The 71,612-nt window shown below is 45.5% G+C and overlaps 2 protein-coding genes and 1 long non-coding RNA gene across 8 annotated transcripts in view; all 3 read right to left on the reverse strand.

The window, feature by feature from the left end:
- Positions 1-3,725: 3,725 nt before the first annotated feature.
- DPF2 (double PHD fingers 2) lies at positions 3,726-45,626 on the reverse strand. 6 transcript variants are annotated; one of them, XM_050960846.1, is made up of 13 exons: positions 45,534-45,616; positions 37,722-37,814; positions 36,047-36,207; positions 33,616-33,723; positions 30,905-31,068; positions 23,492-23,584; positions 20,709-20,787; positions 19,211-19,252; positions 14,098-14,235; positions 12,589-12,717; positions 11,644-11,756; positions 10,505-10,586; positions 3,726-7,436 (listed from the first exon to the last, which is right to left on the reverse strand). In XM_050960846.1, the coding sequence occupies exons 3-13, from the start codon at positions 36,177-36,179 to the stop codon at positions 7,360-7,362; spliced, it is 1,158 nt and encodes a 385-aa protein (XP_050816803.1). In that variant the 5' UTR covers positions 36,180-36,207; positions 37,722-37,814; positions 45,534-45,616; the 3' UTR covers positions 3,726-7,359. The 6 variants fall into 6 exon arrangements, with proteins under 6 accessions (XP_050816803.1, XP_050816801.1, XP_050816799.1 ...); XM_050960844.1 differs by lacking the exon at positions 37,722-37,814 and having other exon boundaries at positions 3,726-7,174; positions 45,534-45,626; XM_050960842.1 differs by lacking the exon at positions 37,722-37,814 and having other exon boundaries at positions 45,534-45,626.
- An 11,026-nt stretch (positions 45,627-56,652) lies between these two features.
- CDC42EP2 (CDC42 effector protein 2) overlaps positions 56,653-71,612 on the reverse strand; it is a 25,780-nt gene continuing 10,820 nt past the window's right edge. Inside the window, exon 2 of the mRNA XM_050957640.1 lies at positions 56,653-60,430. Within this exon, the coding sequence (XP_050813597.1) occupies positions 59,090-59,809 (720 nt within the window). The 5' untranslated portion in view covers positions 59,810-60,430 and the 3' untranslated portion in view covers positions 56,653-59,089. The remainder of the gene's footprint in view (positions 60,431-71,612) is intronic.
- The window catches only part of LOC127053263 (uncharacterized), a 25,497-nt gene continuing 10,537 nt past the window's right edge, over positions 56,653-71,612 (reverse strand). The window contains exon 2 of the long non-coding RNA XR_007774992.1: positions 56,653-56,875. This is a non-coding gene — a long non-coding RNA (uncharacterized LOC127053263). The remainder of the gene's footprint in view (positions 56,876-71,612) is intronic.

Genomic DNA, 71,612 nt, shown 5'->3' on the forward strand with positions numbered 1-71,612 from the left:
TTTGGCTGTTTAAAATTTTCTGACAAAAAGCTGTTTCAATGCAAAATACCCAACTAGCTCTCATCTCAAGAAACTTGGGTTTAATTCCTAGCTCTGCTACAGACTCCATGTGTGACTAATCTCTCTGCACATGTAAAATGGGGGAAATAATCCTCTCCTCCCACTTCATATCTGTCTTTTCTATTTAGGCCCCAACCTTGCCAAGACTTACGTACATTAACTTTACACACTGCAAGTAAATCCCACAGATTTGGAATGCTGACAGTGCATAAAGTGAAGCATTTGCAACAGTCTTGCCTGGGTCAGGCTCTGGATTGTAAATTCCTTAACGCAGAGATTGTCTTTCACCATGTGTCTATGGCACTCTGCTCAATGGTGCCCTCAAGCTGAGTTAGGCTCTCTAGGTGATGGAAGGCTCTACTCTAATAATGTTAACCTACAGGTCCCCAAACTAGATCAGCACCCATTGTGTTCAGCACTGTATTGACACAGTGAGAGACAGTCCCTACCCCGAAGTTTAGAATCTATGTAGAGCAGTGGTCACCAACCTGCCGATCCTGGAGACTCTCCCAGTCTATCATCATCTCTGGCTGGAGCAGGGCTGCCACTAAGGCAGGTTCCCTGCATGTCCCAGCCCTACGCCACTCCCGGAAGCAGCCAGCACACCCTCTCAGTCCTGGGAGATAGGGGGAGCAGGGGTCTCTGCACGTTGCTGCCTGCCAGCACCGCCCCCACAGCTCCCATTGGTTGGGAACGGGGAACAATGGAGCTGCGAGAGCAGCGCCTGCAAAGAGGGCCAGTGTGCAGAGCCATGTGCCCCCCCTCCAGGGGCACATTGGCCCCTTCTGGGAGCAGCAGGGGGCTGGGGCAGACAGTGAGCCTGCCTTAGCCCTGTTGGAGGTGTCTCCCAATGGGAGCCTCTCCCAGAGCCAGCATTCCGTACCCCCTCCTGCCCCCCTACACTCTTCACCAGACGGAGCCCCCTCCTGCAGCCAAATTCCCTCTCAGCGTCCACACCCCCTCCTGCACCCTAACCCCTGCCCCAGGCTCAGCCCAGAGCCCCCTCCCACACTCCAAACCTCTCAGCCCCTGCCCAGAACCAGCACCCGCTCCCGAACCCCAACCCCCGCCACAGCCTGGTGAAAGTGAGGGTGGTGGAGAGCGAGTGACGTGGGGGGTGGCACAGAGTGAGCAGGGCGTAGTAGATCCTGGGGTTCGCTTAAATTCAAAAAAGTGTTCTTTGTGCATAAAAAGGTTGGAGACCACTGATGTAGACAAAGGATGGGAAGGGAAACAGAAGCACAGAGGGGAAGGGAGCTGCCCAAGGCCACACGCAGCAGAGCCGAGTATAGAATCCATGTATCCTAAGTCCCTGTACAGTGCCACTGGGCCATGCTGCCATCCAGATCACAATGGCCAGACAAAATATTTTTAGTGGAAGGTGTTGGGACTACGAAGTGCAGCAGTGCATGATTTGGTTTGAACTGAATCTGGTCCTAAAAGCATTACAGCACAAGGAAAGAACAAAGGAGATGAAGGGGAGAATGAGTTAATAAAATCCACTTTCCCCACCCTGCACACTGACATCACAGCTCTTACCTGCAGCTATTGCTTTTTGCCATTAAGATACAAGGATGCAAAACTCTGGTGACAGCTAGCATTGCAGGGAAAGGTCATGCTGTATTAAAACACACACCCTTCCCCAACAGTGACATGATCCTATTTTTAACAATTGGAAAAAATTATATACATAGACAAGCATCCTCTAATAGTTCTAGGAAGTTGAACATTTAGCAGTGAGAGCAGGACAGACAGAAGTAAGTGCTAGGAAGTTCAATCTTCTCAGAGCAGTAACACACTTGGGGAGACAGAAAACCTGGGTTCTATTCTGATTCTGGGAATGGGGTCTAGTGGTTAGAGCAGGAGGGCTGAGAGCCAGGACTCTGTGGTTCTATGTCTAGCTCTGGGAAAGGAGTGGGTGTCTAGTGGTTAGGCATAGGGTACGGGGTGCACATGCACTATCTCTGCAGTACACACCCAGAGGACTTCCACAATAAGGTTGCACAAGCACCTCTGATAAAAACTTCTTTCCCCTGATAATACCTTCCTGTTTTTGTAACTGTGAAGCTGAGTCCAGAAGGTAGTCCTCTGTGTTTTAAATCTTATTACCCTGTAAAGTTACCTTCCATCCTGATTTTGCAGGTGTGATTCTTTTACTTCTCTATTATAAAGTTTTTCTTTTAAGAACCTGATTGATTTTAGTGTCCTAAAGACAAAGGGTCTGGTTGGTATATAATTCTCAAGCCTCTCCAGGGAAGGGGGTGAAGGGCCATGAGGGGAGATATTTTGGGGAACTAGGGATTCCAAGTGACTTGTCCCTGAATGGCAGCAATACCATCCAAGGACAAGGAAAGGAATTGGTGCCTTGGGGAAGTTTTTAATCTAAGCGGGTAGAATATAAGGTTATGGGGCCTTTCACGTGGGTCTCCACATCTGTACCCGAGTTCAGAGTGGGGAGGGAACCCTGACAACATGCCTCTCCCTTCTGCATCAATTGTGCTCCAGCACTGGAGCTGTACTGAGATACTGGCCTGGCACTCAGAACATTTGGATTCAAGTCCTAGCTCTTGCGACTGACTCCTTGTGACGCCTTGGGAAAATACTTCTCTCTGGGCCTCAGTTCCCCATGCGTAAAATGGGAAATGATAATCCTTCCTTCACCTTATTTAGAATGCAAACTCTTTGGGGGCAGATACCATCTCTTTGTTCTGCATTTGTATAGCACCTAGCACAAGCGGCCCCTGGTCTGTAACTGCAATACAAATAGCAGCTTCAGATGCCATTCTAGACCATTAATTATTTTTAAAGGAGAAGAGAGCTTTTTCTAATAATCTGGATGGCCCAGATTCAGCAAGGCAGATATCTAAGTATGATGGGAAATTGGAGAGGTTGCAGAGAAGAGCCCCAAAATGATTTGAGGGATGATTTGCTGGGAGAGTTAAAGTGCTCATTCTGGTTCGCTTCTCAAAAAGGAAACAGAGGTGACTTGATTAAGTACCTTCATGTGGAGAAAATACCAGGTTCTGAAGGGCTCTTTAAACTAGCAGAGCAAGGCACAGTGTTAAACACTAGAACCAAACACTACAACTTAAAGCCAGGTTCTAGTTAAGAGAGGAGTTAATATAGGGCAGGCCTTTGGCCTGTGTTATACAGGAAGTCAGACCAAATGATCACAATGCTCCCTTCTGGCCTTACAATGTTAAACTGAACTTAGAAATAAAGCACTATCAAAGGTGATTATCCATTGGAACAAACTCTGAAAGGAAGTTGTGGATTCTCCGTCTCAACATCTTTAAACAAAGATTGGAGGCCTTTCTGGAAGATGCTTTAGCCAAGAACAAGTCACGGGGATCACAAGAGTCACTGGATGAAGTTCTCTGGCTTGTGTTATGCAGGTTAAAGTAGATGATGCAATAGGACCTTCTGGCCTTAAAATCTATGAGAATGATTTCCTTTGACCACTCTCCTGCCTAGAAGTTAGACACAAGCTTAAGAACCTTGCTGAATCAGGACCTAACAGAGGGATGTGGAAAGTAGAAAGATGAAATACACACCTTTACCTGAACAGCTTTCCCTGGAGAACTGCTTAGTAAACTTAGAAGCACCCCCAGCATCTAATCTCAGAGATTCTGTATCAGTAACAAACAAGGCAGCTTAAAATTAGATCTGTGTAAAAATGTTTATTTACTAATGTTTTTTTTTAATACAGTACCTTAAAAAAATTACACACCTTGGCTCCAATTAAACTGGGAAGGAAAGGGGAAAAAAGGAATCTTAACAGCAGCAAAAAATTCCCATTTGTTTTTTACTCTGTAAATTAAAAAAACCAAACCCAAAATATGCTTCTGAAACGTGATTTAATTAGGTTATTGAAATGGAAAAAACACAAGTCCACTATTCTCAACACATAGTTGGCTGTTAATGCATGTGTGTGGGAGTGAGGGAGGCAGCTTGCTAAGTCAGAGGGAAAAGCTGTGAAAGTCAGTCAAAGAAGTTCAGCAGCAGGCGGCTTTCCCTTCTCAAGAACTGTTCGACATTTCTCCTTCAAGAAGGGCAGGGGAAGAAGCAGCATCATAAAGAAGAGTAGACGAAATCAAGCTGATCCCCCCCCACCACACACCCTGAAAAACATTACAAGGTGAAAGCACAGAAATGAGCTATATAATATTCCCCAACCCAACCCTAAAGAGCCTCCTTATGGGAAACCAATGTATCTGGGGACACATCTGACCTGAGCGTTGAATTCCCATTGCAAGGAGAGCTACACAGAAATTTAAGAAAAATAACCCACCCCAAAGTGACAGAGAGGTTTAACAAGCCGTTTTGGTGTTTTTTTGGGGTAGACGGGATAAGACACACATGTGATACTTTGCAGAGCATTGTGGTCCGTCCAAGACAAGACACACAGGGCCCTGCAGTGCTGGCGAGCGCTGCTGGGGAACGACCAATTTCAGTTCAGGCAACAGCTCCCCAGTTACCCAAGCAAGAAAGATTTGCTCAGTGACTGAGCCCCATTTATTAAGAGGCTCTGGATGGAATCAGAGGCAAAAAGGGTTTCTGCCTCTCCCTGCACTGAATCCCCACCCATTTCAGCTTGGACAGTCATTCATAAGAGTGGATAAGGTAATGAAGTGGACAAAGCTATGCTTCCCTTTTCAGGTGGCTTCCAACCACAACCACTGCTGAGTGGATATAGGATTTCAAACAAATGCAGACATGTCACTGTTGTGCAAGTGTGGAGGGAGTGGGGTCTTTTATTTCATGATTTCCATCTGAAGTAGTGCTCAGAATGGGTCTGGACTGACAGTCTACTTTTAGCCACATAAGGGACAGCATGGCAAGCATCTTCATTGTGCCACCATGTCCGGTCTCCATGGCCTCCTTGATCCTGGCATTTTTGTGGATTGAGACCCACAAAACTCATTTTATACAATGGCTTCTGATTGCTATCAACTCGGACTAGATTTGAACCAGTGACCTAGTAGTGAATGAGAGTGTCCCCATTCACCATCCCCTGAGCCATCCAGCCCCTTTTGTACAGGTGAAGTGTTTTGTTTTTTTAAATGCATTTCTAGAGAGTGAGGAAGAACGTAAAAAGGGATTTTGGAGGTAGGTTTGAAGTCGATTTAGAAAAAACAGGCACATTATTCAACAGAACCCTTTTGTGTCACCCTTCGAAAGATGCTTCATCCTATACCAGGGCTGTACAACAAAAATCGTCCCATGCACCTTGACCCCTGCTACTGAAAACAGTGATGCAAGGAGGGCTTCAAAAGGTCACCAGTGGGTTCCAAGTCACACGATTCTATGAGATTCCTGCAGAGCAGAAACAAAAATAGCGAGGAGGGAGAGAGAGGGATCCTTATTTTCCGAGAGAGGGAGCATCCAGCAGCGAGCTGGGAGGAGAAACAACAACTGGCTTAACTGGCTTCTTTTCCTCCATCGTCGAGCAGCGCAAGGTCCTGAAACGAGCCAGCTCAGCCTTTAATAACACACCATGGCATAGGGAGATGGGTCCCTGCTGGCATGCAATCATACCCATTGATTGGCTGGAACAGGCACTCCCAAGTCCTGGGCATGCAGCTCCCTTGGATAGGCACATTAACTGGAGCGGCAAAGGGATCTGCAAATCAAAAGACTAGTCCATCCACACCTTGTTCCATGGAAACACCAGAGTTCTCTCCTTGTTCTAAACCCTTTGTCCCAAACCATCATTCTCCGATGAGGAGGCATGGTGCTGCCGTTGCTACAGCATGAGAGGACTCAAGCCTCTTGCAGGGATGGCGATCAACCAGCTTCTGTATGGGACTCAAGAGTCCTGGATGAAAGCCCCAACTGTAGTTTCATTATCCTAATGATATGAAAATCTACACCATCACCAAAGCCAGGACAACAGACTTGTAGGTTAACAATATAATAAGCAAAACTCCATTAAAATGCTTGAGTGCAGGGGATGTACATGGGAAGGGCCAACTTACGCATTTGGACTATGTTAAGGCAGCATTTGGACTATGTTAAGGACCATCCCTTTCTCCTCTCAAGAATGGAGTCTGTAAAGAAGGCCGGGGCAGACCTTTTCCAAAATAACCTGGTGAAATTTTAAACCCTGTGTGACCATTAGAACCTGGAACTATGGGATGCTGAGTGTAGTTTTGCAGGACAGGTGTAAACACACCATCAAGCTGAGGTACTGCAGGGTCTATGGGTTTGACTCTGATCCCAGTCAGACCAGCATACACCAAGAGACAATGGAGTTGCTTCATATTTAAACTGGTTTGACTCTGGTGGAAATCAAAGGCCTTCTCTGTACTGGGATATTGATATATGATTGACACTGGCTGACAAACAAGGGATACCACATCCTCACCCACACACTGGATCCCTTTGACCAGTGCTGGAATCAATTCTCTAGCAGCTGGTGTTGAAAATAGTGTGGTTGTGTCACCTATACCAGTCAAACCACTTTCAACTTGTGGAAGGAAGGGGCGATCAGTGATTGATACCCTACTATCAACCAGGGACAAGCACTACTTCCTGTCTACACTAGGAGAAGTGTGTGGACTTAAACCCACTAATTAGAGTAAGTGGAGGAGGTGGATTTGGGACACGCAGAATGTCTGGAGCCATTCCCCTTTACCTGACAGGTTGATTTTGCTCAGACAGACTTGTAGCATAAGAGCGTGGATGACGGGAGCCCTGGAGGTGGCTGCTAACTCGGTAATGCTGAATGGCAAAGCAGACTCAAGAATAGGAGTCATTTAAGCGAGGATGTAAGACACTTTTCTCCTATGGTGTGTCTTTCTGCAGTTCCTGCACTGGACAGTCCAAGAGACACCTTTCACCAGGATGAATAAGGCGATTCTCCCTCCTACACAGAGAGGAGATTCCTGTTTGTTGCGTCTCATCTGCGTGCTAGGATTGGTTTTGCCTTTAGTGAGGGTCAAGCATTGGTTCATGCTATGCATGTTTGGAACAGTGCCCAGACAGAGGCCAAAACATAGCAACAACCAAGGGAGAGCGTTGAGTACAAGACTTCACCTGATATGGCGGGGGAAGTGGATCCACTTCTAACCCCAGGCCAGGATGGATCTTCTGGTAACAGGCGGAGTCCAATCTGCTTTGGGAAGGAGAGAAATTGAACAAAAAGGAACCCAAAGAAACACGGGAAAGGTTAAACGATAAAAAAAAAAAAAAAAGGCAGGAGGGGCAGGGGCAGAAAAAGTAACAGAGCCCTGTATGTAATGAACGGCTGGAGGTTACTCTACTGAGCCACACTTTGCCCTCCAACCCAAAACCGGATCAAGAAGAGTTCTGGTTCTGATAGATTGAGGCTTTCTCCTTCAGCAAATCCAGACACAAGTGACAGCTCCAGCTCCCTGCAAGAAGAGGTGAACATTCAGTAACTAGGCTTCCCCAGAATGCTCAGTGAACTGCATGTGTGTGAGGGGGCAATCTGCCTGCTGCTGAAATGTGGCCAACTCTGGGGTAGAACACAGCAGCTGTTTAACAGGACAACAGAGCAATGTTAGAACAACAGATTAACAGGTAATGCTATCTAAGGTGCCAAACTGGGGTCTATTTCCAGCTCTGCCACTGACCTACTGTGTGACCTTGGGCAAGTCGCTTCCCCTCTCTGTACCACTATTTCCTCTCCCAGCCTTTGTTTGTTTAGAATGTAAGCATTTTGGGTCAGGAACTGTCTCACTATGGGTTTGTTCACACAGTGTTCATACTGCTTTAAACTATACCAGTTTGAAAATGGTATAGCTGAAGTGGCACAACCCCCTAGTATGAAAACAGTTATACTGGTGCCTCATGCCAGTAGTTTTATTCCAGACTCTTGATTGGGGCCTCTAGATATTAACATACTACTAATAATAATGCATATGCGATAAGTCCCAATCTCTTTTGGGCCCTCAACCGCTACCACCGTACTACTAACAATCTTGGCTGAGCCTCCAAGGTGCTACCATAATATTACCAATAGTGCATGTACAGTAACAAGGCCCAGATCTTGGCAGGGGTATCATAGGGAATACGGTCATATTAATAAATGACTTAGGAGAAAGTGAACTGGCAACATAGAGATCACAGATTCAGTCCCTTTCCAACTGGCAGTAAATATGAAGAAGGCATTAACCCTTTAAGCCCTCCCACTCTCCAGTGGCTTCTTTAGAAGCAAAACAAGATGAAAGTTGTACAGCCTACTAGGCAGTACTGATCTTCTCTTACAGTCCTTGCCCAATTCCCAATTACATCCACAAGCCTCATGATCTTGTCCCTGGAACATATAAGGCCCTACCAAATTCATGGTCTGTTTTTGTCAATTTCATGGACACAGGATTTTTAAAATAGTAAATTTCATGATTTCAGCTATTTAAATCTGAAATTTCACCATGTTTTAATTGTAGAAGTCCTGACCCAAAAAGGAGTTCCAGTGGAAAGGTGGAGGTGAGGGTGTTATGGTATTGTTACCCTTACTTCTGTTCTGCTGCTGGCGGTGGCGGCTGCCTTCAGAGCTAGGCAGCTGGACAGCAGCAGCTGCTGGCCGAAAGCGCAGCTCTGAAGGCAGAGCCGCCGCCAGCAACAGCATAGAGGTAGGGATGGCATGGTATGGTATTGCCACCTTCCTTCTGCACTGCTGCCTGCAGAGCTTGGCCCTCCGTCAGCAGCCGCCACTCTCCAGCTATCCAGCTCTGAAGGCAACGCAGAAATGAGGGTGGCATAGTATGGTGTTGCTACCCTTACTTCTGTGCTGCTGCTGGCAAGGCACTGCCTTCAGAGCTGGGCTCCTGGCTAACAGCCACCACTCTCTGGACACCTAGCTCTGAAGGCAGTGCAGAAGTGAGGGTGGCAATACCACGACTCCCCTAAAATAACGTTGTGACCCTCCTGCAACTCCTTTTTGGGTCAGGACCCCCAATTCGAGAAACACTGGTCTCCCTCGTAAAAATCAGTATTGTATAGGGTAAAAGCACACAAAAGATCAGATTTCATGAGAGGATACCAGATTTCACGGTCTGTGATGCATTCTTCATGAATTTGGTAGGGCCCTAAACATATCCCAGCAGGTGTTAATCCAGGACTATGTGCTCCTGGTACACTAGGAAACAAAGCTCCCAAGATCTTCAGATATTCCTCCATCTAGGTAATGTTAAGTGAGATAATTAAAATGCGATTTAAAAATAACATGGGTGAATCTAGACCAGAGATTGCTTCCAGCTGCTCAACTGTAACCAGTTTGCTTTGAAACCATGAATCAGCACATTGTGCAAGGAAAGGTGGTGCTGATGGAAAATCTGGACTCTGTCACTGTACTCTTGATTTTGCTACCAACGCAGAAATGTTTCCACGCTTGGCAGGATGCTGTCCCAATACTTCCTTCCTCAGGATGCCTAATGACATTCCTACCACATCCCAGTTGGCACAGCGAAAGTGATGATTTAGTACCAGGAGGATCTTACTGGAGAGAGCATTGCCCGGAGAAAGTGTATCTGATTATTTCGACAGCAGGCTGAGGGAGTGAGGTCCACAGACCTCATCTAATCTGACCTTGTGCATGACACAGACAGAAGAATTTCACAGGTTCTGATGTAAGCAGAAACATCTCTGATCAATTTCAATGGAAGCTGCACTCGCTTCCTCCAAGGCTGAATTTGTTAGCCCTTGTATCCAAATCCTCTCTTTTAAAAATCAGTATTGGCTGTTTTTCTAACAGATCTGCTCCAGCTCAAACATCAACTAATTCAGGATAGTCCTATGGTCTGTGATATACACAAGGTCAGACTAGTTAGATTACAGTGGTCCCTTCTGGTCTTGGAATCTGACTAAGAAAACCAAGGAAAGTTACGGGGAACTTGGAGTATTTGTGCTGCACCTAGCATAATGGGGTTCTGTCCCATGACTGGGCCTCCTAGGGGATATCCACAGTACGAATAAATAGAGTCCCAGCCTAACCCTACACTTAGCACAGTGTTCCCTTCACCACAAGATCCTACACACACCACTTAGCACATTTCTCAGTTTAAGTGGCACCCAGGACTGGAATAAGTGAGAGGGGGTGCTGCTGCAAATTAGGACTGTGGGGCACTGGGTGGGGGAGGGAAGGACTTGGGCAGCAGAGGGATCTGTGGGTTAGGATCATAGGGGATCAGCAGAGCTACATGTGTTAGGGAGCTCAGAGCTGAAATAGCAAGCGAGGCTGTGCAGCAAGTTTGAGGGACCTTGGAAGAGCTCTGGGTGGGGAGGGAAACCAGGCCCAGAATAGTATGGGATGTTATACGGGATTCAGAGATGTGTGGGAGAAAGCTGCACATTTCCTGCTTGCATCATGCCATGCCATGGCCCAATGCTATCAATTACTAGTGCGTAGGACCAAAATCATATAAGTTATCAAAATTCTAAAGAGACAGACGAAGAATGATCCAAAGAGCGCTACATTTACCTTCAGGTGGCTCCGACATGGGTGGAGTTAGGCAATACATGTGATAACCACGATCACAATCATCACAGAAGAGCAGCTGGTCCTAAGCAGAGGCGGGAGGAAAATAAAGGAAAATTCGGATGATTCAACACAGCTTCACAAAGGGGCTCTATTTACAAATCACTGCACAATTTTGCCATCCCACAAAGAACAGAGGGAGCTTTAGTGACATGTGAGTCTAACCAACTCCTCAGGATTAGATCTGCCAGATTTAACACTAAAAGCATAAGCTTCTACCACTCCAGCCACAGGAGTAACTCCATTAGCTGATAGCAGTAGTAGATCCCCATGTGGAACAGCCACTGAAGAAGTCCGTGTAACACCTGCAGTGCTGGATCAAGGCATACTCACATGCCTAGGGTCCTGGCTCTTAGATTCATGTTAAAAGGTCAGGATTTCAGGTTTCGATTTTCTACCCTTTGGTACTGCAAAACAAATTCTGATAGCGTGACCTGAGTGTGATGCAGAGACGTCTAACTGAGTCTGCAGAGAGCCTGAGACATTAGCTGTCTAGGATGGAGCTTCTCCATAAGTGACTAATGTAGTGATGCCTACCTGAGTCTGCAGAGAGCCAATTAATGGCTCTGAGAATGGAGCTGTCACATGTGTAACCAATACAGCCTCCCTGTATCTGCAGAGATCCTTAGGTAATGGGAGAAGCAACTATTAGAACCAGTGAGGAAACCACATTGCCCAACTGGAGTAGAACAGGTCCCCTGACATAAGGAGAGAGGGCATTGTAATGATACACCTAAGGTCTCAAGCTGCATTACTCCAACCTGGAAAACACACTCCCTGAGAGCCTACCTTGGACATTATCCATAATCCTACCTCCCAGCTAGTCTCCATTCAGAATTTAAACTCCCACAGTAAACTCCATTCCAAAGATTATTCTCCTGTCTCTGCCAAAACTGTGCAAGCTGCTGCTCTTGCTGTGCAGCATGGCAAGATGTAGGCAGATAATACTTGGGGAGATAATTTCTGGACACAAATGACATGTACCCCTCAGGGCTTGCTGGTCCCCATTTGCAGCTGGGGATGCCCAAAGTGTCAAGCTTGCTCTGCCATGGTCGATCCTGCTAGCACCGAAAGGTACTCACATCGTTCTCGGAAGTGCCACAGATGTTGCAGCATTTGCACTCGATGCACTGCCAACGGTACGTCTTCACTGCTGCCATCATAACCGGGGTGAACTGGAGGCAAGAAGGGTGCCCTGCCAAGTGGGTGAAACAAAGCCACACATGGATGTTAAACATGTCAGGCCTGGACAAGTGGCAAGAGTTCAGAGAAGCAAGAGAAATGGAAATGAAACATGAAACACAGGGAGGCAGGAAGATACACAGAGGTTGTTTCCAATAGCAGCAACTGCAATGGTGACGGCTCTTACCCTCAGAGAGGGGGAAATAGAGAAGGAGCAGTGCTAGACAGGAAGGAAGTAGAAACATACAGAGAGGCTGCTTCGGACAGCAGCAGAGGAGAAGGCTCTCCAGCTAAAAGGAGAGCAGAGTAAAGAGACAGACAGATGGGGATTCTGAAGCATGCAGAGGGGGAAGTGACATGCTCATGGTCACACAGCCAGTTAGTGGCAGAGCCAAGAGCTGAACCCAGGAGTCCTGACTTCCAGTCTCGTGCTGCTCTAACCACTAAAAACCTCTCTCATTCTACAGCTGGATATGGAATATAGAGGTCCTGAATCCCAGGCCTCCTCTTCCTCTAACCCATTAGACCTCTCTCCCCTTCCAAAGCTGAGAACATAACCGAGAAGCACTGACTCAGTCCCCTGGCTCCTCCTTCAGCTTGCTACAAAAAGAAACCAGGTAGCCAAAAGCTTGCACTGGCCTTAAATAAAAGAGCAGAAATGCTCCTGGCTCTGGTCAAGAGACATCAGCTTCCCATCATGCATCACTGCAGCCACCCATGGGACAAATAAGAGGGCAGCCAGCATAAAGAACAACCCCAACTCCGTGAAATGAAGCAGCAGCAACACCTCATGCTGAATCATGGGCATCCTGCCTCTTGAATGCAGGTATTACAAATCAAAGTACCTGATCGCCCACAGTCTGAACATGACACCAGCTCCTCTGGGTGCCCAGTCTTCTTGTTGATTTTTGAGTCTCCCAGGCAGAAGTCACAGTAATTGTTGGGCAAAGCCAAGCCATCAGGACCTTTCTTGGCTGTTTGGAGAAGAGCCAACCCCACCCCACCAAACAGAGAAAAGGTTATTTAGAGTAAGCAATGACACCTAGAAGGAGAATATTCAACAAGATTCCTGCAGGGACTTTCTCCCACATAAGCTTCCAGATGCAGCAGAGAGGAGGGCACACTGTAGCCAATGTATCCACTTCTAGATCCCTGCGTGGATACAAAATTTATATCCACGGATATAATGCAGATATCCGCGGAGATGAAGGGCTCTAGAGACAACGAGCGAGACCAGCAGGGCCATGGCCAGCGACCCAGGCCAGGAACGGCAGCAATAAAAGCAGCAGCATGTTGGGCTGCCACTCACAGGAGCCAGCGCCCAGCCTGGCAGCTCCTCCAGCATGGCTGTACTGCGCCCAGCCCTGACCATTGGGGCAGGCATAAGGTTCACCAACAGCTGTCCCTGGTCATGCTAGTGTGTGCAAACGGCATGTACACTACTGGACTTGAGTCCCTTCCATGCAGCAGTGTGCATCTCCTGTCCAAGAGCATGCAAGCCACTTTCACACATACCTCTACCCCAATATAACACCAATTCGGATATAACACGGTAGAGCAGTGCTGGGGGCGGGGAGGGGGCATGCCTGAGCACTCCAGTGGATCAAAGCAAGTTTGATATAAACGTGGTTTCACCTATACCACAGTAAGGTTTTTTTGGCCCTCGAGGACAGCGTTATATTGGGGTAGAGGTGTATTAGCTTTCACCGCTGGTTTTGCTTGTTGTTAGAGCCCTGCAACTCTGCAGATATCCACAGGTAAAAAGCGGATATAAATTTTGTATCTGCACAAGGCTCTATCCACTTCTGCAGTGCCTTTCATTTGCGGATCTGAAAGCACTTTAGAAACACAAAGCCTCGATTCTGCATGCGACAAAGGTAACTGTTCTTTTACCTGTGTTACGCAAAGGTAAACAGACACAGAGTGGAAGCATTTCGTCTGACACACAGCTAGTTGGGGCAGAGGTAGAAAAAGAATCCAGGAACCCTGAGTTGGGGCCTGGCTAATCTAAACACTCTGCTAATTCTCCCAACCTAGATTACATTGGTTCCCATGGATCCCAGGTGTCTCAGCTCCCTTCTCTAAGACACTAGGCTCCTAGAGCCAGGGACAGAACCAAGTAGTCCCGACTCTGAGCCCCTCTCGTTCTGAGCCCCTCTCGTTCTAAGCCCTCTAGACCCCCACCCCCTCCACTTCCCACCTAAAGGTGGGGAAAGACCACAGGAGTCCCAGTTGTAGTCTTGGTTCCCTCACCACTACACCCTGCAGAGCCCTATGTCTACATTTCTAACAAAGGCTACAGAAGAGCCAGGACACGCAGGAGACGGGGTCAAGACAGTGGCTAGAGGTCTTACACTTCTGCTCCTCGGATCTCTGAGAGACAGGCGTCGGGGGCTGTGAATCTTCCTTATCCTCCCCCTCCTCCTCAGCCAGATGGGAGTGAGCATAGTGGTAACTGAGCCCAGGGCGGTTCTTGTAACGCTTCCCACAGACTGCAAAAGAAAGTGGGAATGGGTCTGAGCTCTCCTGGCAGGCACCTGAGCCACACACACATCACTGCTCACGTGCAACCCCCCAGCTCCCTGCGACAGCCCTTCCCAACCCACCCTCCTCCCAAAGACACAGCAGTTACCAGTGTATAACAGCCAGTATGACTTCAGGAGGCTGCTTTATGAGCCAGCAGACTCATGACTTGGCCAGATCCTGAGAAGCCATGGGCGTTTCTCTACCCTTGCTGACCGTACGCCATAAATCCTCCTACTTTTCCCCTACATCTCCTGGTTGCCCAGCAGATCTTCATGGGGATGGGAAAGCTTTGTCCAGAACAATCCAAGCCATGAAACATAGAAGGAAATTCTCATCTTCTCTTGTGTTTAAACCTGCCTAACTAAGAAATTCTGAGCCCCCTAAAGGTGGTGTCTCCTTGGATGCAGGGTTTCTCAGATCAAGAGACACTAGAACCAAGCTGAAGGCATCCCACACAGACTCCCAGAAAGCAACCACCACACTATCACCACTCTCCTACACACACTTCTGTTGCCTCTGCCTGCTTTGCTGTTCCTAAAAGGCAGCTGCTTTACAGCCACAGAGGGTAGAGAAAAGGCCTGTTTTCCATGCAATAAACCAACCTCCCTTGCAGGGCTGGAAGTAGAGAGCATGATGCCCCTGGAATCAGAAGCCACCTCCCCAGTCTGCGTTCCTTTCTTACCATTTACCCCTGAAATTGTTTGTTAAAGGAATGGCAGCTTCAGAGACAAAAGCCCACAGAACAGGCACAGCACAGACAGCATCGGCACAAGTTTCTCCCACATCCTCTGGCCACAATACAACCAGGACAAGTCCTACTGTGGAGGGACTTCCCCACCGCTGTGGGGTGGCAAACTGAGATGTCAGTCTTCATGGCATAGCCACTGGCCACTCAGTGTCAACAAAGGGCTTCTGAGAGGCGGGCTCTACCGGGACTGGTCTGAGACCAATCTGACTCATTTCATGTACTAGCAAACGATCAGCAGTCAGATGGTAGCTGCTTTTGGTCATCACCAACAACCAAGGCTGTATTCGAACTGCTGAGCTGGCAGTGAGGGGCTCGTTTTCTACCCCCCATCCTGAGTTACCCGATACCCATTACAGCAATTACATCTTGCTTAAACAGAACTGGGGGTGGAGGCAGGGACAAACAACAGGTTTTCTGTTGCAATCCACTCCCTTTGTGTCACTGGAGTGGGAACTTCCTACAAGTCTACAGCCAGGGAAATCCCCAGTAGCCAGAGCTGGCTCTTATGCCTCCCTCTTTGCAGTTTTCAGCACAGGGGTCTGTCTGTCTGAGGAGTGGCTGAAGCATGATGTCCTGCTGGCACATGGTTCCTCAGGGATCATGCCAAGCTAGTGCAAATTAAAGCACTCCCCCTAGCCTGCTCTCATTTGCATTGGAGGTGGAAGCTGGGCCACACTAGAAGATCTTCCTTGCATGCAAAGATCCTTAACTTCGCCTTCATGCTCTGACCCACTTAACCCAGTGAGATAAAAACCCCAAATCCCTCTTATTAATGCCACGACACAGCTGAGGCAGAAGGGCAGTGAGCAAACTGTTCAGAAGAGTTCTGAGAAGAGCCTAAATCCCACTGAACTTCAATGAAACTTGGCTTCCCTAAGTCACTTTTGAACCAGGGCTTAGGCACTGTCCCCACTATAAAGGGTTTGTCAGAGCAGCTCTATCAGTAGAGCTACATCAGCAACCTCTTCCTAGGCCAGGTCTACACTAGGGATTTTGACCTGCATAACAGCTATGTCAGTCAGCGATACAAACAGCAGAGATCACTGACTGACAAAGTTGTGCTGGCAGAAGTCCCAAGTGTCAAACCAGCAAAGCCGCACTTTTACTGATACAGCTTTTGTTCAGTTCAGGGGGAATCTGGGTGTATGTGTTGGTTTTACTGTGCTGGGATAGTGCTGTCCACACCAGGAGCAATTTGTCAGTGTAGTATATGGACTGAAAATCATGCAACTTGTTTCATACGTTGGCCTCCCAACCACAGTCAGATGAGGACTGTTTTCAGTCACAATGACCCAGATGGATTCAAACTGGTGGTAAGGGGTCTGGTATCCTAGCCCCACTCTGAGACAGCTGGTGTGAATTATATCTATTACATTCTGCTTGAAACAAAACTGGGGAGGTGGAAGAATACCAGCAAAGCACTCCCAGCGTAGACATGGGCTTTAGTGGAGATGCACCTTATACCACCAAGCAAAAAAAGAAAAAGAAAATTTTTTTTTGACAGTTTAACTTATACTAAGTCCTCAAATGAAATAAGCTAGATTTTTTTTGCTGGTATAGTGTATCTGCACTAAGGATTTATTGGCTCAGCTTGTCGGTTAGGGGGTCACACTTCTAATGGACATAGCTATGCCAGAAATACTTTTCAGCGTAGGCCATGCCTTAGGCTCCTAAGTCACTTAGTTGCTTTGGATAACTTTACTCAAAATCCCTATCACCCAAGCTTCCTAGTGGGTGGGAATAGATTCCTGACTGGATAACAAGGAGGAGAGAGGCAGGGAGGGAAAGCGATGAAGCTTAACCTGGGTCTTGGAGAGGGATGGATTAATTCGGGCTTGCCAAGATTTGCCCAGAAAAGCAAAGCGAAATCCCAAGCCTCTTGGTTATTTAACTGAAGACTTGGATCTAGCAAAGAAAGGGGAAAAAAAAAAAAAAAAAAGACAAATCCCTCTAAAACCACTTTAAGTCACAGTCAATTTACATAGCGATTGAAAAGCCCATTTACCAAAGGGAATTATCGCTCTCTTAGCTCTGTGTAAACACAAGTACAAGCCAGGCCTGGCTAGCTCCTCCAGCAGCACTGTTCTCTGGATACTTCTGCGTGGCAGGGATCTTGCACATACTGGCTTAGATGGAATGGAATTGGATTCTGAGCAGTCATTGGGAAAGCCAGGGTTATGGTTAGCTTCTTGATGGCTTGCCTCTACTCTAGGCGATACCACATTTTAGGTATTTAATAGTCATGTCAATGAGAATTAAAATGTCTATTCTTATTCTGCATATTTCGTTCAAAGACCCCAAGGCACTTGACAAAGGGGCATATTTATCTACAACTTTATAGATAACAGAAATTAAGACACTTGCCAAGATCAAGCAGAATCTCCGAGGCAGAGTCTGAAGCGGAACCCAGGAGTCCTTACTTCCACCCCCTTCCCTTTGTTCTAACCACTATATACCACTCCCCGCCTGGAGCTAGAAAGCCTGACTTCTCCTCCCCTCCCCACTCCAACCCACACGACCACCACTCACCCCTCCTGGAGGTAGGACTAGAGCCTTAAGGGTTCTGGTTACAGCCAGGACCTGAGAGTCAGACAATACTGTTGCACCACAGAGAACAGAGGCAGCAGAGGACTAGCAATGAGATGGCTGGGGATGGGTAGGAGAGCCTATACGCTGAATTTCTCTTCACTACAGATGCCATGTAACAAATGATGGGTGATTAGGCCCCATGTGAGGAGTTTAATGAGGTCACTGAAGTATGCACTGTTGCAGAAAATTGCAGATCCATAACTTTGCCCATCAAATATTTAACAGAGCCTGCAAATTCCAGAGCCCCAGCCAATGCACTGGCTTGACCAAGAGCCTTTTGGACCTGGTGTTGCATTAATATCTAATCCCGGCTGTGGAAGAAAAGGGAAGCATTTGGCAGAGCCGTGCAGGTGCAGCTTAAGCGAGATGGGGTAGCATATTAGCTAGGAGGCATAGGAGCCCAGTGAGTCGAAAAAGCCACCTTAAGTCTGAGCTAAGAGGCGGAATGGCAGCATAAGGAAAAACCAATCTGACTCTTATTACACCATCATTTATCAGCTGGGCATGTGTCACTGGTGTCCTTGCCAGGCCAGGAGGCATTGCTACAGCAGCCAACAGGGACTGGTTCAAGCCATCCCACCCCCTTCGGAATTCTGAGAACAATGGTCAAAACCCCCAACCCCCCACGATGTCATTCATTCAAACATCTTGCAGTTTTAATGGACCCATAACATCTCCATTTCCCAAAAGGCATCCCCTGTGAAAACCCAGATCCCATAGAATAAAGATGGTCCTTATATTTCAGAGGAGGCCTAGCCAACATCATCACAGAAGGAGAGAAATCATGCTTTAAGTACAAATATTTGAGCCAAAATCTCAATGGCAGCTGATAACCTTTGACCCTCATAAAGAGTCTGACATGGTCGGGTTCTGACAGTAAAAGCACAGTGCCTATTCCAGTAGCAATGCACTTTGACATTCCTTGAAGGAAAAAAGTCATGCCTCGGCCATTCCAGAGTGGGTCTGAATTTGTCACATGAATTTACTGCTGGCGAAAAGGGCCAGATTGACATCCCAAGACAGTGAGGCCTCTTTGCATCCACAGCACCAGAAACAGCTGAGCAAATTTCTCCCTGCACTGTGGGCAAGAGGGAAGATTTTCAAAAGCAACTTGCAGTTTTGGGTGCCCTGTTTGAGACATTTCTGAGGGGCCTGATTTTCAGCAAGTACGTGGGCCCACCTTCTGAAAAACAAACTAGTCTGATGAGGGAACTTGATAAGTCTATGATCAGGCTAACATGATAGGGCTGCCTGAGATAGAAGGACCTCTTGGTTCATTAAGTCCAGTGCCTGCTTAGTGTAATGTTCTGCAAATCAGGTCCCTTTAATAAGGGCTCTCAGGATGGGCAACCCAAGATTAACAGTCACATTTGAAAACCATGGCCAAAGTGAAAGGAGAAGCTCAGTCTCCATGGCATGTTCAATCCATGGTCTCTCAGGCAGCAGGAGAGCCAATCAGTGCCAACTGCGGTGGCGGGTTGGTTTGATTTGATTTTTCTTGGTGCTCTGAATAGCGACCCCACTCCAAAGAGTCTTTAAAACTAACATTCCAGGAGAACAAAGTCAGGAGGAAATAAAAAAAGCAGACAGAGAGAATGGACTACCTCGGTCGGGAGGTTTCAAGGTATGCTTTTGTTTGTAACTATCTGAAATACAGAAAGAGAATAATGAGAAAAAAGGTGAACACACCATAGGTCACACACATGGCAAGCAACAGAGAGCAAAGTGATTTTAAAAAGGAGAAATTAGAAAAAAATACTGCTTAGTTTTCTTAAAAAACTAGTGATAATTCTACCAGGACAGTAGGAAGGAGAGAGAAGTAACTGAAAAAACTCAGGATTTTGTACATTCTTTTGCCAATTTAAAGTTCAGAATCACAGGAATAGCCACTCCCTTGGGCTGCTTAAGCGTTTCCAGTGGCATTCCCACTGACAGCAAGGAAGGAAACAGCAGCATAGAACTCTGCAAGGGGCAACATGGGATGAGTTCTTGGGGGACGTAGTGGCTGCTACCAAATCAGAAACGGAATAATGCACAATAGAGACATCATAGAAATCCCATTTACTTGCCCGAGACACGCGCTTGATGTATTCATTCCCAGCAGGGCTAGCATGCCTTTCTGTTGCCAGTAAAATTACTGAAATTGAATCCCATTGAGATAAATTAGCTCTTCCACACCACAAGTGTAGCATGAAACCCATGTTTCGTGGCCAGAGCACGGACCAAAAGGTCTTTAAGACAACAATCAGCAAAGCAGCGACTATATCTCCAGTAGGACAGAATTGATCCCTGCCCTCCAGTTGAACTATGAGGTCTGAGAAAAGGGAGAGGACAAAGTAATTGGATTCCACAAACCCTGCAGCAAACAGATAGCTGAGTCATGTATTGCATAGCATAGGGAAGAGTGGGTTGGGCTTTTCCAGGCCCATAAAACAGACTGAACCTAGAAATCAAAGACAGGAACCCTGGTTAGTGGGAATGAGACCTCCGTGTTCATTCTCCCACTACCCATACCTATACAGTCAAGAGGCAATTCTCACCATTAGATTCAGAGACCCTAGCTGGACATTAATATGGAGCTCTGACAGCTCCTTGCAACTGAACAAAAAAGTAATATGTTGGCACTGCTGCCAGAAATGCTGCTCACACCTGTGGTGCAGGCCAAAGTGTTGTGAGAACGCAAACGAGTGACCAGCCGTTTCATGCAGTCCAGACATCTGCAACGGCCTCCTTGCTTAGTGATGATTCTGCTGGAGTGGGAGAACCTGCCCCCAATGTTAGATACTCCATGTCCCCTTCCGGGGGGAAAAAAACAACAAAAAAAAAACAACTGGATTCTGTGCACCCAGCAAAACTGACAGATCTGGATTAGGGCCACAGCTCCAATAAAAACAAAGAAAGGGGGAAACTGACAAGTCCTCTAAATATTCTCAAATCCACCTCCATTTTGAATAACTATCACATCCCTGCAAAAATCCCATCTTGCCCCCAATGGATCCTGGAACACTTTTCCCTTCACCGCTCTCTCCAAAAGCAAATACATTGGAGACAGCTTGGTCCCAGAGTACAGACTACAGGGAGACAAGCGCTTTTCATACTCACTGTCGCAGGCATAAGGTTTATCTCTATCTTCTAATATGGCTGCATCCAGCTTCTTCCGAGCACCACTGACACCTTTACCCTGGGAACCAGAAATCATATCAGTCAACTGCTGTAGCCAAGACATTTGCTTCTAGAATTTAGTAATTCTTATGCCACCAAACTAGCCGACAGTCCATAAGGGACAAGTCAAAGGGGCTCCCACATGCCTGTAGTTAAGCTAACAAAATAACCAATCAAATAGCGCCCCTTAGTGGCCTTTGCCTGAGATAATTTATAGATTTTAAGGCCAAAACGGACCATTAGGTCATCTAGTCGGACCTGTGTAACTCAGGCTGGAGAATTCTGGCCAATTACACAAGTTATTGGGCTCAATCCATGGGTTTCGCTAAAGCTTCTTCCAGAAAGATATCCAGTCTGGATCTGCAGACACCAAGAGATGGAGAATCCCTCACTTCCCCTGAGAGTTTGTTCAACGGTTAACCACTTTCTGTGAAAAATGTGTGCCTTATTTCTAATATGAATTTGTCTGGCTTTAACATCCAGCCTTGGTTCTAGTTCTACCTTTCTCTACTAGGTTACAGACCCCTTTAGTTAACTGGGATTTTCTCCCTGTAAAGGATGTTTACACCCTAAGCCAGGGGTTGGCAACCTTTCAGAAGTGCTGTGCCGAGTCTTCATTTATTCGCTCTAATTTAAGGTTTCGCATGCCAGCAATACATTAATTTTTCTAGACGGTCTCTTTCTATAAGTCTATAATATATAACTAAACTATTGTGGTATGCAAAGTAAATAAGGTTTTTTAAAATGTTTAAGAAGCTTCATTTAAAATTAAATTAAAATGCAGAGCCCCCCGGACCGATGGCCAGGACCTGGGCAGTGTGAGTGTCACTGAAAATAGGTCACGTGCCGCCTTTGGCACGCGTGCCATAGGTTACCTACCCCTGCCCTAATCAATTCACTTCCCAAATCTTCTTTTTGATAAGCTATACAGACCCTTTAGGGCACATCTACACTGGGTATGCCTACCATCTTAAGAGTATGTCCCAGAACCAGGGCTCCAGCCCCACTGAAGGTCTACACTGGAATTTTACAGCCCCACAAGTCTGAGTCAGCTGACTTGGACCAGCCACAGGTGCTTAATTGTAGCATAGACATACCCTAAGTCTCTCCATGCATGTTCTCCAGCTCTCAAGTCATTTTTGGGCTCTTCTCTGCACTCTCTCCAATTTTTCAACATCCTTTTTAAAGTGTAGACACTTTAGAAGTGTAGAACTAGACACGGTATTCCAGTATTGGTCTCACCAATGCCACACAGAGAGATAAAATCACCTCGATCCTGCTCAACACTCCCCTATTTATACATCCAAGTAGATCACATGCCAAGCAAGAACTGGCCTTGGAGACCAACACAAAGTGGGTCTCAGATTAAAACAGAGATTTTCTCAGGAAATTCAAAGAACCACATTAAAGTGAACTAAGATGTGGTTATTTATCCAGTTGACCCAGCCCAGCTACAAGAGACTGACTATCCCTTGAGAAATTTCTCCCATTTTCTGAACACAGGAGATAGACTGATAATATAATAATGACTATTCTCTAATCTCATGCTTCAGCCCTGCATGGATTAGAAAGGAATTTTTTCCCTCAATACACAATTATCTATTTTGGTTTTCTTCCATCCTTCTCCGAGATCAGCCCCTGGAGGGCACCCATTGGGGTAGACTGGCACTCTGAGATGGTTCAGAGGATCCTATGTCTTTCGTGCCTGGCTGATGTGTCTTGCCCAAATGTTCAGGGTCTAACTAATCATCAGATTTGGGGTTGAGAAGGCATCTTCCCCCAGGACAGACAGGAAGCGACTTCAGGTTTTCATCTTCCTCCGCAGCATGCGGTATGGATCATCTACCAGGATCATCTGGACATGTCTCATCTAATTAATTCCCTACCATTAAGCATTGGTGGCACCTCCCTCTCTCCTGGAACACACAACAGTTTAGCTTCCTGAGGACTAAAATGCTTTGGTTTAACTGAAGTCAGTGTGGCCATTGCAGGGGTGACTGGCTGAAATTTAATAGCCTGTGCTATATAGAAGGACGGACTAGATGATCTAATGGTTCCTTCTGGCCTTAAAGTCTATGGAACTGAAAAAGTAGTGAACCAGCAGTAGTAATCACCCAGAAGATCTAACCCACAGGAGGATTCTCATTAAATTATTTCCAGACAACACTGCGGCAGCATTCGAGGACCTGCTTCAGGGCTCTTCTGACTGGTCTACTGTGAGACTGTAGGAAGTGTGTGCTGCCTATGTCAGTGCAACTCCAGGGAACATTTCAGCTGCTGTCATCAGATAGGGTCTAGATGATACATGATGGCAAAATTGCACATGGTGCTGTCTACTCCAAGCTCTTGGCATTGCTAGCACCAGTGGCAGTGAGACAGTGGGGGGAGAGGGAGGTTTGGGAAGGGTTGGGCAACCAGGCTAGGGTTTTCAGAGCAGGGAACCAGGTACCCAAGTCCCACTGAAATTCAGCTGAGTTCCCCTAGGCTTCTTTGGAAATCCCAGCCCCTATTTCTTAACACTATGGCAACATGTTCTGTAACCGCGTTGCCTGTGGATATATTTAGTATTGAATATGGTTTAAAACATGATCACAAGCATTAATGGTGACAGGCCTTTACAGCGAACATTGGTGTATCAGTCTTCAGGAGAAATTCATAGGGCAGACTCAGCACAGTCACTAGGACAATCCACAGCACCATAACTCTCATCCAGCTGGCATTACCTTGGCTTTGCCCTTGCCTCGTCGCTTTGGCGTATCCTCTTCATAGTCTTCATCATCCAGATCATCCAGGAAGTCATCGGGTTCAAGGATCCGCTGTAGAGGGGAGAAGGTTTATTGTAGGGGGAAAATAACTTGGCATGGTTTGGGGAAAGAAAGAAATGGAGAATGGACAGGGATGTTAGAAATTGGCTGAGGGACGTCCACCAGAAGCTACAAACACATACAGAGGAGTATGTGACATATATGAGAGGGTGGGAATTTTCAGGTACATTTTACTCCCAACCACACCAAAGAGAAGGCTGGTCTTGTGATTTACAGAAGCAGGCTGTGATTCAGGAGACCTGGCCCTAAGCTCCTGGATCCACTACGGACCTTGGGTGGGTCTCTCAGTCCCCAATTCCACATGAAACTTTTAATTCGTGGCTAAGTACCGAGTAGTTATTTATTTTTTAAAAGGTGCAGGAATTTAATCCAGGAGCACATAAAACATCATAGCCAAGAAGCTTATTGCAGAACAGACTTGGTGATGAGAGAACTGCAAAGCCAAGCAACATTGCTCATCCCAAACTGGGAGCTACTGGGAAAGGTCATACAAAAGGTCCTGCTAGGAGAGTAGAAGAGAAAAATTATTATGGAGCAGATTCTCCATTCTCACCATAAGAGGAAGAGAGACAGAAGTGATGCCTTCTCCTTTAATGCATGTTTAGATGGAGGAAGTGGGGATGATACAACGTGTAGCATATTTTGCTATCCCCAACGTACTTATAGAGTATAAGTAATGGTGGCTAATTATGGATTACTGTGACCACCATCCATCGTGGTCTCATTGTTTGCTTGTGTTCCCCTAGTCTGTTTGTTGTGTCCACCTGTTTTCTCTGGTCTTACACTCAGACGTTAAGTTCTTTGGGGCAGAGGACATTTCTTTGCTCTATATTTGTACAGGGCCCAGGCACAACGGGCTCCTAAGCACTATTTACATGACAAATTAAATGAGACTATTCACGGTCTTAAAGTTAGGCACTTGTTAGATTGTGGCCTTAATCTCTTGGTGCCACAGTTCCCTACCAGTAAAAAGCGGATAATACTTTCTCTCTTTCGACTCAACCCTTTTGCCTGTCTTGTCTACACAGAACTTTTCAAACAGAGATTGTCCCATTACCTAACACAATATGTGCACAACACCTGAGAGAATGGGGCCCTGATGAGGCCTCCAGATGCTGCTGTGATACAGGGGAGGGTGGCGGGAGAGGGGATCAATCCCATGCAAAGGATATATAACACAGACAACATAGTAAAGAGTGCCGTATAAAAGCCTAGAAAGAAAAACATTGTTTACACTGAAGTTCCTGTGATAATACATTTCTCTAGCACCCTTTGTCCCTATATGGTGCACAGAGGGGGATTGCTTCACGTAACACTAAGTTGTGGAATGGAACGCAGACTCTGATTGTAGAGAACTGGGAAACTTCTGATTTATTTTTATCAAAGAATGCATGACTCAATTTCCCTTCTCACCTTATATTGTTGCCTACCAGGTTTGAAGGGGTTAAACTTTTCTCTTGAAAGAAAGACAAGCAGTACAGTGACTGAGGGAAAGTCACTAAGCATAAATGAACTATCAGAAACAACCAACATCAAGGGATAATTACTGCAATTCTCTAAAGATCCCCATAATATGGAGGGAAACTGCAGAGACTGGCTTTGACAGGTTCCTGAGAACCAGCAGACAAAGAACTGAGAAATGTACAGAATGGACAGACAGCCTGGTTTTTTTTTTTTTTTCTTTTTTTTTTTTTTTTTTTTGGCGGGGGCAGGGGGTTGTGTCACTCTTACTGATTATAGTTTCACATCAGCTCTTAGATCCAAGAGGAACAAACCCTGATGAATGGTTGAAACATACCAGGGTCTCCATGTGGAAGATGGATAACACGTCATAAAAAAGCATGGGTACAAGGTATCTATGGTTTTCAAGATATGTTTTTTCTGTAGTGCAGGAGCTACACTACACAGCAAGAGCTGAACTAAACTTCAACTTGCTATGATAATCAGAGTGAGTTTCAAGAGGAAATTGCATCTTAAAATTTCCAGAAAGAAGGGAGAGGAATGCAGGTTCCTGCCCCAAGAAAGGTAATGGGTCAGGACCTGAGTGGAGATGTCCTAGGACAGGCCACAAAGGAGTCAGAAGTGCAGTTGCCTTGGTTACTGTGATATCGGTTTCACACCAGCCCACCAATTTCATCTGGAGTTACTCCTAATTTACACTAATCAACCCCAACAGTTTAGGACAAGAGTAAGAATGCATCTGCCTGAAAATGTACTGGGAATGCAGGAGGAAGAATTGGATTTTGACCAAAGACCTCAACTCTTATGGAAAGAGCCATGGGATATTTCGGGACCAGAAAATATTTTGGAATTTAAGGTCCTACACACAAGCTGTATACAACTCAATTTATCTGCCCGAGAAGGATAAAGAACAGAGCCAACCCTCCTGGGATTTTAACATGTACTTCCAGCAAGTCTTCCTCTAAGGCTGTTTAACATAGTTGCTCTGCAGTGGAGCCTAACAGATAGAGCACTGGAATCAGGAGACCTGTGGTCTTATTCCACTGACCTACTGTGTGACCTTGGACAAGCCTCATCTCCACTTGATGCCTCTGTTTAAGCTCTTCAGTGCAGGAACTGTATGTTTGTTCAGTGCATGGCAGTGGGGCCAAGCTTTTAGTTGGCCTACAGCAACCGAAATAACGAGTAGTAATCACTATAATTTGCTCTGGTAACCAAGACCCATGAAACTGGAACATTTACAGCAATGCATTGCATCTGTACTGAACCAAGGAAGTTATTGCCAACCTAATATTCAATCCACTAAACCATCCCCTCTCACGGGATCACAAAGGAATGCCCAAGACAATTATGCAAAAGAAAATACCCAGGTAGAGGTGGAAGCAGTTTTACACATGTAAATCTGCAAAATTTTCAGCTGGAAAATTCCCACCCCGAACCCTCCTTCCAGAAAAATTAGTGTAACAACAGGGTAAAGGATAAGAACAAAATGCATGCTGAAGACATTTTCTTCATTCAGCTCCAATCCTTACTAGGTTTGTAGGGCCCTGGTATGTGAGATGTTCCTGGAGGTCAGCCAATACATTTAATATAGATTCAGCAGTTCAAGAGGAGATGACGAAGAGCAGAGTCCACTGTGGCTCTGAGGGCCTCATTTACATTTCACAAAAAATTCCACCTCCCTTATGGGAAAAAAGTTCCTAGAAGCCAAAGTTAATTTGCAATTGGGGTGGGGAAGGGGAGAAATCTTTAACAAAAGAGAATAATATTTGATGTTTTACAAAGGGAGACTCTAGGATTCCCAGGATCTTAACTTCACATGACAGCAGGATTAAACACGCATTGCAGTGATTGCACAAGTTAACAGAGGAGCCTTACACATGCTGCCACAATTCACAGGCAGCCCTGGACTCTGGTCAGAGCCACCTAGTGGATAGAGCACTGGACTAAGACTCAGGGTTCCAGTCTCAGCTTTGCCCCAATCTGCTGGGTGATCTTGGGCAAGTCCCTGCAACTCTTTGCCTCAGTTTCCCTACCTGTAAAATGGGAATAATGATACTTACCTCCTCTGTAAAGTAATACTGATGAAACATGCTATATAAGAGCTAGGTATTACTTTTGTTATGTTTAACATGTTATATTGCAAGTGGGAGCATGGGCTAGGACACAGGGCTTAGTATCTTCATCTCGAAGAGGTGAGGGATGATGCAGAGATTAGGAAGAAAATAACTTTGGTGTAATGTAATTCAAAGCATGGCACCAGCTCATAAACCCCAGCATCACACCACAGCTGTGGAATCAATCATCCCAGACTATGATGGAAGGTACCCCATACCTCCTTTTTGCAGAGGCAAACAGAAGGATCAACCCCAAGGTTCTTGTAAACTGGCCATCTTGCGCTGTGAACGAATGCACACCAGATTACATCAGCAAGGGTAATACCTGAACAGTAGCGCTCCAAAGCATAGAAACACCATATCTGATACAGCAGTGAGACATATCAGTGAGCACAAAGTGCTACAATGAGTAGTGAGGGCAACTTAGTAGGGGGCCCTCCTCCAAGTCAGTGCTGATCCCAGTGCCCCAGTAACATACCAGGGCAGTGCTGGGTGAAAGGTACAGTGTGGGCGACTCAGCAGAGGGTATTCCTCCACATTAATGCTATTGACCCCAACCCCCACAGAAGGAGGCACAGAGTTACCATTTTTCAGATGACAAGGAAAATAAAATTCCCATTGCTTATGGGGCATAACAGGTCCCATGGAATTTTGTATAACAATAAGGGTGATATCCTGGCTAAATCCCAACTTGGGTAATTCCATTCTGCCTCCCTTAATCCCCTTGCAGTTTCATTTGGATACAGTGTTCTTTGCTCCCGCTCTAAACTTTTATAAACAGCCACTGCATTACATGCCAGGGATGGCTTCATGTGAGGGGTGGCTGAAAGTACCCCATTTTGTGATCTACTGACGACAGGTGCTTGCAATGAGGCACAAAAATCCCACATTACCAGGAAAAGGTTAATGAGCTGCTATAGGCTCAGTCAGCCCCCTCTGCTATATTTGCAATAGGTGTCAGTCTCAGAAGGAGGAGTTAAAAGGGAAAAGTCCAGCTCTGTTAGGAGCTGGATAGGAAGGAGAGCAGACCTCCAAGCTCTCACTCTGTAAGAGAAGTCTGGCTGGGACCAGGAACTGACTAGAGATGGCTGCCTGCCAGAACCTCCCTGAAGAAAGGTAGGCTTGACACAGGACTACAGTTTTGATTTGCTACCTGTCTTGCCTCTGGGTACTGAGTAAGACTAGTACAAATAATGCCCTGACTGAAGGGGGCGACTGTTAAATAAAACCTTTGCGTCTTATGCACCCAACCAAGGACGCAGCAGCGAGTTGTCATGAGATCAGGAGCGAACACAGTGCTATGTAAGAGCTAGATGATATTATTATTATAACAACAACATAGCCACCTCTTGCCTATCCTTACATGGATATAGTGAGGGCTTGCTCTCGTAAAGGGCTTCCATAAACTTGGATCAAGAATAATCAGTTGAAGAATTCACAGCCAAGGTGCACCAACTCCAAGCCAAAAAAACTCACTTCAAAAGAAATGAACAAGTCTCGCTGCACAAGTATCTATAAATGTAAAACCGAGTACACATGGCTCCCCATAAAATAAGGCTGCAAGAAAAAAACAACTTAAGCACCGAGTGAACATCCTCATGCTACCACAAAGGTGGGATTAATTGCTGTTGCACCACAGCCATGTTAGTCAGGACTGTGGCAATCAGCTGCAGATTGAACTTGTGCCCACAGGTGGGAAGTAAAGTAGTGACTACAGTCACAGGGCTTCTGCTTGAGACAACACACACAAAACAACAAATCACCAACCTGGGCTCCAGAAGGAATAAAAGGGAGAACAGGGAATGGAAAGTGGTTTCCAATTACTTCGTCCTGGGAAACGCATGACTAAAAGCCCTAATTACTTTTTAACATGCTCTTTATCAGTTCTTAAAAAATAGTATCATGAAGTAGGCAGTAGCCCTACTGTCACCAGTGTTCCCTCTAATTTTTTACGTCCATGTGCAGAATGCATTATGTGCACCAATATGGAGGTAATGTGTGACATATCACCTTCATATTGGTGCACATAACAAAATTCATGTGATGGGGCCAGGGATGAGGGGTTCAGGGTACGGAAGGGGGCTCGGAGTTGGGGCAGAGGGTTGGTGACAGGGTGTGAGGGCTCTGGCTGGGAGTGCAGGCTGGGACCGGGGATGAGGGGTTTGGGGTGCAGGCTGCCCAGGGGTTACGGTGAGGGGAGAGAACTCCCCCCAGCCTTCTCCCAGCTGCGGCAGCTCCATGCTGGGGCTGGTTGGGAGGGGCACCTCTCCTCACCGTGGCCCTGAGCCCCTGCACAGGGCTTAATAGGCAGCTGTGCAGCCGCATGGAAATTTAGACTGTCAGTTGGATTATTTGTATCCAACAAGGAAGAGCAGAGCTGCTGTTTACCTAAGTATGAAGCTCTTTGGGGCAAACCGATACTGATGATGATGAGGGCCCTGTAAGTACATACACACACCCAAATTTGTAATGTAAAAAATAATCCCTTTCAGGGATCTTTTTCCATTGTAACACAGCCAAAAAAAAAAAAAGCCACGAGTACAGTTCTTATTGTCCTTTTGTAGATCTCTTAAAATTACAACTCCACTCTTACTGCAGATTACACAAATGCTCTGATTGTTACCAATAGAAATTTTTTAAACAGATTTTTTTAGGGAGTTCTTTGTAATTTCCTTGCTTGTTCTCAGGAAATGGGAACATTTATTTCTCTGCAGACATCCCGAAACAGAGCAAAAAAAATCAGTACAGGGAACCCTATACTGAAACTTTGTTGTTTAGGAGGCAAAAGGCAGTGGGGTCAGTGGGGGGGAGTCACAGCGTGGTACGGTCCATGATAGTGTGTTTTAATTGATGTCAGCTCCTTCCTTACTCCGCTTTTAAGCTGCTAGGGGCTGAGAACTTGCAAGCTAAAACTTTGGGCCAATGCAAAATAACACAGCTGAATTATTACCACCACCACCTCGTGCTTCTATAGGGCTTTTCATCAGCAGATCTCAAAGCACTTTACAAAGGAGGTCAGTACCACTACCCCCATTTTATAGGTGGGGAAACTGAGGCACAGAGCACTGAAGTGACTTGTCGAAGGCTGTCCAGCAGGCCAGTTTCAGAGTCAGGAATAAAACCTAGTCTTCCTGAGTCCCAGATCAGTGCTCTACCCACTAGTCCACATTGCTCTTATAATACGTCCCTCCTCCACCAGTAGTCAGGGCAACAGCGGTAATACATTCACAGTAATAACAGTAGCTAGCTCTAATAGAGCAGAATCAGTGGCAGAGCCAAGAACAGAACCCAGGTCTCTCAAGTCCCCATCCAGTGCCCCACCCATGCAGCCTCTCTATTAAGTCAAAATGGGGCCCCGATAAAATGAAAGTTCTCTTTTTCTACCATCAGAAAGCAAATCCAATAGTTCACTGCACTCCTGGCTTCCTGGTCTGCCACTGCTACCTCCTGCTCCCCACACCCAATTGCAGGCTCCCACCAGGGGTTCAAAATTTTGAGTGCTCAGTGGTTCCCTCCTAGATCCAGGACTTCACCCTCCGCCAAAAGGACACACCCACAAACACCCGCAACCACAAAAGCAGCAGCTGGAGAGGAGGGGCCTAACAAGAGAGAAACAGGGCGGGGGGGGGAGGGAGCAAAGTGTGTTTTGTTTGTCTTTAAAAGTGAGCCATTTGTGTTTTACCATGAAGCTCCCTCTTGCAGCATAGAGGAGAACGTCCTTTCTCTGCCCTACCTTCCGCGCACGGCTGTTGGTGACAGGGAACTCGCTGAGGCTGTCGTCATCGTTGCGCGGGTCTGGCAGGCTGCGTTTCTCCAGGGGATCAGTCCTCAGGAGAGCCTCCAGGCTGCTGCCATCCTGGGAGATCAGCCCCTCTTTCTTTAAGGTCTGATCAGTGTCTGTAGAAAGGGGAAAGAAAACGATAGCCAAGAGCTTAAAAAAAAGCAGAAGTCAAGTGGGTTCTCTGTGCTACTAAGTCACAGCTACATCACCAAATCAACTAACTGCATCGTTGCCGTGCTTGCTCCTGCCTCAGGCTTTCCTTGGAACTCATGTTTTCTGCTTTCTTGTGCTGAGGCGCCCTCTGGTGTTTATTGTCTGAACTGCAGATTCTCTGTTGCCTCCTGGGGTCTGCCTAGCAACAATGCCTTTTTCCCTTTCTTCCTCTAGCTAATCTTTTAAATGTAAAGTAAACCAGAAAAACCACTTTATTTGCATGTGTATTGTGCTGGTACTTGACTCACAATTGGAGTGCTATTGTCTCACAAAAGACCCTTAATAGTTCCTTAATGGTTCCTTGCTTAATATGCAAGCCAAAAACTGCGAGAGAGAGCAGAAAAACATTTTTTTCTCTGGTTCCTTTTAAAACCAAACCCTCTCTGCTTAAAAGCCCCTAGCAGAGAAAAGAAAAATATATTTCTACTGGCTTCTTCTTTCTATCCCACCACTACCACCATGTCATAACATTTTTTCCAGATCTGGACCTTAGCGTCCAAAATATGGGTGTTAGCATGAAAACCTCCAAGCTTAGTTACCAGCTTGGACCTGGTAAAGTGCCTGGCGCACTGTCGTCTCCCCAAAACCTTCCTTGGGGGACCGCCAGACTCAGATTCCTTGAGTCTCACAACAAAGGGGAATAAACCATTTCCCTTCCCCCCTCCGGGTGTTCCCTCCCTGGGTTCCTGGAGAGATATACAGAAGCAAGCTCCATGAATCTAAACAGAGGGATTTCACCCTCCCTGTTTCCAGTCCTGGAAACACAAGTACTTCCCCCCTCACCCAGAGGGTATGCAAAGTTAGGTTAGTAAATCTAACACGAAGAGATTTTCCCCCCTGACTTCTTCCTCCCACCAATTCCCTGGTGAGCTGCAGACTTAATTCCCTGGAGTCCCCACTAAAGAAAAAATTCCAACAAGTTTTAAAAAGAAGGCTTTATATAAAAAAGAAAGAAAAGGACATAAAAATGGTCTCTCTGTATTAAGGTGACAAATACAGGGTCAATTGCTTAAAAGAAAAATGAATAAACAGCCTTATTCAAAAAGAATACAATTTAAAACATTCCAGCAACTACACACATGTAAATACAAAAGAAAACAATATAAACCTTATTGTCTTACTATTTTTGTACTTACAACTTGGAAACAAAAGATTAGAAAGCCAGGAGACAGAAAGATCACTCTCAGAGCCGAGAGGGTCAGACACAAGACAAAGAACTCACACCCAAAACTTCCCTCCACCCAGATTTGAAAAAGTCTTGTTTCCTGATTGGTCCTCTGGTAAGGTGTTTCAGGTTACTCCTTTCCAGGTGAAAGAGACATTAACCCTTAGCTATCTGTTTATGACAGGGAGAACACACACCCAAGGTATCAGTACAATTTGGAGATGTAGTTAGGACCTGTCTACACCGTGGGACAGAGTTATCTCAGGTATCAGGAATGTTGCAACTGGGTCCTGCAATAAAATGGATTCTGTAGCACAGATGGGACCTTGAACTGCACTGGCACTCTGAAAATATCATTACAGTTCTTCTAGTCCAGTAGCACAATCTACCTGTCATGCCCAGAACCATTTACTCTGGTATCTCCACCATCCAACTGCACTGGATCAGAACAATGGATCAGTCTAGCCTGCTACCTTTCTACTCCCTGTAATACTGAATCAAACCAATAGGTCCATCTAGCTTGGTACCCCACCCCCTATCCCACAATGCTAGACAAAACCAATGAGCCCATCTAGACTAGTATCACCTCTCCAATACTGGCCATCAACAGGTGTTCCTAAGGAAGATGTATTCCCTCCGAAATACGCAACTCTGCAACAACATTTATTGGGGGGGGGGGGTATTTTCCCCAAGACCAGATGCTTAGTAGTTGGCTTACATCCCAAAGGACAATGGATCTTTATGTTTATCCTACCTTGGTGCTTCCCAAACCTGGGGGATATCACACTGGTCTAGAGAGCCACGAGGTAAAAAACTGGGGCAAGCTGCAGAACACTGATCTACTCTAATTCCCCACTGAAAAGGTGTCCATGTGGGGTAAAGCCACAGGCAGCTTCTTCAAACACACATTCCCTCCCTGCTCCTGCAATGGTCCCAAATCAGCTGCCCACAGGAGCAACTCAGGCGAGCAGAGCTAGCAGTTGACTGCTCAAGTTCTCGTTATGTAGAGCTCAGCCACAAATGCCACAACCCATACAGTGCCAACAATGGGTGGTTTCTACCCCAGCTGGTGTAACTGTGGCATTTATGGAGCTCAGCAGTGCCAAGAGGTTATTTCTGACCATGCTCTATGCAGAGTTTGGATGTGACATGGGTGAGGCTGCATTGTCAATCCGAGAGAGGAACATATGAACACAGAACTGGAAGGGATCTCCTCCTGGGTCATTGAGCCCACTCCCCTAATAACTGTATTGCGAGCAGAGATCAGAAGGAGGGGATGTGTCACCTGGTTTGATGGAAGGGAAGGAAAGCCTCGGATCCTCAGGAGGGTGAGCACGACGTTTTTTCCGCCAACGGCGAGCTGGGTAGGAGTAGAGCTGGCCAGAGGCTAAACCTTTAAAACACAAAAGAAAGCCTGAAACCTGATATTCTCTGACAAATTGGTGCCACAAAGCGATCATTATAGGCACTGCCTTTGAAATCAATGGGGATTGTGGGTAACCCCTGCACCCCTCAGGATAAGACCCCAAGTTATTATTAGTATTACAGAAGCACCAAGATCAAGACCCCATTGTGTTTGGCACAATCATATAGCAAGAGAGATCTTATCACCACAGAGTTTACAACCTAAAACAATACATGGTAGAAGGGGGAAACTGAGGTACAGAAAGGCAAAGTGACTTGCTCATGGTCACCCAGCAGGTCATTGGCAAAGCCAGGAATAGACCCCATGTTTCCTGATTCCCAGTCTAGAGCCCTATCCCCTGGATCACACTACCTCTCTGTAAAATGGGATAGATACTGGGAGCAAAACTTAGGTGCTAAGAGCCAGCATTCCATTTCACATTGTATGAGAGGTTCCGTCTATATCAATGCATAACATACAGAGTGTGGTAAGATGAACTCCTGAATGAAAGGCCTGAGGGGAAGCTTCTACCAGCAGCTGCATGTTTGCAACCAACATTTTGTTTCTTAAAACCACGGTCAGAGGAACCTTCAAAGCTGCAATCCCACACATTCCTCCCACACACACTGAAAAAGGCTGAGACACGCCTACAAAACACTGCTGTCTAGCACTGCTTAGGCCAGCTAAGTTTTCTGCTACCTCTGTTCACATTATTATTGAAATTGCAGTAGCATCTAGGAGCACCAGTCATGGACCAGGACCTCATGGTGCTAGGTGCTGTACATGGTAGACCAAAAAAACGGTTCCTGCCCCAAAAAGCTTCCAACTGAAGTATTTTTATAAGCCATCCTTCCAATCAATCGTCACCTCATTTTGTCTGTTTTGTCCTGTGATACAATCTGGGTATGCTCTCTGGAGCAGGAGCTATCTTTGCAGCTTGTCCACGCAGGGAATAGCACATTGGGGCCCTGATTCTTGATTGTGGTCCACAGGTAGTATCATATAAACACCATCTCACATATTTCCTTTTCCAGGTTAGGGGATGTCAGGGCTTTCTCTGCATTTCCTAATACAGAGTTAGGTTTTAAGACTAAATGTTCCAACATAATATTCCTCATGACTTAAACAAATTTGTATTGTCAAAGAGCTGTATAAAATAACAAATTTACAAAGATGGTCAGTATTACTATTCCTGTTTTACAGATGGGCACAGAAGGGACATGACTTACCCAAGATCACCAACAAGCCAGTGGCCGAGCCAGAAACAGAACCCAGGTCTCCTGAGTTCCAATCCAGCGTTCTAGCCACTTAGGCCACACTGATCCCACATGTATTGATGAGCTCCTAAGTAACAGTTCTGATCCCAGGACACAGAGAACCTGAATATTTTCTCAGGTTCATAGCAGGTTAGTACCAGAGTCAGGCAGAAACCAGTAGCCCCTATTTTCAGTTGCCATAGTTTATTATTGAGGCACATTCTCTACTCAAAGACAGGAAGGGAACCCAGAGATCCTAATTCTCACTCACCTTGCTATAATAACTAGACCCAACTGCCTTCCAGAGTTGTGACTAGAGTCCTGACTACCAGTTTCCCTGCTCTAACCACTACACTCCATTGAATACAGAAGGCTGCTGAACTTATTTATGCAAGACAATAAACAGGTATGTCTTCAGTGCTGTGCATGATGGAAGATAGGTGCAAAAGCAGCTGAGGAATGATAAGTGAACTGTAAAACAAATGTACTCCTGTTGCTTTGAGGCAAACAGCTTCTCCATCATTAACCAAAACCAAATAGCCTTCCCATTCCTTCCTCACCTAAACACTTACAAAGTGCAGCAAGAGTTATGCCCATGTACCACAGGGTGAATTGGCCCTTTAAGGGATTTCATCTTAGCCCTCACCTGTGACTTATCAGATGCCTCCCAGCTGGTGAGGTAAAATGCCAAGAAACAAGTAGTTCTCTTCATACGGAGAACTGAAGGACCATGGGTCATGGAAAGGACTTGGAAGGCATGTTTGCCACACAAGCCAGGGGAAAGACTTGGCTAGATACCCCTCCTGTGCAGGCAGCAGCAGATACCTTAGGAGGAGCCAGGCCTATCTTGACTGATGTTGAACTCTGTTTGAAAAATTAACGCATCCCTGGGAAAAGGAAATTAAATACTGAGATACTGGCAGGAGCTTCACTGACACACTGGTTGGTGAGCTGGCCTGCTAGTTTACACAGGAGTGGGTAAGCTGGGGCAGAGGGGAAGTCTGGTGCTGGGTTTGGCATATGCTATTGTACCATCACAGCAGAAAAGGCCCTACCTGGGCCTCTGTGACGCTTCTCCATCCATATGTAGCAGTTGCTCTGTGCCACTCCGGTCTGCGAGTCTAGGAAAGGCAGCCGGACGCTCCTCTCAGCACACAGCCTGGCGTTGTAGTTGTGGCACTGCTCCATTGCATCTTTGTAATATTGCTCTCCAAGACTGTGGGTTGAGGAAACAGACACTGTGTATTAGTTATTAGGATTACCTAGCTAGCTGCTGTTGCTGCTTGCCTTTCCTGGCACTTTCTAACATCTGTTTTAACACTCTCCTGATGCTCTGGCAGGATTGGATGTACCAACATAAATACTGGAGCTATGCCTTTGTAAAGATCTGTAGCCAACTCTGAAGACAACAGAATGGCTGGAGCCAAGCACTAGGGACCACTGACATAAACAAACCATTGTGATATGTTTTGCTCTTGGGGATTTATATCCCTAGTGCAGGACTTCTCAGAAAACTCTATTTAGAAACACCTACCTCAAGACTTTGCACCGTCTGACATTCCATCACCACCACGTAGATATGCCCAATCAGACTTTTAGTTAGAATTAACATTAGGGAGCGGACCAATGACCCATACAGATCAGACCCCTGCAAGAACCCAGCTTCCTGGAAGGTATCTTGAATTACTCCAAGTGTGATACACACCAATTCCTAGAAAGTAAGGATTTCAGACAGTTCTCTGAAAACTTCTGGCATATTTTTCTCAAAGCTGTTTACACTGAACAATGTTCTGCATGAACCACAGAGGCTTCCTATTAATTTTTAGGAAAGTAATTTTTAAGTGTTTTATTTTATTTAATATTATTGTTATTAGTTGTCAAGTTACATAGCATTCTAAATCTCACGAGAGTGGATTTAATGCTGGTGCAAATAACCAGCCTATTTAAATCCCAGGATGGTGGGCAGAGCCACTGTTGGCGCCAACCCTCTCTTTCTCTCAGCTTCACTCCACACCTGCCCTGTACCCCTCAGTTCCTTCACTTTTCATTTAGATGACCCTCCCTTCCACCCCCCAATCAAACTCACCTACCAAAAATTGTGGAACATGTTGTTTGCTGACATCACACCAATTCCTCTGCTTGTGTGTATGATACCCCCTTTCCCATCCTCACCTGTTTGAGCTATTTAGATTGTAAGCTCTTTGGGCCAGGAACACTCTGCTATTCTGTATTGTCTCTGGGCGCAGTTCCTCTAGGGAGTGTCCACTACCTCCTTAGACACCTTTGAGGAGCAACAGGCACTGTCTGGGGTTCTCTGCTTGGTGTCCCCCTCTGGTTCCCTGATTTTTAACCACTGATCTCACTTCCATTCCTGTTGTCTCCTTCAAAGTCCCATGCACGCACTTGTGGCCTCGGCCTAGTGATTGCTCCCTCCTTGGGGGGATGGGGAGGGGGCTTTTAATTCTGGACAGGTCTAGACTCATTTGTCCCAGTACCCACAAATAGTACTCTGTGTTTGTGCACTGCCTAGCACAACAGGGCTCCATTCTTGGTTGGTCCTTAGGCACTACCATAATAAACATGATTAAGTAAAAGGCCCACCCCGTCAGATGAGGGACATGCTGCAGAGCCCAGCACTTACTTGATTACAGGGTACAAAGTAAGAAAGGCAGCTCACAGGATGAAAATGAAGGATCTAGAGGGATGCTGAGCAGAGAACCCCAGACCCACCTATTTGAATTCTCAGGAATGGTGGACAGAACCCACCAAGAACAAAAGACTCATCCTCTAGGCAAGGGAAGTCCCATCGGACCTAGAAATTGACTGAATACAGAGGACAAGTGAAAAAGCAGAAATGGAGATAAAGGTCAAAAGGCACATAATGAGTGAACCAGATGGGGACACAGAGCAGAGAACAAAGGACCACGCTGACACTCTTTGGATCTGAAGCCCTGTTAACCAAGAGTATGAGCAATGGAAGCTGCTCAGAGCCAAACACTGCTGCTCAACTCGGGGGAGGGAGATAAGTCTCCATGGCTCTTTCAGTCCTTGGCATTTCTGCCAAGAGTACTAGCAAGGGAGCCAATCAATGATATCTGTCCTGCTGAGAGCTGGCTAGGAGGTTTATCAGACAGCCATCATACTGGATTTTTTAAGGCACTGCTAGCCCCGGCTGGAGTCAAATGGCATAGTTGAAAGGCTCTATTACCCAACTGTCAACTCCCTGAGCAACCAATCTTTCACCCTAAATATCATTCCATGAAATATCACAGAATGATGCACTATGTACAGAGGTCTTAAAACAGATGGGTTCCAAGCTACAATTCTCCACAAATAATTCTTATTTCATACAAGACCATTACCTTGATTTATATTTGGGTTTTCAACTACATTTTGTACCGAATTTCTGGTTTCTAAGTGTTAAAAAGGTGGGTATCCTATGTGGAACCGAGTAAAGGAACCAATCAGCACTTAGTAATTCTTATTACGCTCTGACTTTTATGACTTTTCCCTCTTGCCTCTATTTCACCCCAGTGGCTATACCCCCAGTTTAAAAAACTTTGTTGTAGCCAGCAAGAAACCAAGAGACACTGCTTGTTATTGAAGGGTTCTGTATCACGTGCTAACAGTAATGTTAGTGATGGTAAAATTACTATAGAGAACATGTTAACAGTTGCACAGAACAAGAACCCGAAAGATGATATCCAGCATGTGAAAAATGACACACATCCTGCTTGCCATAGCCAATACACACAAAAACATAGCATGCATTTCTTGGGGGGGGGGGCATTATCCTCAAAATATTCTCACATCTCTCCTTTTCACCAAACAATTTTTACCATCTAGAAATACCAATAAGATAATTAAACTCTTGCCTTCCATTAAGAGGTGAAATGTAAGTCACTCGCAGTCATTAAAAAGCACACAGTCCTTTTCATGCTCAACGGCCTTAAGCAAATTATAACTCTGGTATATTGTGCCATTTGAATTGGATATAGGATTCCTTCACTTTCTGCCCTAAGTTGTTGTGCAGTGGGGCTGTCATTATCCAACCAAGAAGTAGCTGGACTTTAACTGATGAGTGGGGTAATTGCATTTTTGGGGTTTTCTTTTATGCAGTGCCTTCCAGAGTAAGAAATCTGTAATGCATGTGAACCTCTGAACAGATTCAGAAGTCCTTAAATATGTTAAAAACCCTGCAGTGCTAACAGAGATTCTCATTTAGATCAAGAGTTGGAGGCATGTATCTTGGAAGGAGGCTTTGAGTTCTCCCTTTCTGCTACTGTGAAGGCAGAAAGATCTCAAGTTTACCACACAAAGACAACAATAAAAATATAAATGGACATAGATTTGCCACAAAAATATGGAGTAGCATTTTGGAGCGATGCCAAGAGCTGTATTTCCATCCTCACATTCAAAATTCAGGAGACCTACCTACATGCTATGTTCATGTCCTTACCCTCTGAGTAAAACATTGATTTGATGATCCCCCTACTTAGAGTCTTTTTATATTGTTACGCTATTCTGAAGCACATTTTCAATATATAGATCCTAGAGAGAATAAAAAATCCAATTCTGCTTGGTAATCAGGTTAGTAAAAACATCAGAGGGAAGTCAGGAACTGACAGGAAGAATACAAGACTCAGATTAAGTCTAATTTTTTTTTTTCCCCTTCAAGGATTTTTTTTTTTTTTTTTGCGCTACAGCAGCACTAAAGACTCACTTAATTGAATGAGCTATAATTATAGTAATTTCAATGTTAAAATCTTGCCACAAAGTAGCAGGGAGAGGGAAAGAGAATTTTATGTCTCTGATGCCAGGAGAGGAAAGAAAGAAAAAAATTAATACATAAGCACAACACCCCTTTGTTTACACACACACACACACACACACACTCTGACACTTCAATACTGGCTGAAATGACCACATCAAACCAGAGAACATGAGCCAGAGAAGAAAGGCACTCAGGCTGGCTCCATAACACAACTCAATAATTATACACACAGCAAGGAAGCTGCTAGTTTAACAGGATGAACAACGAGACATGACACATGGAAGCTTGTGTCTTTCAGGCAACACATGAGAATTTGCACATAATGTTTCATGCAAAATATCTTGCTGGACTTAATGCAGAACAAAGACGCATGCTTGGGATGGGGGAGCTGAGATTTAAATATCTCAATCCCGGTTTTGATCCAACACCAATGAAGAACAAGATTAACTCACTAAAGTCAGCGGAGTTATATGGAGGAAAACTGATGTAAGCTAAAGGAGAACCAACCCCATTAACTAGGGGGGAAACTTTCCAAAAATATTAATATCAATTTCAGATGGAAATGAAACCTCCCTAGCTCCACACCTGCACAACAAAGATTCTGTTTCATCATCATCCTCACTCTTTATGCACAGCACAGAAAGATTTCACAGCCAAACAAGATTACAAACTTTGCTTTTACAAACAAGATTATGTGAGGGATAAAATGATCCACAGAACCAACTAAGAGAGCCATTCTCCCTATGGGTTTCTGATTGTCAGGTTAGCACTAATCTTAGCAAGTTCAACACCACAAAGCAGTATGTGGCATAAGTCACACCGTTTTTAAAAATTCAGTGGGAGTAAGGAGGTCCTGGTTACAGTACTGTTGTCAACCAACACAGTTAAAGCATAGTTCTGTGTTTCAGCAGACTGAATTTCACTATGCGTTAGCCATGTCCCCAGCTATGCTATAGATTTGGACATATCTCTGTTGACAGCTAAATTTGTAGCATAGACAGGAGTTTAAGCTATATCCATACTACAGATGAAACATTCAACCGCTTGCTAGGACAGTTCCCCGATCAGTGCACGTAGCAATCTTTTGCACTGATAATTGATCAGTAAATGATGCTATTGACAAAACATGTCTTTTCTCCACTTCAGTCTCTAGAAGCAATCAAGTCCACTGGAGAGAGCCCTCCTGGACTCTGAGTTAAAAGACCTGGACTCTATTCCCAGTTCTGCTACTCACACAGAGTGCTCGTAACAGCTCTGTACCTCATTTTCCCCCATGTTCGACACAGGAATAATTCCACCAACTACGCTCCCTTACAAAACACCTTTAGGCTACGTCTACATTTGCAGAGTTTTTGCACTGACAGTTTCACCAGTGATAGTGAACTGGTGAAAGAAAAGCCCTGGTTTCTGTACTTACTTCCACAGACATCAGAGAGTGTTTACATTTGCAGCACTTCCCCCATGAGAGCAGCGCAGGGAAGCCAGCTATCCCACAGTGCAGCTCTCTCCATTTTGACAGACAGGAGGGGAGGTAATTGCAGGAGATCCTGAGTCTCTTCACAGCCTCCTCTCCCCAAACACTGACTAGCTCCAGTAGCTCAGCATTGCTCTAAGCAGGGGATCTTTGGTCCTAGAGCAGTCATTGTCACCTGGACAGATGATAAGTGAGCACTTGCCAAGAAAACAGGAGGGGAAGTTTCGAAGTTCCCAGGGCTCGGGGGTGGATGTCTTTTTTCCTGGCATCAGAGCAGCAGAGATGCTGGCCAGAGTGGTCTGGTAGGCACTGTGGGATATGCTCCGGAGGCTAAAAGCTCTGTAAACAGGAAGAATATGTCTTCACTTGCACATCACCGCCAAAAGCATCAACAGGAAGCGCTGTATGATGCTCGTGGAGGTGGTTTTCTTTTTGCGGTAAAGCCAATGAGTTTTTTGCAGTGACACTCAGAAGCAAGTGTAGACGGTCCCACAGTTTTTGAGCAAAAAAGGGAATTTTTATGCTTTAAATGGCAAATGTAGACATGCCCTTAGTCTTGGGTTAAAGGCACTACATAAGCATTAAATATTATAGCAGTTTTCAGGATGGAAAATTTTCCTAAAGGAGTCCAGAAACAGAATAGGATTCCCCTCAGCAGATAACATGGTTTGGACTGTAGAGTGGGCCAAAGATCAGGAGATGGAGGAATCAAAATCAGGAGAGAAACACATCTTAATGGAAGAGTGAAAATTTTTCCACAGACAAATGGCTGGATATTCTCATTTTAAAATATATAACCTAATTTTTTATTGAAGTCATATCAATACTTTCATACAGTTCAATCTAATAATGCACATTTCTAAGATACAATTAAAACCTAGATGTATGAGCTTAATGCACAAGCCGATTGTATTGCTATGTCATTGCTGTGCATTCAAACACAGACTCAAAATATCAAATAAAGCAAAAGATTTTTAAAAATTGTACGGATTTCTGGCTAAATCCTGCATGTGCAAAACTATCTTGATCCAAGAGGAGAAAAAAGAACAGATTCTGCGTCTTTGCTTCTATTCTGAAAAAGCAGACCAGAAATTTGCTCTGCAGTCAATATCCAACCTAATCCCTTCCCAAGGGTTCAGTCCATTCTAGAGAAAAATAATAGCCTAATGGATGCAGTCACTTTTAACAATGAGCTAACACAGGTTCAACATGATTTCCCTGCTCAGTGTAGACTCATTTTCCAAACTGTGAGTCATGACTCGCAAGGCAGGAGAGGGGAAGAGGTGTCTTGAAACATCAAGCCAGCAGAGAGCTGGATAAATAGCAGGGTGAGGGAAGGCAGGAGATCTGAAGGGAGCTCAGCTGGTCCTGAGTCCTGCACTGCCTGCTGGGCCCTCCTGCTGGATCCCATGGCAGCTCTTCCTAGTGCCATTGGAAGCCTCAAGTCAACAAGGAGAGGGAGACAAGGAGACTATTCATGGTCCCATTGCAAGGCAGAGAGCAGAGGTGCACAGAGCTGGCTATGTGGAGGCTGGTCCCTGCCACTGGCAGCAAAATCCAAAGGCTGAGAGCTGAAATGAGACACCACCACTCCCAGGATGACAGGGAGCTGTGGTGCAGAGGAGGGAGGGATGGGGAGGAGCCTGAGCTGCCACCCCCGCTGATGCATGCATGCCCAATCCATGCACTCTGGCCTGCAATGGCAACTCCCCCCGAGACTTGGGGGTGGACCAGGGCTGGATATAAGAATGGGGAGCAGGGCAGAAAAGTCTGCTCCAGCCCCAAAAGTAGTATCTGAATTGGCATCATTGCCCCTGGAGGTCATGTTAACAGATGTGAGCCCAAAGGTGGTCACAACATGAAAGAACTCAGGAGCCACTGAGATAAACCATTTTTCTACAGGATATAGGAACATATTCTGCTTTCAGTTATACACAAGTAAATACAACACTGCAGACTTTGATAGTTCTCGAGATTTACCCTGGCATGACTGACAATGGGATCTGATGTCAAGTCTATAAACTTGTTTTCTAAAATGGTATTAAAATGCTACTGGAAAGGCAGCATGGTCCAGTGGATAAGGAACTGAACTGGGACCCAGGAGACCCAAGTTCTTTTCCTAGCTCCATGACCTTTAGCAACCTAGTTCCTCCTTCTGTTTCCTGTTCCACCCTTTGTCTCATTTAATTGGATAATAAAGTGTTCAGGGCAGTGACTACATACACTGCCTAGCACACGGGGTCCACATTCTCAGATTTTACCTAATCTATACCAACCATGATTAAAAATATCTATTTTTAAAACAGCTTTAGACAACACTCACAGTGGTAATTAAACATCCACCATTAGGTTTTAAAAATAGCTGTTCATTTACATTTTATGTTACAAAAATCAACCCCCCCAACAGCCCTTTTCATTAAAAATAATTTAATTCCATGCTCACATGACAAGTGGATAACTTGATACTTATATTTGTTTTTAGACTGAACTAAGAACAGAAAATGTACAAAAAGCCTCACACATCAGAAGAACAGGGAAGGTTAGGAGGATGTTTGGCTTAGTTATCCATTATTTAAAAGCATGTTACTACAATACTCTACCGTAATAATCCAGTTACACTGTAGTAACATTTTGGTGCAGTGTAGCATTTAGTGCTGTGGATAACAATACTAACCTCTTTTGTAAAGTGCTTTGAGATCTAGTGATAAAAAATATCATATAAAATATATTCTATATTTTGGACTACTACTCTACAATACCTGTACACCTGATAGTGTATCTTTATAGATATCTGGGGACCTACACACCCCCTAATTACTGTGTACCTGTGCACCTCACAATCATTAATGGATTTTATTCTCACAACCCCCATAAGAGACAGGGAAGGACAATCTGCTTTTTACAGATGGGGAACTGAAGCACAAGGCATATTAAGGAACCTACCCAGGGATCTGAGAGAAACGCATGACTGAAACAAGAATTCACCCTACGGCACTTGAGGTCCATTGCACTGCCTTGACTCCAAAACCACCCTTCTCTCCCTCTGCCCAAGGCTCAAATGGTGTGATTTGCAGAAAGAAAGTGATGCCCTTGTTGCTAAGACTGTCCTTTCTCCAAGGAATTTTTAAGAATACCTGCTGTTCAGTGTGTTCCAGATAATGTTTTTTTGCTCTTCTCAAGTTTGTTTAGAGACAGCAAAGATTTGACAATGTCCAGAGGGGAAAGAAAGAGGAACTCAATCAGAAGCATGGATATCATATCACACACACCTGGACTTAACACCAAATACTGCTTCCTGACCACAGTCTGCCACATGACAGCCATTATTATGATGTACTGGAGAATCAAAGCAGATTGTAAGCTTATAACCTCAAGAGGCTATAAGCAATGTCATCACAATTACACACAACCAGCTCTGTCAAGGCATACCACCTTTATCCTACCTACCACAAAACTCTCTTCAATTTAAACCCCGCATGCTGGCTGGCTGAATCACCATGATTTTTCAAGTCCAGTTTTAAAAACAGCACTTTTGCTCCTTCACACCAGGTTTATCAAGAATATATGGGGAGCTAGACCTTTTCACACCTTGGTGAGGTTAGGAAGATGTAGCCCTTACCCTTAGGGCAGTCTTGCAGCCACATCTCTCATACCTTATCTTATTCCTAAAATTTAGAAAAGGGGGGCAGGGCTGCTGGTTTAGAAAGTCAAAGGAACTGTAGCCTTTCCAGCTCTCAGCACCTGGATCGGGAGCAATAGTTTGTGCTTCCATATAGATCCCTAGAAAGAAAAGCTGCAACCCCTATTCTAGTCTGAGCCTTGGGGAGGACCCTGTTCCCCACGCAGATCTATAAATGGAGCTGTCTTCTTCCCAGTTCCACGGGGGGGGGGGGAATGTCTCCCTACTATTCCTGGTGATGCCCTGAGGAGAATGATAATCCTCCCTCATGCTGTAAATTGGGGCTTTGCTCCCCCCATTCCGAGCCCCCAGGGATCCCATGAGACCATCCTGTGAGGGGGGCCTCCCCTCATTCCCACCCCCAGGGGCCGCAAGAGATCCCTGCTCCTCCTCGCTCCCGGGCCCACCGTGCGCCGGGACCCCCACTGCGCCTGAGGAGCCGGGCTGAGAAACTTTGCGCCTAACAATGAAAGCCCCAGAGCAGGAGCCCTCCGCGCCACCGCCGTTCCGGGTCGCTTAGATTCTCTCGAGGGGAGGGAGCCCAGCCGCGGCCCGGGCTGCTCCGCGGAGCGCTCGGGGAGGGGCAGGAAAACGGGGGAGGGAAGAACCACTCACAGCTTCACCACATTCTGTACCACCGCCGCCATCTTCCCTCCGTCGCCTGGGCCCGTGTGGCCGTCCAGTGCGCACGCGCCAAGCGCCGGACGGCAGCTACCGGCTCACCCCGCCTATCCTAGGTTGCGCAAGCGCCAAGGACCGCTTGCCCACCCCTCTCCTCGCACCTCTCCCCTCCGCCGCTTGACAAGAATTACGCATGCGTTGAGGAGAAAATACGCTCCTTCCCCGTCTCTGTGTCACCAATGCGCATGTGCTACCGCAAAGGCGTACACATCCGCAATACGCATACGGCAGAGAGAGAGAGAACGCCCGACCTTGTCGTGACCATATTACGCATGCGTAAAAAGAGACCACCACCCCCCGGAGAGCTGGTTTAGAGCGCATGCGCGGGAGCGCAAAATAGCGGGAAAGTTGAGGAGAGGGGAGAAAAGTAGGAGGAAATGAAGGCGAGGTGAAGGGAGGTAAGAGCGGGAGTAGGGGTGAGGGAGGAGGGAGGTGTCGCTATGAAGTCCCCAGGAGGCCGGCCCGGCTCCTTCACTGCACCAGCTACTGCTGCTGCGCGCGGCGCTGGCTGGTGCTGTCGTTGGGCTTTCCTGCCTCACCAGAGTGGCCGAGAGGCTGATCTCTTTTTCTGACCTCTGGACCATGCTGCCGTGGGGTGTTTGTTGGGAAGAAAGGTTCCCCAGCTGCTCTGTGTAAACATGGGGGAGGGGGGTGTCAGTGACTGGGAGGGGGGATAGAGTGAGGTAGGTTGTTAAATTTTTGCCTTATAAAACTCAAAAACTATATAATTCCCTGATGTAAACCATGGCCCCAGGGGATTGGGCACTACAAATGCCCTGTGCACGCATTCCCTCATCCGTACAGAATACGTCTGATGGGAACCAGGTGTTGAGCTTTAGATCAAGGAGAGACATTATGAGGAATCTCTGTCAAATAGGGGAGAGACAGATTGTGCCTGCAACAGACAAAACTCTTGTTCTGCTCATCACTGTCTGCTGGGTAGTGCCCTGTCTCCAGTTGCCCCTCCTGCGCTGGAGTAAGACTGCAGGACTGCTGCTTCTTGGGATGTTTATGGCTTGGGAGACATCACATGAACACAAATGAGAGTGGGAGAGAGTACTCACGTGTGTATTTTAGGGTAAGACAAATCATCTAATGGATTGGACATTGGGCTAGGATTCAATAAATCTGGGTTTAATTCCTTCTTCAGCCACAGCTTCCCTGGGTAAATCACTGTGGTTCTGTTTGGCATTTGTAAAAAAAAAAAAAAAAGTAATGCTTTCCTACCTCACAGGGGTGTTGTGAAAATAAAATCTGAGTTGCTCAGATACTATAGGAACAGAATAAGTACCTACATGGATAGATTTGGGTCTAAATTCTCCCTCTCAATGTATGGGGTAAAAAAAAAATTGTGGGTGAAAGTGTATTGCTTTATTTTGAGTCTGTTCTTTTATGGTGTGTTTTTTGCAGCTCAGATGCACCCAGCATCTTCCTGAGACTTTTTTGGCTTGTTAACTAGGAAAGATGAGAGCAGCAACATTTTTGCTGTGCCTCTTTTTCTCTTCCATTACAAATTGTAGGTTCCTTCCCCCCCCTGCAGCCTTTCCAATACACAATTTAGCTCTTTGTTTAAAGCTTCCCCTTCCCAGCTCCCCAGTAATTAGTTTTGCAGTTAGAGTCTAACGGAAGGGTCTGCACGACACACATTTCAACTTCTGTTCAGAAGGAGGTGCCCTTGCCAACCCCAGAAGACTTCCCCTTGCTGAGGTGCCAGTTTGGCTAGGTAGAGTTTCTCACATTTCCCAGTGCTGGCCAGGAGGGCTAAAATGTTTCCACTGCACTCTCTTTGTTTCCCTGAAACACATTGGCTGCTCATTATTTTTGCACAATAGGGTTAATCGGGGATCTGAAAGCACCAAATGCTTATCCAGGAGTTGTATAAGCCATTTGGCCCTTTAAAATAAGTTGTCTGAATAATTCCCATTCTCCAGGCAGATATAAATTCCCTGCAAATAACATGCCCAGCAGACTTCCAAGTGATACCAAAAAGAATGTTTGCTGAAATTCCCACAGTAGACATTGGTGGCAAATGATGGGTCGGGGCTGTGGCTGTGCCTATGCAAATCCCAGCCCAAATCACTCTAAGGATGATGTGCACCTATGCAGTTTAGCTCTTCCCTTGCTGTTTGGTTGTTGAAACCAAAGTAAACATCAGTGATGCAAATAGCAGCTTTGCCTGTCAACACTAGCGTTTTGCACTGGTAACCCAAGCAAATATCCACTGTAGACAAGGCCTATTTTGTAATTCTCCGTGTGATCGGTAAGGAAATCAACATTTCAGAAACTGGTGCACTGATGTCAGATCTCCCCACTGGCCAGCCTGAATGGGATGATGTTTCCTGTTGGGACAAAGTAAGAACAAGAAGACATGATTTCCATACCAACTCTAGGTTTCAGAGTAGCAGCTGTGTTAGTCTGTATCCGCAAAAAGAACAGGAGTACTTTGTGGTACCACAAGTACTCCTGTTCTTTATACCAACTCTAGACAATCTTGGATGCCCAACCAACAAAGTGCATTCCCCAATTTCTTTCCTTCTTCCATCTGCACAATTTCTGCATTCTTTTTTGCCTCTCTCTTCCTCCTGGCCTCTTCCCAGCTCTCACTTCCCATTTCTAGTAATTTGTCTCATAGGTAGCTTGCTTGCTAGCATATATATACCTGCCCCTGGATATTTCCACCACATGCATCTGAAGAAGTGGGTATTCACCCACGAAAGCTCATGCTCCAAAACGTCTGTTAGTCTATAAGGTGCAACAGGATTCTTTGCTGCTTTTACAGATCCAGACTAACACGGCTACCCCTCTGATACTTGTCAGTTTTGTTGCTTACTCTAGCCTTTAAGCCACCATCCTAGAGTTAGAATAGAACCTAGGAGTCTTCACTCAGGTCCCCTCTCTCAAACCTCCAGATTACTCTCCCTCCCAGTGAGGTAGAAAACTCTTCATCCCAGAAAGATGGAAAACCAAAGAGGACTCGATTTCATTCTGCCATCATGGGCTCAGACACAATATTGGATAGGTTGGAACTAGTAATTTTCCTGGCAGAATGACCCGTACATTTTAAAACTAAGGTAAAAAATCGTATGTGTGGAGCTTTGGAACAATCATTTAGGTTATTCTCTGATTTGAGAAGTGAACAATCAAGAAAAGCTAGTTAAAAATTTAACAAAACAGAACAAAACAGGTTAAAAAGAGTCAGGGAGGAAAAGGAAGTTGTCATCAGCAGCGCTGTGGGAAATCTCTGAAGTGGGCCAGATTTATTCAGTGGTTTTTACTGGCTTTGTAAGAGAGGAATAAAGCAATACTTATTGCAACATTTTAAATGGGCAGGAAGCCAGGGAGAAAACTCAGGAAGAAATGTGTGATAGCTTGGCTAAGTGTACTCTGAATACAGCTTCCATCAAAGACGCTGTCAGCTTGACAAGAAGAGGAATTTACAAACAGAAGATGAGAAAGCAGGCCAACTTGCTGTGAGAAAGTGAGAAGCAAGTTGTCACCATGATCTAAACTATTCTGTTCTATAGAATACAGTATTATGTTGGAATGTGTTAATGGCTGCCATGAAATGGATCTTTTATCTGTAGATAATCAAAAACCTGCTTAGAGCTGATGGATGAATACAGCACACTTCTTTCACCCTAAATGGAAGGAGCAGTTAAGCCTCTTGAGCTGGAAAGAGTAAAAGTCATCCCCCCAAAACAACGGGCCATGTGGCAAGGTCTGATCTGAAGCTAAGCCAAATGGGCTAAGAGGTTCTCTGATTTCAAATACAGAGAGTAAAAGATGGTTTGGCAGATGTAGGACAAAAAAAATCAGCAGATAGCTTAGCGAAGGAAACAGCTTGGGCATGGCTACATTTGCAAATGTAGAGTGCTTTGAGTTAAATCAGGCTTCGTAGAGCGCACTAGGGAAGGCGCTGCAGTCTGTCAACACTGACAGCTGCAAGTGCACTGGCATGTCCACATCTGCAGCACTTGCAGCGGCATTGAGAGCAGTGCATTGTGGGCAGCTATCCCACAGAGCACCTCTTCCCATTCTGGTGCTGTGGCTTGTAGGAAGGGGGTGGGGCATTCTGGGTCCTGTCCCAATGCCCCTAATGCATCAGTTCACATCCCAGCAATCCCTCTGCTTCTGTCCACAATTGGCGCCATCTTTCAACGTTTTTTGTACTGCGCGCTCTGTCTTGCCTTTCGGTCTTGGGGAATGGAGCCCAAACTGCTGAGGAATATGCTGACAAATCTCGCCAGCACATCACATTTGGCAGTCGAGTTATTCCTTAAGATCCAAAGTGACAGTGAGGACTCCGACGATGATATCCACTTGAGTAATGCATACGACACGAGATTGCTTGTGGCATTCACAGACATGCTCACCACCATGGAACGGTGCTTTTGGACTCAGGAAACATGCACTGAGTGGTGAGATCACATCGTCATGCAAGTCTGGGATGACAAGCAGTGGCTGCAGAACTTTCGGATGAGAAAAGCCACTTTCATGGGACTGTGTGATGAGCTCGCCCCCACCCTGCGACACAGGGACATGAGACTGAGAGCTGCCCTGACGGTGGAGAAGCGGGTGACTATTGCAGTCTGGAAGCTGGGAACTCCAGACAGCTACCAATTGGTCATTGACCAGTTTGGAGTAGCCATTAATCACATCCTGCTCAGAAGAACCGTGACTCTGGGTAACATGCCTGACATTGTGGCTGGCTTTGCACAAATGGGTTTCCCTAACTGCAGAGGGGAGATAGATGGGATGCATATTCCAAGTCTGGCACCAGCCCACCTAACCTCCAAGCACGTTAATCTGAAGGGCTATTTTTCAATGGTTCTCCAGGCGCCTGTGGATCACCGTAGGCATTTCATTGGCATTAATGCAGGCTGGCCCAGAAGGGTGCATGACGCACACATCTTTCGGAACACTGCTCTGTTCAGGAAGCTGCAAGCCGGGACTTTTTTTCCCAGACCAGAAGATCATCGTAGGGGAAGTCAAAATGCCCATTGTGATCCTTGGAGACCCCGCTTACCCTTTAATACCATGTCATGAAACACTACACAGGGAGCCTTGACAGCAGCAAGGAGCGGTTCAACAACAGGCTGAGCCAGTGCAGAATGACTGTGGAGTGTGCTTTTGGCCATTTAAAAGCCGCTGGCGCTCTCTGTATGGGAAGCTGGACATGGCCGATAACAGCATCCCTGCGGTTATATCCACGTGCTGCACCCTCCATAACATTTGTGAAGATAAGGGTGAAAGATTCACTCAGGCATGGAACTTGGAGGTTCAACACCTGGAGGCTGAATTTGAACAGCCAGAGAGCAGGGCTGTTAGAGGGGCCCAGCGCAGGGCTGCAAGGATTAGGGATGCCTTGAGGGAGCAATTTGAGGCTGAAAGCCACCAGTAATGTCTGGTGCCCTGCACGGGAGTGAAGTGCAGTAGTTCCAGTGTTAGTAGGAATCTGTGTTTGCTACGTATGATACACTGACTTGCAGTTCCTGTTGCTTTCCTGGGCTAAGGTATCTTTTACTTTATGCAATAATGAAGAATGTTTTCAAAGCAAAAAAATCCATTTATTGAAAAGAAACACAACTGCTTAGGAAACACAAAGGGCAAGGGGATGGGGTGGGGCACGGCACAATCACAGATTTGTGTATGTCCTGTTATCATACTCAGCCTTCCTGTTTGGAGTCCTGTGCAATGAGTGCTGCACTTCAGGATGGCTGTACTGCATGGTGATGGGGTTGAGTGCAGTGGGTAACGGTTGTAGTTTTCAGGGCTGGTTAGCCTGACTGGGACAAGGACCATAGTGGCTCTCCCACGAAACCTGCACAAGCGCATTGCCCAGGTTCTGGCTAAGACCTTTGAAGAGATCACTGAGGTCGATTACCGCGATGTGAGAGAGCACATCAACGCCCTATTCCACATCTAGGCATGCATGAAACCCTAACCCTCCTTGCCCCAAAGGCCCGCACCAAATAACTTCCTTCCCAAAATAAAAGCTGCTTACCAGGAACCTCCTCTGGTGTTTGTCCTTCCCCAAGCACTGGCTGCTGCAACTGGCTACCTTCCTCCTGGCTTGAGAACAACTCCTGGCTGCATGCATCTAGGGATGCCGGGATGTCATACTCCTCCTCAGCACCCTCACTCCCGCTTTGCTGCTGCTGCTCCTCGTCCTCCTCCTGCCTTGTTGGACTGGGCTCTGAAGTGTCCATGGTGGTACTCGGAGTGGAGGTGGGGTCACCCCCAAGTATCGTGTCCAGCTGTTTGTAAAAACAGCAGTTTGCGGGGGCAGCACTGGAACATCTGTTTGCCTCATGGGCTTTGCAGTAGGCATTCTTCAGCTCCTTCACTTTAACCCTGCACTGCAGAGCATCCCAGTCATGGCCCCTTTCCATCATGTCCCTTGACATCTGCTCGAAGGTATCATAATACCTACAGCTGGAGTGCAGCTGGGACCGGACAGCTTCTTCCTCTCCCCAAATACTGATGAGGTCCAGCATCTCACCATTGCTCCATCCTGGGGATCGCTGGCTCGTGGAGGCATGGTCACCTGGAAAGATTCACTGAGAGCACTCCATGCCTGGCTGAGCAAACAGGAAAGGGATTTTCAAAATTCCCAGAGAATTTAAAGGGCAGGTCTGATGGTTGGTCACCTGAGGGCAGGGCAGTAGAGTTCAAACTGATGACCGGAGTGGCTAGAACAGGCATTGTAGGACACTTCTGGAGTCCGATCAGAGTGCATTAACAGACCAGGGTGTCCACACTGGTGCCGTGGCACTCCAGCGAGGGCACCTCAAATGTTATTCCACTCGCTGAGGTGGAGTACCAGGTGTGCTCTAGCCGCGCGCGGAGTCGGAGCGCTCTACATGCCTTGCCAGTGTGGGTGGGTCGTGAGAGTGCACTGGGCTGCTTTAATGTGCTCTAGCTCGCAAGTGTAGCCATGCCTTTCGTGAGTGTGGCCCTGAGAGGGAGCAGATGGACAGAGCTCTTTGTGCACAGAACTGCCTGGGAAATAGTGAGCCAGGAAACTGCATGTTTTTAATTTTCACCTATGATCAAGGAAACAGGTCTTTGTGGACATTCTTTAATAAACTAGATGGCACTAAAGAATATATCAGACTGGTATCCTCAATTTCATCTCCTAACAGAAACAACCCTGCAAGGCCACAAATATTGGCAAACTGCCTGGGCCAGAGGGACAACTGTAGGTTCTTCCACTACCCTCAACACTGTAATATCTGAGAACTTTCCGGTAGTGTATTAAGTGACCTGATTAGCAGCTGTTCAGTAACACCATTCAACCTTTGGGAGCACAAGAAGACTGGGATAAATTCACCCACTGACTTCAGTAGAGTTACACCAACAATGAATTTGGCCCACTGATTTTTATGTCAGTCCTACACAAATTGTAGCTGGCATTTCTTGTTTTAAATTGTGGTGGCCTGTGTGGCTATTTTTTATTTGTAGTGTGGCAACATAGAGAAGCTTCAATTGAGATTGGGGCCCTTTGTGTTGGGTGCTGCACGTACATATAGGAAGAGACTTTATAATTTAAAGGGTTTATAATTTAAATAGATTGACAAAGGTTGGGAGAAAGGAAGAATTATTGGAGCTCTGTTTACACCAGATGAGTTTCTGTCCCATTGTCCCCATTTTACAGATGAGGAACTGAGGCACAGAAAATTATGGATAACATTTTTGAAAGCACCAAAGTCACTTTTTAAAATGGGACTTAATCACATAGGTGCTTTTGAAAATTTTACCTTATGTGACATGTCCAAGGTCACACAGGAAGTCTGTGCCAGAGTAGGAATCAAAACCAAACTAAAGAATCCCAGACCAGCGTCTTAACCACATGATCTGACTTCATTTGCTTTACACCAGGAATGAACTTGTCTTGTTTTAATGTAGGCTTTATGCAAATCATGTCTGACATTTCTTGTTTTTAATTGTTATCAAAGTGTGGCTGTGTGATTAACAAAAATTAGTATTTACAGTGAAAAGTACCAGTTATACGTGTTTATAACGAGCCAAGTTTTTTGACCACAGTTATTAGTGGGATTCCTTTAAGCTGGTCATTATTTTTACAGATGGATGATCTTAAAATGATTAAACATGTTTTCTATAGCTAAGACATAAATCTCTGAAAATGGACGTTTCTAATGAAGTAATCACAGCAAGAGTCAGAAGGAATTCCATGCCTTCCATCCTCCACACCTAATAGAACATTATACAAGGAGCAGGCTGGGTTTCCCTTCTTCACAACCATCAGCTAATGGGCTCTTTTGGCAGCAGGATACAAAACTAGATGGACCAATGGTCTGGTCCAGGGTAAAAAGGAGGCAAGGAGACCAGACTTAGATGGACCCATTGGTCTGACCTGAGATGGGGATACCAGGATACTTTAGCTCCTTGGTCTGATCCAGTGCAGCAGGGAGTGATGGGGCTATTAAGCTAGATGGATCATTGATTTGATACAGTATAACAGGAGGTTAGATACCAGACTTAATATATTAATGCTTTGAATCCTATATTCCTAACTCATCACTAACAGAGGAAGGAATTAATTTTAACATTGAAGCAACTTTTAACACTGATTGCAGAAAGTCATATGCTAGTTGGAATTTTAAATTGTATCTGTTCCAGAAGTTTTAACATGGGACAGACAATTCTGACAGCTGGGAAGACTGATGCCTAGAGTCTGATCCCATGTGCTCGTATGTCCTTCTTGGTAAGGGTTATTTTGTACTAGTCAGTGCAGATTTCTGATGCTTCCAAGGATGGGGTTGGATGGGGGAGGTGGATTCCAAACACTTTAGTTTCAGGCTGAAATCTATTTGTGCATTCACTCTGATGTGCCAACTAAGGTGAAATCCATGGAAACAAACGACACTGTGCTGTCGCCATGGACACAAAGCCCCCATGAGGATTATGGGCAGCAATAGAAAAGCAGAGCTGCCCATTAGCAGATCTGCTCTGCACTCAAAAACATGGTCCGTTCCAGAATTTTTCTTGGAATTGTTTGGCTGAACAACAGCTTTAGTATGTTAGAAAATAAAGTTAACCTAGTGAGAGAGGGAGGAGAGAGAGACTGATGGACAGAGATTGATCTTGGATAAAGCAAGTTACTGCAAAGGTAAAATTGTAGAGGCCTGCATTCTAAATCTGAATTCATCCCCCCTGCTGCCTCCAAAATCTCAACAGTGTTAATTGGCATAGATACTCATTAGTGCCTGGAAATTCCTGGAGTGATGCCTGATGGAGTATTCTGTGTAAGGATAATCTAAACAGAAGAGATGGAGTCTGGATACCATGGTGATAGGCACATTAGGCATACCAAACAGGATTCTGCATTGCCTGCAACTTGTGGAGTCATTTGCACCAAGGCAAAGCAAGTATAAAATACTTCCCCAGAGCACTAATGATTTGTACTCACTTTTATGTAGGACAATATCAGAAAAAGTGGGGTGGCCCCATACTGAGACAGACAGACCATACCCTAATATACCCAGATGTGGGTTAATGTGAAGGATGAACTCTGCAAGTGTGTCAGGGGACCTGTTTTTCTTCTTCTGGCTGCAGCATTGGTAGTAAGCGCCTACCCTAAAGCCTCAATGTGACCCTGGAAAGTGCTGGCAGCCAAAAGAGGTCAGAATGTTGTAGGCAGCTTGCTAAGATATTTTTCCATCTGAAAATAAACAGAAGGATGGTCTAATCACTTGAATAGGGCCATAGACTGGGATGCAGAAGACCTGGGTTCAATTCTTGACTCAGCCACAGCCATGACCCTGGCCAAGTCACTTAATATACTTTGTGTCTCAGTTCCCCCACTATAAAATGGGGATAATATTTCTTTATCTCACAGGATATGAGGATAAATATTCATTGATGACTGTGAGGTGCTCAGATACCCTGGAGATGTGGGCCATCTATGTACCAACATAGGATAGGATGGACAGTATGCTGCCTGGAGAACGGGAGCCAAATTCAACAGTGGTATAAATCGCACATAGGGCCAGATCCCTGACAGGTGTAAGCCAGTGTCGTTTCATTGTCTTTAATGGATCCATGCCACTTTATACCAGCTATGGATTTGACATGGCATATAAGGTATCCTGAAAACAGCAGTGCAGTTACAACCCTTTCTGACCTCTGGATGTGTAAGTCATACTTGTTTTCCATCCCATGGAATTCCAACTCTTGACTTCTGACAGATTTACACCCCAGTGGCCAGCCTCTCTAGTGCCCTGCACTTTGTGTAGTTCTTTACACCCACTGAGATTGCAAGCTCTTTTGGGCAGGGACAACCTTTTTGTTAGATGGTTGTACAGCACCTTGGGGCCCAGATCCTTAACTGGTGACCCTTAAGCACTGCCAGGAAAAAAACCCAGCTTTTATCCCCATGTAATTAATCACAGAGAACCTGCTTCTGGTCTCCATTACACCACTGTAAATCAGGAGTAACTCCACTGCAGACAGAGGGCTAGATTCTCCACTGGTAAATCAGTGGAACTCTGTTGACTTCACCAGTTCAGAATCTGGCCCCCTGGATTTAAAACTGTTGTAAAGTCAGACCAGAATGAAATCCAGAGACTGCCATGGGAATGTTCCCACATACTCCAGGCTGAATTTGGTCCAGTTTATCTGTTTTGCAGCCTGAAGGCTTGAAAAGTTGTCAAAACACTTATTTAAACCAAAATTGCAGCTTCCCTCAGGCAGCATTGCCTTATAAGGCACCGTAATCACATACACATTTGTCTCCTTTGTGAAGACTCCCAACAGAAACAGATGGGCAGCATAAACAAGAACTGAGACAGTTGTGCAGTGACAAGATGAGAGCTTGTTAGTTTAATGAGTCATTATTTATTCCCCTCTAGAAAAGATTAAACAAAATGATACACTCTGTACAAAACAGCAAATCAGTGACATTGAGATGTTGTAGGAAAAACATATTCTGATGCAGAGGGAGGAACAGAGAGTCAGTGCACCTTAATTCCTTGCGGGTACACATCTTAAACTGTGAATTGAGGCTGCCAGAAATGTCCATGAATAATGATGCTTTGAACTTAATTACTGCCTTTAATCCAGTGGGTTCTTACATACATCAAACCTTGATATGTGTGGTGAAGGGAAGACATTTTTTTAAAATCCCTATTTTATAGATGGGGAAACTGAGGAAGAGAGTTCTGACTTGCCCAAGATCACACGGTAAATCAGTGGCAGAGCTAGGAACAGCACTGAGTCCTGGGTCCTCACTGCTTCTAAGCACAAGACAACACCTCCTCCCAGAGCTGGGAATAGAACTCAGAGTCCTGACTCCCAGGTCCCTTGCCCTAAGCATTAAACTACATTCCCCTCCCAGAGATTGGACTAGAACCCTGGAGTCAAAGGGAACTGATAGGTGTTTATACTATGTCCTCTCTCATAGCCCATGTCTGGGCGTTTGGAAGGATTTTAAGGGAGTCAGGCACCCAATTCCTATTAGATTTCAGATGGATTTGGGTGTCTAACTCCAGCAGGCTTTTTCCATTCCTAGCCCAAAAAACTATCCAAGTCTGAATTATTCCATATTGTTCCAACAAGGCATCCCCCAGAGGTTAGTTGAGCAGTCTTTTAAGTCCTTCTTTATATCCTACGTCTGCCATGACACCTACAAATCATTCTTGTCTGACGCTGGTTAGGTTAGTGACAAGTAGAGACTACGATTTCTCTGCTACATACTGTTTCTTTTATTATTCCTTCATCCTCTCTACCCACTCAGTTGTGTGTTCTGTCCAGTATTTACATAGTAAAATTGTGGAGGCAGAAGTGGTCTTCTGTATTAAAATGTCTGTATAATACCTAGCACCATAGTGCCTTGATATTTGACTGGCTGGAAGAATGGCTACTAGACTGAGACTCTGGAGCGTTAGGTTCAATTCCTGGATTCCCTTGCCAAGGTCACACAGGAATTTAAACACCTTTAAAAATCTATCCATTGATCTATCCTTTGCCTCAGTTCTTCCAGCTATAAAATGGGGACAATGCATCACAGGAGTGTTACAAGTATATGGTCCATTAATGATGAGTGATACACAAGTACTGAGATAGTACCTAGGTAGGGACTCTAGTCTAACAGATTATAAATAAATAAATAAGAGCAAGGGCTGATATTTAAAAGCCACCTAGGGAATTTTAATGGGAATTAGGAGTCCAAATCTTTTAGGCAACTTTGAAAATATGACCCACTTGAGCAAATGGAACCATCTGTTGTCTTGGTTATTTCTGCAGTTCTAATGCCAGCAGAATTTAGATTTCCATCAGTTTTAAGGCCAGAAGGGACCATCAACAGCCTGCATAACACCGGCTAAAAAATGTCCCCACAAATTCCTGCATCAAACTCAACAATTTGTGGTTGAATTGGAGTCTACAAACTGAGAGACACTAAGTGATGGAGAATTTACTACATCCCTTGGTAATCTGTTCCAGTGGTTAATTATCCTTGCTGTTGAAAAGTTTCATCTTATTTCCAGCTTGAAGTATGATGACTTAAACTTCCAACCATTGACTCTAGTTATGCCTACATCTGCTAAAATATACAGTCTGCTAATTTTTACTCCTAGCTTTTTTTTTTATAAAGAAGGATCATCATCAAAGCCAAATGGATTTTTTTCCTAGTTGCTTTACTCGTAAAGTGGCAGATTATTTTAAAAATTCAATTAAGAGGTTAAAAAAATTGCTTACAGTCCATTTGACAATTCAAGTTATCTGGCAAACAGCAAGTGTTCAGGTTTTCAAATAGTAAATACAGATAGGAAGACAGTTTGATTCAGAACAGCATGAATCAACTTGATTGAGTTGTACTACATCTCTGGGTGAGTTACATGACTAATGTGGACAGTGAATCTTGATTACAATGCTAATGAGAAATCCCTTATATATGTGGTTATATTCCCATCTACATCTTTTTTTCCTTTAACAAAGACCTCAGTGATATGGCATCTCTCACAGGCTCTACTTTAACAAAGTTCTGTGTAAAATAGTCTCTCAATCTGAACCAGGATAATTTTGAATTAAACTCTTGATATTCCACGGCATCATTCACACCACACCCACTACAAATACTTTAAAATGACACAGTCCTTTTAAAAAAAGTCATATACCTTAAAATTTATTCATATCAGTAAGTTAGAGGTCTTATTGCTAAGCAGCAATTTATTGCTGATACTGAACTTATCATAGTTTCATACATTTTTCAGTACTGAGCAACATTCAAAGGCCTGCAGAAAGCAACATAAAAAAAAACTGTCTATGGTGTGCATTGGTGAAAAGTAAGCAACACAATCCTAAAAGCTTAATACCCTATTACTATAAGATGCACAATTGGGATTCCAAACAGGATAAATTTCACTAATTCAAACTGGCCCAGTTAACCATATTCCAATTGGGGGGGGAATTCTTATCTACAAAACTCAACATTTTAAAGTCTTTCCCCACGGAAGTCCCTTTAGTTTTCATGTCAGGATTTCTTGCCTGCCAGAATCTTGTATCACTTTCCCAGCTTGGTGTTTATCCATGACCTGAAGGACATCGTCCAAGATAGAAGGCCCCAGATCCACATGGAGGGAGAGCAGGGAACCAGCATGGGACATAAAGGACTCATCCTTATTTTTCTCCTCAACAAACCCATTCTGAGGGATGGCAAACAGTTCATTGGAGCTGCAGAGATGAGAGATAGGTTCAGAAGTCCTGCTGTCCTTGGATGAAGTCAGTTCTGACACAGCTTCCTTGCCTTGCACAGCTGGTTGAACTTTATCATCAAGGTGCAGCCTTGGTGGCTTTGGTGGGGCCTGGGTAGAGGGCAACATTAGAGCCTGTGGACCCCCAATGACAGGCAGTGAGATAGCATTCTTTAAGAGTGGCGAGGGGGCTTCAGAAAATGGTTGCTCATGACCAGAGATAGTAGCAGTCCTTGAGAACTCAAATGGCACTCCACAGTGGCTGCCCCTGTCAGAATCTAGGCTACCTTCAGTCCTTGGTAGAAGGTGGAATTTCCCTTGCAAGAAAGAAATATCCCCAAACATATCATTCTCCCCTCCACTCCCTATGTGAATAGTGTGTCTGAAGTCTCCCAAGGGGGGGCTGATCATATCAGAAGAAAGGATATCTCTGAGCTTTTCCTTCTTGCCCTTCCTACTGCCTCTTTTCAAGTAGATTGGGACCTTGGTGGACATCTTGCCGATTACTAAAGCCTTTACTATTCAGAGCTGGCCTGGCAAGTCCATCAAAATAATCCCTCAGATGAGGGTATCTTTTTGGATCCTAAAACACAGGTTTCAAAATAATCTAAATGTTTTCTGCCATTTTTTATAAAGAAAATGTTTAGAAATGGAGTAGTAACGTGTAGGAGAAAAAGTTCTCACTGTCAAAATGCTTCAGGGAATTAATTCCAGCCACTCACAGTTTCTCTTTCTAAAGTTTGTTGGATACGTCACAGATAACAAAATGACCCAAGTAATTCATTCCAGACACTTGTGATGTCTTTTTAGAGTTCATCAGTAAATCTGTTGCCTCAGAAAGATCAGCTTAAACTCTTAAAGTTGGAATCAACAAAATGTATTAAATCCAGGGTGATTCATATTTGATAAGGCTGAATGGAGACGTGTTAAGAAGTTGCACAAGTGACATGTTCCCAGTGGGGGCTGAGATTAGGAACACACAGCTTCACCAGTCAATTTGTTCTGTTCTAAATTTTCTTGAAGATGAAACTTGTCAACTCAGCAGAGGAGTATGAACTTCCATTCCCTGACTCTGCCATTCATAATTCCAGGTTTTACAACACTTCCAGTCAAACACTGTATAAAACAGATTAATAACAAAAAATAGTTAGTTTTTTTAATCTTAGTCAAGATCAGTCATTTTTAGTTATGCTGGAAAAGTTCAGTATGTATTTCAAGGAGCACTAGTAACCTTTAAAATTATCATAGCTTTTGAAATGAATTCTGCTTTTCCATGATTGGCACCAAGTTCCACAAGTCAATGTGTATGCATGAGTCACAGAGATTAGGAGAATACACAAAAATCGACATTTATGCAAACAAGAATATAATCCATAGTTATGCTAGTGAGGATAAATAATTGTAAATTAGAGCAACCTTCATGTCTTAAACCAAGCACTAAGTGCCTGGGGTTGGGAAGAAACATCAAGTGAGACTTTCCAAAGTGCCTAAGTGGTTTAGGAGCTTCCACATAGGTGCTTTTTAACATCTCGCCCTTCCCCCATAAGTATGCTCCTGAAGAATTGCCTATTACGTGGAATTTACACCTTTCTCTGATGCATCTGGTACTGGACACAGCTCAGATCAATGACTGACCAGACATAGCTCAGTGGTGGGAGTACTATGCTAAAGGGACTCTTAAACTGATGGAAGGAGGCCAGGATACTGGACTACGTAGGCCCACTGGTCTGATAAAGCATGAACTGTGGGAATACTGAGCTGGATGGATTCACTGGACTGATCTAGTTTGACAATTTTTATGTTCCTAAGTTTCAGAAAGCTTCCCATCTCCTCATCCATCTTTCAGATGGATGAATGACAACTAACCAGATACTGATACCACTTGAAAGAAAGATACAATACAACTACAGGACTGGGAGACAGGAATTCCTCGATTCTTGGCTCTGCGACTGACTCCCCATGCATAACCTTGGACAAATCTCTTCACCTCTCTGTGCCTCAGCTTCCCTAAACTATAAAATAGGAACCATAACACTGCCCTAAGTCACAGGGGTATTGGGCAGGTTAAATAGTTCATGCATGTAAAGCTCTTTGAAGACAAATATTATGATCTCTTCAAGGAAGGGACTGCTTATTGCTACATATCTACAACACATTGCACAATAATCCTCTGCTCTCAGTTGAGGCCTTAGGCACTACCATGATGCAAACAACTGAAGAAACATAAAATACTATTGACCACAGGCCTGTTTACACTCCAGTCAAATACCCAACTATTCAGAGGAAGCAGACCTCTTTGCTCAGTATACTCAGCACTTCTGGAAAGAAAAGAAGAGTGTCTGCCAAGCAGCTGAGACACTGTAGGCCAGTACTTCCTCCTCCAGACAATCCCAAGCCATGATGAATTTTGCAAGAGAGAGTCACTCAACATTCCAAAGTGAACCACATTTGCAATGTTTCATTTGCAGCCACTTAAAAACAAATGCAAGACAACCAGCTGAAAGCTCTGTTAGACTCTGGGAGTTTGTTTTACCTTCTATTTTAAAGCCCAAACAAAAGATCTCCGCAAAACCACATTTAAAAAGAAACAACTTTGTGCCAAAGGTAGAGGGGAAGCTATGTGATGTGCACACCACGCAGTAATGAGAGGGGGAGGCGCCAGCACATATCAATGTTGTTAAAAACTCAAGAGCTTTTTGAAATTCAGGATGGTTTTTAAATGTCAGCCTGTGCCAAATGAATTAAGCAGGATTCCCTTTGGGGCAGCTCTTCTCACAGTAACATTTCAAGTATTAGCACTGATTGGAAGGCATGAGATGCACTGTCCTAGGGATGGGAGTTCCACAACCACCGATCCCAAGAGAAGAAGGTGGGTGGTGGTGGTTGGAGACTCCCTCCTCAGGGGGACTGAGTCATTTATCTGCCATCCCAACCAGGAAAACCAAGAAGTGTGCTGCTTGCCAGGAGCTAGGATTCACGATGTGATGGAGAGACTGCAGAGACTCATCAAGCTCTCGGAGCACTACCCCTTCCTGCTTCTCCACATGTGCACCAATGATACTACCAAGAATGACCTTGAGCGAATCACTGCAGACTATGTGGCTCTGGAAAGAAGGATAAATGAGTTTGAGGCACAAGTGGTGTTCTTGTCTATCCTCTCTGTGGAAGGAAAAGGCCAGGGTAGAGACTGTCGAATCATGGAAGTCAACAAATGGCTAGCAGATGGTGTCGGAGAGAAGGCTTTGGATTCTTGGACCATGGGATGGTGTTCCAAGAAGGAGTGCTAGGTAGAGTCAGGTTCCACTTAACGAAGAGAGGAAACAGCATCTTAGGAGGCAGGCTGGCTGATTTAGTGAGGAGGGCTTTAAACTAGGTTCACCAGGGGAGACCAAAGCACTGAGGTGAGTGGGATACTGGGAGAAAGCACAAGCAGGAGAGCACAAGAGGGGAGGACTCCTGCCTCATACTGAGAAAGCAGGAAGATCGGCGAGTTATCTTAAGTGCCTACACACAAATGCAAAAAGCCTGGGAAACAAGCAGGGAGAACTGGAAGTCCTGGCACAGTCAAGGAATTATGATGTGCTTGGAATAACAGAGACTTAGTGGGATAACTCACATGACTGGAGTACTGTCATGGATGGATTTAAACTGTTCAGGAAGGACAGGCAGGGCAGAAAAGGTCAGGGAGTTGCATTGTATGTAAGAGAGTAGTATGACTGCTCAGAGCTCCGGTATGAAATTGCAGAAAAACCTGAGAGTCTCTGGATTAAAGTTTAGAAGTGTGAGCAACAAGGGTAATATCGTGGTGGGAGTCTGCTATAGACCACCAGACCAGGGGGATGAGGCTTTCTTCTGGCAACTAATAGAAGTTACTAGATCACAGGCCCTGGTTCTCATGAGGGACTCAAATCACCCCGATATCTGCTGGCAGAGCAATACAGCGGTGCACAGACAATCCAGGAAGTTTTTTGGAAAACATAGGGGACAATTTCCTGGTGCAAGTGCTGGAGGAACCAATTAGGGGCAGAGCTCTTCTTGACCTGCTGCTCACGAACAGGGAAGAATTAGTAGAGGAAGCAAAAGTGGATGGAAACCTGAGAGGCAGTAACCATGAAATGGTTGAGTTCAGGATCCTGACAAAAGGAGGAAAGAAGAGCAGCAGAATACAGACCCTGGACTTCAGAAAAGCAGACTGACTCCTTAAGGGAACTGATGGGCAAGGTCCTTTGTGAGAATAACATGAGGGGGAAAGGAGTCCAGGAGAGCTGGCTGTATTTTAAAGAATCCTTATTGAGGTTGCAGGAACACACCATCCCAATGTGTAGAAAGAATAGTAAATATGGCAGGCAACCAGCTTGGCTTAACAGTGAAATCCCTGCTGATCTTAAACGCAAAAAAGAAGTTTACAATAAGTGGAAGTTAGGATAAATGACAAGGGAGGAGTATAAAAATATTGCTCAGGCATGCAGGAGTGAAATCAGGAAGGCCAAATCACACTTAGAGTTGCAGCTAGCAAGAGATGTTAAGAGTAACAAGAAGGGTTTCTTCAGGTGTGTTAGCAACAAGAAGAAAGTCAAGGAAAGTGTGGGCCCCTTACTGAATGAGAGAGGCAACCTAGTGACAGAGGATGTGGAAAAAGCTAACGTACTCAACGCTTTTTTTGCTTCTGTCTTCACAAACAAGGTCAGCTCCCAAACTACTGCACTGGGCAGCACATCATGGGCAGGAGGTAACCAGCCCTCTGTGGAGAAAGAAGTAGTTCAGGACTATTTAGAAAAGCTGGACGAGCACAAAACCATGTGGCCAGATGTGCTGCATCTGAGGGTGCTAAAGGAATTGGCAGATATGATTTCAGAGCCATTGGCCATTATTTTTTAAAACTCATGGTGATCAGGGGAGGTCACAGATGACTGGAAAAAGGCTAATGTAGTGCCCATCTTTAAAAAGGGAAGGAGGAGGATCTGGGGAACTACAGGCCAGTCAGCCTCAACTCAGTTCCTGGAAAAATCATGGAGCAGATCCTCAAGCCCTCAATTCTGAAGCACTTAGAGGAGAGGAAAGTGATCAGGAACAGTCAGCATGGATTCACCAAGGGCAAGTCATGCCTGACTAACCTAATTGCCTTCTATGACGAGGTAACTGGCTCTGTGGATGAGGGGAAAGCAGTGGATGTGTTATTTCTTGGCTTTAGCAAAGCTTTTGATATGGTCTCCCACAGTATTCTTCCCAGCAAGTTAACAAGGACAAGTGCAAAGTCCTGCACTTAGGACAGAAGAATCCCATGCACTGCTACAGACTAGGGACCAAATGGCTAGGCAGCAGTTCTGCAGAAAAGGACCTAGGGGTTACAGTGGACGAGAAGCTGTGTCGACAGTGTGCCCTTGTTGCCAAGAAGGCTAATGGCATTTTGGGCTGTATAAATAGGGGCATTGCCAGCAGATTGAGGGACGTGATAATTCCCCTCTATTTGGCACTGATGAGGCCTCATTTGGAGTACTGTGTCCAGTTTTGGGCCCCACACTACAAGGAGGATGTAGAAAAATTGGAAAGAGTCCAGCAGAGGCCAACAAAAATGATTAAGGGGCTGGAGCACATGGCTTATGAGGAGAGGCTGAAGGAACTGGGATTGTTTAGTCTGCAGAAGAGAAGAATGGGGGGGCGGGGTGTGATAGCTACTTTCAACTAACTGAAAGGGGATTCCAAAGAGGATGGATCTAGACTGTTCTCAGTGCTGACAGATGACAGAACAAGGAGTAATGGTCTCAAGTTGCAGTGGGGGAGGTTTAGGTTGGATATTAGGAAAACATTTTCACTAGGAGGGTGGTGAAGCACTGGAATGTGTTACCTAAGGAGGTGGTGGAATCTCCTTCCTTAGAGGTTTTTTAAGGACCGGCTTGACAAAGCCATGACTGGTATGATTTAGTTGGGAATCGGTCCTGCTTTGAACAGGGGGTTGGACTAGATACCTCCTGAGGTCCCTTCCAACCCTGATATTCTATGATTCTGTAATTGTTATGAGCTGGGTGGAACTTTTTATAGATTGAGTTAAAATTTCCAACTAAGACAAAAAGTTTATGAACTCACCCCAGGGCTTTTTGCTGATTATTCTTTTCAGGGGGGTGGGAGAGTGAGGGAGGAAGGCAGAATAGAAAAACTGAGGAAGTCAGAGAGAGTCTAAGGGAGCAGCTGAAAGAGACCCCGGGAGAGGTGTTTGGTCAGGGGAACAGGCTTGTGAGCAAAGGAAACTGTTTCCTGCTATTTGATTCCTTCTGGGTTCAGAGTTTCAGGACTTTGTCCATTCTTTGTAAATAAACTGCATCAAAGAAAATACTAGACTCCATCAGTTTCTACTTCCAACTGGAACATCCCCAGGGTCCGAAAACTTTGGCTAGCTGCTCAGGTCAAAAAGGGGCAACACTGAGGTCAAGAGTGGGATCCAGTCTCCAAGGAGAAAAATTGTGTGCTGGTATTCCTGTTGAACCAAGATGGAGCAAATGATTACGATGTTTGCAGAAATCAAAGATGGCCAAAAGGAACTGAAATAGGACCTTGAAGCTTCACAACAGAAAGTAAAGCAGCATCTGGAAGATTCCAGAAAGGGCAGAGGGTTGATTTTCAGGTAGAGGTCAAATCGGTGTGGGAGCAACAACTCCTTATGTTCAGACAGGTTGGGAAGCCCAGCTACAAAGCTCCAGGCTGGAATGACAAGACAGGTCAAAGAGGTGACCAGCAACCTGAGTGCCACAGACCAGGGGTTTTGTCCATTAAATAGTGGAGATCAGGAAAGCTTTAGCCAACTTGAAAATTGCTAACAGAGAGGGATAGCTCAGTGGTTTGAGCATTGGCCTGCTAAATCCAGGGTTGTTAGTTCAATCCTTGAGGAGCCCATTTAGGGAACTGGGGTAAAAATCTGTCTGGGGATTGGTCCTGCTTTGAGCAGGGGGTTGGACTAGATGGCCTCCTGAGGTCCCTTCCAACCCTAATATTCTATAAGCAGCAGCAAGGACTAGGAGCTGAAAATTCAGTTCCAAAAGAAAACCAAAACATCACAGATCACAGTGGAAGACAGCTGCCTGGATAAGAAATTAAGCCAGCCAGAGGACTCTGGTAAGACCAGACATTTACAACAGTTGTCTACCCTGTTTGTAACCCACAAAGTCCCTGAGCGGCCAGCTCCAGTGATGCAAAAACCTACGATCTTTGAGGGGAAAACTCGCTGGGAGGCTTATTTGGCTCAATTCAATATTCTAGCTCAAATCAATGCTGAGAGATAGACAGAAAGGGGGGTTACTAGTGTCCAGCTTGAGTGGCCCAGCTCTGATAGTGCTGCAGAACTTACCCTCAGAAAAGAGATGGAGTTATCCAGACCTGGAGTCAGCCATCAATCTGAGCTAGCCAGGGCACAGCTAAGATCTAGAAAAAAAGGGAAAGAAGAAACTCCACTTGAACTAGCAGAGGACCTCAGAGACTTATGTGCCTAGCATATCCACATATCACAAAGGCCTTCCAGGATAGATGGGTAATGGATCAATGTGTAGATGCTCAGCTGAACGCTGACCTGCAGATCAGTATCAACAAAAGGAGGTCAAAGTCATTCTGAGAGGCTGTGGAATTTGCTACAGAACTTGAATCTTGAAGAGGAAGCTGCTATTAGTGAGGAAGATGGAAGCTGATTACCTTGATCCCTGCAACTACAATTATGTTTCTAATATATATGATGGAAAGGAGGATTCTAATCTGGATCACGACAAATTAAATGATTGGAACAAATGATAAATATTATTTGTACAAAGGAAATTGGCAATAATTAAAAATATTAAAGGAAAACAATTCAGTTAAATGCTGTTCCTGTGACAAAACTAGCCACAAAAAGGAGTGTTATACATTTAAGGAAGGCCAAGATAGAATATCCCAAGTGTCTAGTGAAAGCTCCTCTCCTAGTTTGAGAAATGGGGGGACATTAAGCTGAAGGGGAAAAGCTTGGAGATACAAGGATCAGCCCCAGTTTTTGTTTAGATCTGGGCAGCTAGACAGTAATAATGGGAGTTTGGCTACTGAGTGTGTATAGGATCTGTGATGTGTATTCTCAGGGGAATCTTAGCTCCTAACGTTCTTGTAGTTCTGAAACAAGAACTGATTCCATTTCCTTTGCTGAATGACTCTGACAAACAGCAAATAGTGAGAAAAGGCACTGCAGTTGCGAAATGTGAGCTGGGTATCTGGTAAATACTGTTATAGAAGAAAACGACAATTGGGAAAGTGAGCTCCCAGAGTCGGACTTGTTCCAGCACAATGCTGTACGCTTACCCAGGGAACAGCAGAACAGTCTGAGGGCTGACCTATGCTGTAAATTGATCTAAGTTACACTAGTTCAGTTACGCAAGTTATGTAACTGAAGTTGATATAACTTAGATCAATATACAGCAGTGTCTACACTGCGCAATGTCGACAGGAGATGCTCTCCCGTCACCATAGCTTCCACCTTTCAGGGCTGGTCTACGCTAGGGGTGGGTATCAATCTAAGATATGCAACTTCAGCTACGTGAATAGCATAGCTGAAGTCGAAGTATCTTAGATCGATTTACCTCGGGTCCTCACGGCGCGGGATCGATGTCCGCAGCTCCCCGTGTTGACTCCGCTACTGCCGCTTGCTCCAGTGGAGTTCCGGAGTCGACGGGAGCGTGTTCAGGGATTGATATATCACGTCTAGCTGAGATCCCTGAAAAATCGATCGCTACCCGCCGATACGGCGGGTAGTCTGGACATACTGTCAGGAAGGTAGAGTACAAATGTGGAGGGGAGAGCGCTCTCCCATTGACTTAGCGTGATTTCACCAGACTCTCTAAACCGGCACCGCTGCATCTATTGCACCAGTGCCAGTTTAGCCAGTAGCACTGACATGGCTTAAGATTTTCTGGTTAGAAATTAAGAATTGTTCTCCTTATCCAACAAGGATATAGATTCTACTCAACTGGTCCAACACAAGATTGATACTGGGGGAAACCAACCTATTAAACAGCCATCTCACCAGTTACCAGAAGCTAAAAGGGAAGAGGCACTACAGGCCATTGAGAAAAGGTATCAGGAATGGAAGGCATATCAAGTCTTCAACCAGTTGTTAGGGCTCACCCATCGTTCTGGTTAAGAAAAAGAATGGCAGCACCAGATTCTGTGTGGACTGTAGAAAATTAAATGATAACCTGGATGCTGTAAAAAGTGGGTATGGCAAGTGGAAGTGGATCCAAAAGAGAGGGGAAAAACTGTTTTCACAGCAGGACAAGGCTTGTGGCAATTTAAAGTGGTGGCTTTCGGTTTGTGCACTGAGAGGCTAATGGAGAGGGTATTATGTGGGATGCCCTCTCAGCCTGTCTATTATACCTAGATGATATTCTGGTGCATGCTTAAAGAGTTGAGCAGGGACTAAAACATTTTCTAACGGTCTGTGATAAGCTGAAGGTGGCCAATTTGAAACTGAACCCAAAGAAATGTGACTGGTTCCAAAAAGAGGTAATCTGCCGTGAGCCAGCCATGCCAAACGTGCAGAAAAAACACAGAAATTGTGTTTTTGGCTTAACTGGCCTGTGAGTTGCTTGTTGGCTAATTTTTGGCTTGTAGCTTCTTTTTTCTGATTGGCTCCCAGCAAGCAGGAGAGCATCTCCTGTCGACATTGCGCAGTGTAGACGCTGCTGTAAATTGACCTAAGTTATATCTATATTATAAGTGTAACTTAGATTGACTTACTGCATTAGTGTAGACCAGCCCTTAGACTGTTCTGCTGGCAAGGGGGCGGAGAGATTCGGGTGCACAGCGGGCCCACCACAGACCCAGACTGCACACCGGAGGGATCTAGTTACATAGTATGTTGGGGTTCTTAGGGATTGGCTTGTTTTGAAATGATTTTTGGCTTATTGTGAAAGTCGGGGTGTTTATTGTGTGAAAGTTGGCAACTGTGCAGTGGGCACACAATTAGCAAGGGGGGAATTTCCCCTGACCAGAAGAAAACTGTGGCTGTACAGAGCTAGTCAGTTCCCCAGACACACTCAGATGTGCAGTGTTTTACAGGGCTCTGCTCCCGTTACCGAAGGTTTATTTGCGGATTTGCCAATATTGCAAAACTACTGCCCGGGTTGGGTGAGAAAGGGAAACCACTTCACTGATCAGCACAGTACGATGTAGTATTTTCAGAATCGACAAAGGCTCTTCTGACCAGTCCCATCTTGGCCCACCCATGATTCAAAACCCTTTTCATATTGGACACAGATGCTAGTGCTTACAGATTGGGGGCAGTTCTGAGAGTCCTGAGAGAAATTATGACACCACCCAAAAAAGAACTCCTAGCTGTGGTTAAATCTATAGAACATTTTCATCACCCTGTGTGTGAGGAAGGTTATGGTCAGGACAGACCTGCAACGGCTCTTTAGATTCAGGAATCTTGAGGGACAGCTTGCCAGGGGGTTGAAGAAACTGCAGTGTTACAATTTTGCAATCACAGAGAGGCATGGCCATAAGCATGGTAATGCTGATGCCCTTGTCCAGACAGGTCTCTTGCGAGGCTAATTGCAAACACTGCCCCAAGCAGGAGAGCAAGGAATTAGCTGCTCAAGGGAATGGGAGTGCCTCTACTCCTTTCCTCTAGTCTAATGCACAGAAATGCCTCTATGCCTGGTTCATCCACCAAAAAGACTGGGAAAAGAGGTAGCAGAAATGGACTCCAGCGCAACTAAAAACTTCCCCCAGATACAGGATAGGGCCTATTGGAAAATCAACTGGAAAATGTATCCACCCTGGAATGTAGTGTCTCCTCATAGTAAAATCTTTCTGGTCACAGTGGGAAAGCTTGGAATTGAAAAATGAAATATTTTAGAGGTGATGGGAGAAACCAGAAGACGATGAGTACTGGTACACTGAAAAAGGAGGTCTTAAGGTTATGTCATGATCTTATAACTGCAGGACGTTTTGGGGTTGCAAAAACCTTAGACAAATTAAGGGACAAGTTCTACTGGGTAAAAAGCAGCCAAGACAGTTGGTGCAAGAAATATGCTGTTTGCATTGCAACGATGGTCCCCCTGAAACAAGGAGAGCCCCTTTGCAGTACTATCTTGAGGGGACACCAACGGAGTGCATTACCATTGATGTTCTTGGGACCCTTGCCTGAGACAGAGGCTGACAATCAATACCGGCTGGTAGCTATTAGCTAATGAACTACTTCACAAAGTGGTCTACGCTTACCCAATAAAAAAATCAAGAGGCTGTGAAAATTGCAGGGGTCCTAATGAATGAATGAATTCTTCACCAGATCTGCAGTCTTGGGTTACACACATATCGAGAGACTTTGAATCCAAAGTGTTTCAACAGGTTTCTGAGATTCTAGACATCTACAAAACTCACACCTACAATCTGATGGGATGGTGGAAAGCTTCAGTAGGGCTTGGCCGGGAGGGTTGGGGGGGGGGGGTGTCAGCTGGCTAACTTTGCAAAACAGCACCAAAGGGACGGGAACCAGCATATCCCATTCCTTTTGATGGCTCAGGAGTGTGAAAAATCCACCACCCCAAGAAATGTAGTTAAGCCAACCTAACCCACAGCACAGACCAGTAGTTTTCAAACTGCTGGTCCTGACCCAGTACTGGGTCGCGGAATGTAAGCCACTGGGTCGTGGCGGCTCTGGTCAGCACTGCCAACTGGGTCATTAGAAGTCCTGTCAGCAGTGCCGCCTAGCTAAGGCAGGCTGGTCCCTACCTGTTCCGACACTGTTTCCAGGGCACAGCGCAGCCAGCAGCATGTCCAGCTCCTGGGCAGGGGGGCCACAGGACTCCGTGCACTACCCCAACCTTGAGCACCGGCTCCACACTCCCATTGGCCAGCTGGGCGGGCAGTGCCTGTGAGTGAGAGATGCGCTAAGCCACTTGCATATACCTCTGTCTAGAAACCGGACTGGCTGCTGGCCACTGGCCGCCTGCCTCTGCACCCCGATTGCGCTGCTGTCTGGGAGTCTCTGGAGGTCAGCCTACATCCCACCCACCCCCAAACCCAGAGCCCCCTCCTGCACCCCAAACTCCTCATCCATAGCCCCACCCCAGAGCCTGCACCCCCAGCCCAGAACCCTTACCCCTTCCACACCCCAACCCTCTGCCCCAGTCCTGAGCCCCCTTAACCCAGAGCCCCCTCCTGCACCCCAAACTCCTCATCCCGAGCCCCAGCAAGATCCTGCACCCCCAGACCAGAGCCTGACTCCCTCTCACAGCCCGACCCCCTAACCCAGAGCCCCCTCCCACACCCTGAATCCCTCATTTCCAGC

This window comes from Gopherus flavomarginatus, chromosome 6, assembly GCF_025201925.1.
Source record: "Gopherus flavomarginatus isolate rGopFla2 chromosome 6, rGopFla2.mat.asm, whole genome shotgun sequence".
Taxonomy (NCBI): Eukaryota; Metazoa; Chordata; order Testudines; family Testudinidae; genus Gopherus; species Gopherus flavomarginatus.

Excerpts from the sequence above, each read along its gene's own strand:
- DPF2 (XM_050960842.1), bottom strand. The coding sequence starts at position 45,565 with ATGGCGGCGGTGGTACAGAATGTGGTGAAGCT. Across the intron at positions 31,069-33,615 it reads CTTCCCTTCCATCAAACCAG|ACACTGATCAGACCTTAAAG; the intron begins GTGACACATCCC and ends CCCTTTCTACAG. Across the intron at positions 7,437-10,504 it reads CATGTCGGAGCCACCTGAAG|GGAGCTGGAGCTGTCACTTG; the intron begins GTAAATGTAGCG and ends CTCTTCTTGCAG.